The sequence below is a fragment of the Neoarius graeffei genome, chromosome 2 (assembly GCF_027579695.1).
Source record: "Neoarius graeffei isolate fNeoGra1 chromosome 2, fNeoGra1.pri, whole genome shotgun sequence".
Classification (NCBI taxonomy): domain Eukaryota; kingdom Metazoa; phylum Chordata; class Actinopteri; order Siluriformes; family Ariidae; genus Neoarius; species Neoarius graeffei.
This window is the reverse complement of record NC_083570.1, coordinates 120,496,247-120,557,194: the sequence shown is the minus strand read 5'-3', so window position 1 is coordinate 120,557,194 and position 60,948 is coordinate 120,496,247. Positions and strand designations below refer to the sequence as shown.

The following is a 60,948-nucleotide window of genomic DNA, read 5'->3' as shown; positions in this document are numbered from 1 at the left end:
ATAAAGAAATACAATTAATATTATGCAGAATTTAGTTCAGCCTTTAGGTCCGGCCCTCCACAAAATTTTCTGTTTCTCATGTGGCCCCATGGAAAAAATAATTGCCCACCCCTGGCTTAGAGTCAGTGTTCCGCCATACCTTAGACAGTGTAGCTGTTCTTAAAAGGAAAATGGTCAAAGACAAAAAATTAGCACCCTGGTATAATGATCACACTCGCACTTTAAAACAGACCACTCGAAAATTGGAACATAAATGGCATCAAAAAAAATTGGTAGCGTTCAAACTAGCGTGGAAGGAGAGCTTCCTGAAGTATAGAAAACCTCTTAGTGCTGCGAGATCAACATATCTCTCCTCCCTAATAGAAGATAACAAAAATAATCCTAGATTCCTATTTAATACTGTAGCAAAATTAACCAGGAATAAGTCCACTATAGACACATGCACACCTGCAGTATGTAGTAGCAACGACTTCATGATTTTTTTTAATGACAAAGTTGAGAATATCCGACAAAAAATTCAAACTACTAATTTAAGGTCAGACAATGTAAGTGACCCTGTAGATAACAATGTAACTGTATCAGATCACCAATTAGAATGTTTTACTCCCCTTAGAGAAAGTGAATTGCTTTCATTAATCTCCGCATCAATATCCTCAACTTGTGTACTAGATCCCTTACCTACACGTCTATTCAAACAGATAATACCTGAAGTAATTGAACCGCTTCTGAAAATAATAAATTCTTCTCTTCGGATCGGCTATGGACCCAAATCCTTTAAACTAGCAGTTATCAAACCCCTGATTAAAAAACCTGACCTTGATCCCTGTCAGCTGTCCAATTATCAGCCAATATCAAACCTCCCCTTTATCTCCAAGATCCTTGAAAATGCTGTGGCACAGCAGTTATGCTCATATTTACATAGGAATAACATCCATGAAATGTATCAGTCAGGATTTAGACCTCATCATAGCACAGAGACAGCTCTGGTTAAAGTAGTAAACGACCTACTGTTGGCATCTGATCAGGGCTGTGTCTCATTGATTGACTTTAGTGCAGCATTTGATACCATTGATCATTCCATTCTTCTGGATAGATTCGAAAATGTTGTGGGAGTTACGGGAATGGCCCTCTCCTGGGTCAGGTCTTATTTAACTGATCGCTATCAGTATGTTGATGTAAATGGTGATATTTCTAGACATACTGAGGTAAAGTTTGGTGTTCCACAAGGTTCTGTCTCAGGTCCACTGCTTTTTTCTTTATATATGTTACCTTTGGGTGATATTATTCGTAAGCATGGTATTAGTTTCCACTGTTATGCTGATGACACACAGTTGTATGTTTCTGCAAAACCTGATGAGAGACACCAGCTTAATAGAATTGAGGAATGTGTAAAGGACATTAGACACTGGATGCTTATTAACTTCCTTCTGCTTAACTCTGACAAGACTGAAGTATTTGTACAAGAACCACATGCAGCTAGAAGTAAGTTTTCTGATTCCACAGTAACTCTGGATGGCCTTTCTGTTTCTTCACGTGCAGCAGTAAAAGACCTCGGGGTGATTATTGACCCCAGTCTTTCATTTGAAACTCACATTGATAACATTACCCGGATAGCTTTCTTTCATCTCAGAAATATTGCTAAGATAAGAAATTTAATGCCACTACACGATGCAGAAAAAACTAGTTCATGCTTTCGTTCCCTCCAGGTTGGATTATTGTAATGCCTTACTGTCTGGATGTTCCAATAAGTGCATAAACAAGCTCCAGTTAGTTCAAAATGCAGCAGCAAGAGTCCTTACTAGAACTAGAAAATATGACCCCATTACCCCTGTCTTATCCACACTGCATTGGCTCCCAATCAAATTTCAAATTGTTTATAAAATACTACTATTGACCTTTAAAGCACTGAATGGTCTCGCTCCACAGTACCTGAGTGAACTTCTGCTCCTCTATGACCTGCCACACCTACTTAGATCAAAAGGTGCAGGCTATCTGCTGGTACCTCGTATAGCAGGGGTCTTCAATCCTATCCGCAAAGGGCCGGTGTAGCTGCAGGCTTTCATTACAGCCAAATTGGAGGCTCACTTGATTGTTGATTGGAGATGAGGGTGAAATGATTAAACAAGTGAAATCAGGTGTAGCTCCTGCTTGGTTGGAATGAAAGCCTGCAGCCACACTGGCCCTTTGCGGATAGGATTGAAGACCCCTGCCATATAGTGAAGGCTACAACAGGGAGGACAGCCTTTTCTTACAAAGCCCCACAGTTATGGAACAGCCTTCCAAGTAATGTTCAGGAATCAGACACAGTCTCAGTGTTTAAGTCTCGGCTGAAAACATATCTGTTTAGTCAAGCCTTTTGTTAATGTTTTTTATGAGGTAAAGGTGTAGATCTGGAGGATCCTCAGACATAGATTGTTTTGGGAAACTGGGATGTAGGGAGCTGTCAGTCCCCCACTTGCTTGCTCACTCGAGTTTGTTGACGTTGTAGTGGCTGCTGCTTTATGTCCCGGTGCTCCCTCATGCTGTGTTACCTTCCGGCTCTCCCCTTTTAGTTATGCTGTCATAGTTAGTTTTGCTGGAATCCCTGCTTGTACTCAGTGCAATATGTATACTGTTCTTACTTATAATTCAGGTGATATTGGCCATACTTAACAACCTGCCCCCCCCCCCCCCATCTGTCCCTCTGAGTTACATGTTGGTCCTGGGATTGAGATGCTGAACCTCTTCTGCTCCTCAGACCTGCCTGATCCATCCTGGTGCCCTGTGTCTGGTTGGAGTCTCATCACATCGCTCCTGTGGAGGACGGCCCCATGTGAACAGTTGAAAGTCACACTTAGAAGATGCTCTGGACTCTTACAGTAATGCTTTTATGGCTGAGGACTACAGTTGACTTGCTAACTTTAGGACTGCAGTGGTCATGAACAGTTTTGCACTCAAGTTTCCATGAATGAAGAGTTTATAACATCAACAAAATTGACTTCATGTTAAAACTGTTAATGCTATTGTCATGTTGTCTGTTGTTGCCCAAATGAGGATGGGTTCCCTTTTGAGTCTGGTTCCTCTCAAGGTTTCTTCCTCATGTCGTCTGAGGGAGTTTTTCCTTGCCACCGTTACCACAGGCTTGCTCATTGGGGATAGATTAGGGATAAAATTAGCTCATGTTTTAAGTCGTTCAAATTCTGTAAAGCTGCTTTGCGACAATGTTTTTTGTTAAAAGCGCTATACAAATAATCTTGACTTGACTTTCCACCACCATGCTGACTAAAAAAGAAACAACAACAACTCCTCTTTAGAGTTTAGGAAAGGAAAATGTGCAGGTGGAAAGATGCTACTGAATCTTGTTCATGAACCAGTGATGAACTCTAGCAGCCCAGTGGAAATGGTCCCAAATTACATCATAGTAGGCCTGCTCTGGTTGTGCTGACACTCTCTGATCTAGTTGGGATACAGGATCTTGCAGATCATAACGGAACGGCAGGAGGAGTGTGGTGTTGTGTGGACCAACTGTGGCATGGTGGTGGAGGACCCCACAGTGGCTGATGGCAGCACATGTGGTCACATTTCCTCCTCTAGTCCAGTTCCATATATGTTTTAGTGGGAATTTTTTGTGGATTATGTAAATTATACATTTTTGGAAAGGTTATTGTATAAGGAGTCAGAAAATCAATGTTGGCATTTTTTCACATGTCTCTATGGCGGCCATATTGAACTTTTAAAAATGGCCGCCGTAAAACTTTAATTTGTGATATCTTGGCTTCTGAAAAGTCTGGAATGTTGATTTTAACTGCTAAACCCACATTTTTAGGGTCAGCGAATCAAATGGTGCAAGGTACACTTCACCATATTAACCCTTTAATGCATGACTAGGTAAAAAATGACACTGTGTGGTTGTTTTCTTGCTATTTCATTATAATAAGAAGTTGTTTACCTTCCATATTCCATTTTACTACAAAACCATGTTTTTTTTCATCATCCCATTGCAATACACAATATGGTTAAAACACACTATACACATTGTAAGCAGTTTGTCAGATAACTCAGAGAACCTTTTATTGAACAGTTTAAAATTAGCTAACACAAAACTTGAATGTTGGACGTCGACATGCACATTTAGACCACGGTATATCCATCCTTTTTAATTAGTCTGTATAATAATAGTGTCATCATTTTAAGGAATGAATTAAAACAAAAGGTTATCCAGCCGATTGTTCAAGATTTAGCGTTTAAGCATTTGAGAAAAAAAAAAAACTTTAAATCCTTCTTCATCCACAAATATGAGTTCATGAAGTTTGTCTCTGGCATCAGTGTCAAAGATTCTCTCCAAAAGCGATGAAACACAGTACAGTACGTAAAGGACTGCTCTGAAACACATCGCTATAGGACACAAAAGTAGGCCATCATACAGCCTGTGCTGCAGAATACACTGCTGTAATACATCACTGTACTCAAAGACCTGATACAGTCTGAGAAACCATCCTCGCACATATTCCAAGCGCTGGTCTTTGACTCTATCAGAGTTCATTTTGAAAAGAAGACGACAGGCCTGTTTCATCCTCAGCCTGTTCCATCAAAGAACGCGGTCTGTCGTTGAGACGCTGACTGCATCACCACCTTGGTATATTCCCTGATGATCTATGATCATGTTGATGAGTTCCATCTCTTGCTCTTCTGAAAATGTCTATCTTCAGCCTCCATTAGGTGATCGTCTCTCAGTTCTGCAAAAACAGAAGTATAATAATACAATGCATTTCAGACAGCATACAGTACAATAGAGCAAACAGCTCCAGTACATACCTGTGCTGTAACAGTCCAGAGTTACAGGAGAGAGCAGTGTGTAAATTCCCTCCTGGTTTTCCTCTCTGAAGGTCCGGATTATAGAGGCTACCGTGAATCAGCTCAGAAGCGGCTGCACTCTTTGCCAAGCTTTCCTCGTTTACACCCCATGGACAAGGGCGTGGTCAACCAGAGTTGCACGAATCTCATCAGAAACTATTTGTCTCTGTAACACTTGTCTAGATCGGATATGTGCAACTGGGTGTCACACAATTCGATAACTCTGGGCCATCAGAAGATCTCAGGTTTTTTCAGGACGCAGTAAACACAAGTACATGGGTTTAATAAATTTAGAGTTTAGGAAAAGTATAAGTATATACATATGTACAAAAGCTTGGAAAATGTCAAAAATGTTAAATAAAACTTATAAATCAAAATATTGACATTTAATTTCAATTCTATAGCTGAAGTTCACTCAAACATTCTTTGTTAGTTCCAGTTTATTTCCTTTTTAAAGAAAAGACAAGTATTTTTGAATTTTCTATTTTAGACAGCCAATTTAATCTTTAAGCTTAAACTACTACAGTAATTGGTTCTCTAATGAAGTAATATTATTAGTTCAAACACTTCAGATTAGTTCAACCTCAGTTCAAAATCCAAACTGAAAATTCACATTCAACTCACACTTGAAATGTGAAGGCGAACAGTTCAAAGAAACGATGATTCTAACTTACAGAGAATGCGAGCAGTTCACACATTTACCATATGCTCTTTTTACACAAAGCATTCAAGTCCTCAGTTCGTTAGGTTCGGTTTTCTATCACAGTCTTTCAAAACACAGTCTTTTCTGACTTATCCGAGGAACTGAAAAGTCTTACTTATCTGTAGAAACTGGGAGAAGACAGATTTAACGTTACGCATCCAGTCGGGTAATCCTCTGTGTAGAATCCATCTCGGCTGTTTCTTGGGTGGCTCGCCATCTCGTTCTCGTCGTTGCATGTGCTGTCCGTGTCCAACGAAGCGTTTGGTTCAAAGCAAATAAAGTTCATGTGGGTTTTGGTGAACCCGGGGGAAAGTTTGGTGGAGGAGTACGGGCAAAATATTTGTCAAGAACAGGTTGCACACCTGACTTCCTCGAGGCGTGGGCAAAATTGAGCCGTTAGCCCGTGGAAAGCGTATATCTGACGCACGTGATCAGTGCGTGTTCAGTGAGTGTAGAGTGTGTGAGACTTGCATTTTACCAGTTTCCTGCACTATGAGTTCGGGCCACACTTGTGAAGCGTGTGTGATGCATGTGATCAGCATGTTACAATCACTCATAACTTGCGTGTGATGCAAGCCAGGAGTGGGTATAAAACCAGCATGTCTGCAGCATTCTGCATCTGTTTTTCAACTGAAGAACATTGGATATTTTGGGGGAAAAATTTAAAAATTTTCAGTTTAAAGTTTAGAAAATGGGACCCAAGAAGAAGTGAGCAAAAGTGAAGTAACTCAGCCTGAAACAGCAGAGGGGGGAGGAGGAGGAAGAGTTTGATGATGATGATGGTAGCAGCACCGGCGAGCCCTGCACGGACAGGGAGAAGTTTGCCTTCAAGCCGGCAGAAGGCACAGCACCCCGCCAGAGGGATTTCCACAGGTAAATACACATGCTTTAAACATTCATTTCAGGATCTATATGCTTATGTAATTAATATTATAGATGCTGATTTTCATGTATGTTTCAGCTAACGACGCCCAGAAGTGAGGACACTGCAATCCCATCATCGCTGTCAGGCCATTGTGCCATGCTCAGTGATGAGGACAAGGACATCCCGACACCCCGTCCCACCACTCAGCAGGAGCAGGACAGCAGCTCGGAGTCAGAGTGTGTTTCAGTCCTCAAACTGTTGGGCTGTTTAGTTGGGATTTTTTACAGTGTAATAAAATGCGTTATTCCCTGATACTCATGTTTTATTATTTGACGTTTGCATGGTAAATTAAACATATACTCAAATAACAACAGCAAATGAGGTGGTCTTCTTCCTTTCTACAATGCTACATGCTACACGATCGGTTCCTTGGTTCCTCCCCAATATATATACCCAGAGTCTTGCCCCTCGTGTCGTGTGCAGGTCGCGTGCGCTGCGTGCAGGTTGCCACACATAGGGGCAGAAAGTGAGCAGGGCCGTAACCAGGATTTTTCAAATACTGAGGTCAAGCATGGCTGACATCCCCCTGGCACAACTTAAATAAATAAAGAAATAACAAACCAAGGATATATTTGGTGGAGGACACATTTATTTTAACAATTCTACAACTGTGGCACCATAACTGTGGTGTTTTATCTGACATAAAAGTAGAAAGGTAGTGAACTCTTGAACTGAGTATACATACCTAAAGTACCAGTTACCTAAAGTATTGGCATTATTTACATTGCAGCATACACATGACAGAAAGGTGTGAACTGCTGAATTGTAAGCTTTAGTATTACACCTTATAATAATAGTGTGTGTGTGTGTGTGTGTGTGTGTGTGTGTGTGAGAGAGAGAGAGAGAGAGAGAGAGACTGAGAGTTTTTGTGTTATTTGTGGGTGTCTGTATGTGTAGAGACATTCTGAGCAGTAATGCAAAGGCATCAGTCTATCTGGCTGTCTTGAATTGAGATCCATTTGCATGCATTCTCTGAAACACAGTGTTCTCACCATTGCCTGTAATGTAAGTTTGGCTCACAACACATTTACTTCAACAATTCTAAAACTGTGCCATCAGAACTGTGGGAGTTTTGTCTGACATAAAAGTAAAAACTGAACTGAACTGAGTGTATTGCTCAGGGTCCGTGTATCATCCGATCATTCAAGTATTCCATTCAATCTGGAAAACGAATAAACAAAAAAAAAAACACTCAATATTTCGTTTTCCTGTTTTTCTATATGACCAAAAAATGAGTGATTGGTGTTTGTTTTCCTTTTTCCAACTCAAAACAGAACAAATAATAAACAGGGAAACCAAAACGAAATAATAACTCTAATTTACGATTATTGATTTTCTCTATTCCCCACGCTACATTAGCCTTCCCATGATCCTCAGCGACAGTCCATCATCATCTCTGCATCTATGAAACAGAAAAATTGCATGTGCATGTATATATCACGTAATTTATTCATACATCCTATTCATTTAATATATTAAGCTGTTAATGTTAAGCTGATGATCTCTTAATTATTATTATCTCAATATAATAGTAATAATAAATAATGATAACAATAACAACATGGCATTCATTTTGTCGCTTTCAACATATTGTGTCAGACCAACTTTGCTTTTTATTAGAGGACATGCTTAGCATTTTACGATGACTCATGTCAGGAGGAAAATATGAGGAGGAGTAACAAGTCACTGGCACTCCAACTTACGAGATTCTCCGCTTCTTTTGCTGGACAGCTTGAAAGTCAGACTCGGGAACAGCCATGATCTTCCTAGAGTTTTGCTTCCAGTAAAAGGAGCCTGAATGAGCGCAAAAAATTATAATGTATGAATAAGAACTAATTCTTGAGACTGACATGAATACAAATGAATTTAGTTTTATCTAAAATGAAAGTTAAGTTGCTCGTATAATCATAAATTAGAGTTATTATTTCGTTTTGGTTTCCCTGTTTATTATTTGTTCTGTTTTGATTTGAAAAAAGGAAAACAAACACCAATCCCTCATTTTTTGGTCATACAGAAAAACGAAATATTGAGGGGTTTTTTTTTTTCGTTTTCCAGACTGAATGGAATACTTGAATGATCGGATGATACACGGACCGCTCAGCTACCTGAAGTATTGGCATTATTTACATTTCATTATCTTAAATTACATTAGAATGTAGGGCTATTAGTTCTGTGTGAAGACTATGTATTAGAGAGAGTGTGTGTGAGTGTATTATTTGTGTGTGTGTGTCTGTGTGAGTGAGAGAGAAAGAGAGAGTTATGAGAGAGAGAGTTACTCGAACAAGCCCGTTTACTCAGCCCTGCACAGGGCTGCCTGTGACAACGTAGTCTTGAATGTTTCTCGAAATGCTAACTAAAATGCAATAGGCAATGACAATGAAACGTTTCCCCTTGGAAAGTTGGCATGACACCGCTGAACGGTCTGCCACTGCACTGACAATATTTTCTCACCTTCCCTCCTTCTCTTTCCCTGCTCTTCTGTTGGCTGTCCAAACCCTAATTTAGTTTGTTGCAACGTTTTCATTTTGCACTCGGGTAAAGCTCTATAATGCGATGTGACTATTAGCCTACGTTAGGTTAGGTAGGCATATGTGATAGAGCGTAGACTACACCCTGCCTGTTTTATCCAAAACCCAACTTTCCCGGCCGACACTAGTATAGGCTACGTCGCGTGACGCTGCGTTAGACACAGCAACGATAGAGATAGAGGCTGAGAGATTTCAGATGACATTAGACAAATGTGAATTTTATTGGGGGGAAATACAGATGCTGCATTTTACATTGATCACTGCTCGAATTCAGCATAGACCAATTTTAAATTTCTGAAAAAAATACCGAGGACATGACCTCGGTGTCCTCAATGGGAGTTACGGCCATGAAAGTGAGATGTAATTCTGTCTTGCGTGCCGCACAAATAGCAAGTGTGGAATACTTGTGTAGTATTTCTGAGGCACGTCACTCATACAGTGACCAAGCGTCACTCATGCGTCTTACTGTCATCGCAAAAATCCCTACTAGCCGCGCTGCTGACTTGGTTCAGGCGTACAAAAGGAATACGGGTCCCGTACGTAGTGTATGCGTTCTTGATTTGTCGCAAGACCCGTAGAATTTGCATGTGCAGGCCCAAAAGTCTCCACGGGCAGTTTGCGACCTTCTACGGCACTGAACACACGCAAGTGTCGCACAAGTCTCAAGCACGGTTTTGCCAGTTTATTTTTACTGTAGACCGCCCGTAGCAGCACGTACAGCGGGTTGTGAGTGAGGCTTTAGGTTTCACTTCCTCTTTCTCTCCCGCTACATCCTGTAGAGGGAGCTCTAACGTTCAATTTACTCATTCCTAACCTTTTACAGCTCGACTGAGTTTCTTCTGTCACTCGTGAAGTGAATAAGCTTTTGCAAATTTCCTTTTTTTTAATTTTAGTGCATGACTTGTTCTCAATAAAATAATCAAAAAGTTAACAGTGTTTTGAAGTTTATTATTATTATTATTATAATTATTATTATTATTCATGTTGTTTTAAGGGTACCATGCATTACTCTGTAAACCTTGGTTACATCTCCTTGTCCTTCCTCTTCCACCTCCTCTCCTTGTCCTCTTCCTCTACCCTTGACAAGTGAACTGACCCCTGGCCTTTTTATCTGTCGGATTGGTGTGTGAACAGTTTTGACTCTTGGTGTTTCCACCTGGGGAATTGTGTGATAATTGAGTTGGAGCTGTGATCGCTTGTGTTAATGATACTGAATGCCAGTGCTTTGTAAATGAGCACATGGTGCAGCCAGTGAGATACGAAGGGATTTGTGTGAAGAGTTTTTCAGAAAAAGTTCAGCAAATCTGAATCATGTGTGAAAACAGGAGAATCGAGTTTATCGCTTTGGGAAATAGCGCTATCTTTTGGTAGCTGGGGTCATGGATTTGGATGTTTAGTTAATAGGCCCAGTTACAGTGTGTCAGCGATCCAGAAAAACTGTAAACACACGTGACATCATGTGAATAATATGTGATAAATCAAACATAATCTGGTCATTTATATCTGGATTTCTGTTCATCTCCATGATTTATAATGATCCTCTCAGTGTTCTGGAAATCTAAATCTAGAGTTAACTCATTTGAAGTCATTTTTATGAACATAACAAACACAAAATCATTTGCACTAATTGGTATTTCCAGCCCCCAGCAGGGCAGTGACCCCCAGCGGTGATGCAGGGACCCAGTATAGGATGCAAACCAATGAAAACCTGATAGTTAATGATCATGCAGCTGGAATAAAAGGACATTTTGATGAGAGTTAAAGAGCGTTATTGTGTAATATTAGCTGCTGTGAGATCAAATCAGTGCAGAACTTTCACTTTTCTAAGCTTTGTGTTGCAACATGAAGATCAGTGAGATTTGGAGCTGATAGAGTTTTGCTCATATTCATGTGAAGCGCTTGATAATCACCACCTCATTTTATTTACAATGAGATTGATTCACCCTCTGATCTCACAGAACTCCATAAAGTGACTGAATGTTTGGAGTTAACGTTCCACTCCGTGCTCGATCATGGAGCTCCATTTACAACTAAACTCTTTGTAGTTCAGCAGATAAACTCGGAATCACATCCATGAAATGTCTCAGTCAGTATTTCGGCCTCATCACAGGACTGAGACAGCTCTGTTCTACACACACTGCTTTCTTCCCTGTACATGCGACCTCTGGGGAAAATGATTCATGAACATGCTGTTAGCTTCCACTGCTACACTGTGTGTGTGTGTGTGTGTGTGTGTGTGTGTGTGTGTGTGTGTGTGTGTGTGTGAGATAGTGCTGGATCACATCGTCCCCCTCAGCACCTGCAGGAGGTCCCAGCTGCAGCACTCACACACACCCAGGTTTTTGTACGACGCTCTAACACTGTGTGAACACCCAGCTACTACTGATCTCATGGTAACTCTGACAGTAATAATCTCCAGCATCTTCAGTCTGGACTCCACTGATGGTCAGAGTGAAATCAGATCCAGATCCACTGCCACTGAAACGAGCTGGAATACCTGATACTCTACTGTTAGCACGATAGATCAGGAGTTTAGGAGCTTCTCCAGCTTTCTGCTGATACCAGGACAAATAATAATAAGCACCATTATAGTAAACAGCAGGACTGGTTTTACAGCTGATGGTGAGTGTGTCTCCTGGAGAAACAGATTTCACTGCAGGACTCTGAGTCACAGTCACCTGACCTCTGGATCCTGAAAAAAATAAGACGAATAAATCCGTTCCCTTCATTAATAATGATGTTGAGGTTGAAGTTCATCTAGTCGGCCGACTTCCCATGGATTTGTCCGCTGAACAGTAGATGATAAAGCATTGTGTTACCTCGAGCGCAGAGGGCCAGTGTGCAGATGAAGACGCTGATCAAACTCATGGTTGCTGTGGGTGAAGTCGCTGAGCAGCAGCTCTCAGTCATGAAGTGTTAAAGTCACAGGACTATAAACACTCGCAGAGCGCTGAAGCATGAGCTGATAATGCAAAGTGGATCCTCTCTCGATGGAAACGTGTGTGTGTGTGTGTGTGTGTGTGTGTGGTCACTGGAGTGTAACAGAGGTTTTTGTACGACGGCTTCATTAGAATGTATCACTGTGGTACACTTTCGGTGGAGGAACCAAACTCATCATCAGTAAGTTTCTTTTCTTTATTTAAAATTCTACACATTAGTGAATTTAATTTTATTATTAATTTGAATATTGAATGAACTTGAGAAAATTTGAAAATAAAAAAAAAAATCAGTTTTGGTGATGAAGTGCAGTTTGTTAAAAATCAGCATCTGAAATATTCCCATACATTTATTTGTTTTTTTGTTTGTTTGTTGATGTTAATGATTATATTTTACTGTTAAAAGTGAAAGAATAAATCCAGATGTTTGTGCTGTTTAAAGTCCCCCTGAGTTCAGCGTGTAGTGATTCATTTTCATTGAGTATCAACACCAGAATAAAGCTGATCAAAGTTCTCGTCGGTCCACGATGTAAAGAGTAACTAGTAAATGTTCTCCTGCTGCTGGAACTCATTTGTGCTGCTGCAGAGTTTCCAGTTTTGTCTCGACTGGAGTTCAGAGCATTTACAGAATAAACTCACTGAGTGTTTCAGTGCTGGAATACAGTGTGACTATTGGATGCAGTTACTGAATAGAACTGAGTGAACACTCAATCAGAAAGAAGATGGATTATGGTGTGGAGTTAAAGCTGATGGCTTCCACATGTTCTCTTTGTTTGTTAGTCGACTTGAAACCAAACGGACTGATGTTTCTCCACTGAACCTTCTCCCAACCTGAAGCCCCCCATGTGTCTCTGTTCATTTAGAGTTAGGAACTGTTTTTATGTCTATGGGTAGAGTTTATAGATGCTGCTGAAGGTCATAGAAGTTTCCAGAAGTTTCTCCTGAACTGCAGTAATGTGAGAACAGTGTGGATCACTGCACTGATTACTGAACACACATGAATGTCTCCAGTCTGGACTCTTAATCAGCAGTAATGAGTAAATGTTGTGTAAGCGTGTGTAAATGTGTGTGTTTATTGTGTGTTTGTGGTCTCCAGCCGGTCCCACGGTGAAGCCCTCCGTGTCTCTGCTCCCTCCCTCCTCTCTGCAGCTGTCTGAGGGATCGGCCTCGCTGCTCTGCCTGCTGTCTGCCTACTCTCCACAGGGGGCGCTGGTGAGCTGGACAGTGGACGGCTCAGAGGTGAAGAACGGGGTTCTGACCAGCGCAGAAGAACACAAGAAGGACGGTTACACACGCAGCAGCACCCTGACCCTCAGCAAAGCACTCTGGGAAAAGGGGGAGGAGTTTGTCTGTACGGTCTCCCATGACGGCGTCAATCATCCGGTCACGTTCAGAAAGAGCCAGTGTGAAGTCTAACAGCTCCAAGATAGAATTTAACACTCAGCTGCTTACACATCCATCTACAATAGAGTTTCAATTCTACACAATGCTGACATTTCTGTCTTTACTCTCTTCACTGTCCTGTTGCTCTTCCTGTAGTTTTGCTCTGCTGAAATAAAGCTTCATTTTGGACATTGTGTGTTCTTTTATTGGAGTTAATAGTCATTATCAGTGTGAGGAGAGAGTGTGTTTAGCTGGAGATTCAGTGCTGTGTGTTGTGCTTCAGTGAGTTTGGCTGAAGGAAGTTGAACATCTGGTGAAAGTGCTGCTCTATTCTGGGAGAAAGAGGATCACTCAGCCGTCTCCATGTAAATCTCTCTCTCACTTCACTCATCTTTCATTTTTACTGGTTAAAACTGACTCCTTCTGTTTCGCTTTATTGAACTCAATTTGCTATCAGAACTGGACCCAGAACTCAACCTGCTCTGGTTCTAGCTACAACTCTTATTTTGTTTGATTAAGTACCGATTTTCACAAGTGTTTTAAATCTATGGGACATTCAGGTACAGATTTAAAGTCACCTAAATCGTATCCATGTGACAGTCTCCATCTTGTCTCTAGAGGTCCGTTCAGATCACACACTGTCCCAGTTAAACAGGGCGTCCACACGCATCCATTACTGACCCACTTCATTTTAGCAGATGATACACAAATGAATATTTCCACTAAACCACATGTGAATCTGTTCTCTGATTGCAAGAGTTTATCAAATCAGGGTCAAATCCTGCATGAAGGAAAACATGTGAATTAAACTCCTCTTATTTTGGAGAATATTTAAACTCCACAGAGATTCCTGTGTGTATGTTTTTGTTTAGTTTGTTGGAAAATCCACATAATTTCCCCCAAAAAACAGCTCACTCACACACAATGCACTCCAATGGGACGGGCACTGCTGAGCCCCTGGGCGATGCCCACATGGCTGTAGATTTTATTGCAGTTACAAAAACACAACTCAAACTTGATTCACAGACAGTGCACAACTCTGACAATCACACACTCATAACAACAAGGAATATTCAGGAAACGAGTCTTATCTAGGAGAAAAGAACACAATGCGCCCAAGATGGTAGCTGTGTAGATCAGACATGTTTGGTCTAACTCCATCAGGAACGCTGGAGCTCATGTGGTAATACAAGCAGCAATCTTACTTTATTATTTTGGGAAGGAAACAAAAAAACCAAACAAAAACCTGATGATGAAGAAGAAATTGGAAGCTGCCTTCTTTCTGTTCTGTCCATGGGCCATGAACAGTTAAGCAAGTTGAAGGTGAAATGATCTCCAAAAGGCATAAAGTTAAAGATGACTCATTCCCTTTATATTGTAAGCAAAACCATTTTTTTTATTTTTATCTTTTACATTTTCAAAATGACAAAGAAGGAAAAGGGCCCGAAGCAAAAGTTTGTCTCACAGTCAGGGGTCTGTGAGGTCCAGGGAAAAACCTTCAGCTTGTGCCTCTTGAGGTATTCCATTGTAGATTTTGAGGTGTGTTTTGGATCATCGTCTTAGGCTACATCCACACGACAACGGCAACGAGATGTTATTTAAAAATATATTGCGTCTTTTAGGTTTATATAAGTATTAATTCTTGGCCAAGAATTCAGCAAAATTATATTAATTTTTATTAATGTGTCAAAATTATATTAGTTGAAATGACCTTAGGTCCAGCTGGACATTGTTTGGGAACATTTTGTTTATGAAATGTGTATTTTGAACAGAGAAGTGTCTGAAGGTCTGTTTTGGTGTCAGATTGACTCACACACACCCTGAAATGGTAGAATTAAAGTTCATGTTTATGTTAATCCATTCAGTTGAAACTTAGGTCATAGCTTCATAAAAGCTATGAAATATGCTGAAATATATTGAAATATACTATGGTAGTGATTTGGATCCCGTAATTAATGAATGCATTCCATGATTAATGTTAGTTTTATAGTTTTAGATTAGTTTCATAATGACATTATAATTATAGTTAAGATCTTATGATTCTAAGGGTTTTTAGTTTAAAAGCATTAACCTAATTTAGTTATGAGTTTAATCCTGTTAGTTGTCTAATTGTTCTCTCTCTTTCAGACATATTCTCATTGTTCTTATGTTTAAGTTGTTCTTATTTTTTATGTTTATTTTCTTATAACATTCTTTGTTTTAGCATTATTAAAGACATATTGTTATTTGTTATTTTGCTTATGTTGATGAAATCAAGATGTAATTTACTGACTTAACACACATTTATGTGTTAAGGAGTTATGTTAAATTATTAGATCCTTTCTGTGCAAACGTGTCTTTGACCTTCTCTGAATAGACTCCGTAGACTAGACATTCTGTGTTTAGACATTCCATGCTGATATCTATCTGTACCTTACTGTCATCAGAAATATGTTTTTATATTATGATTGATTCAAGATCATTACACACTTCCACATAGACACACACCCATTACACACACACACACATGAAGACAAAACATAAACACAGAAACACTATAAGACGTTTCCAAAGATGTTTTCATTTTGACGAAGTGACTGTGCGAATAAACTGACATGTGAATCTCTGATTCTGATTGTCTGTTTCTCTCGACCTGATCATTCTCGTCCTCGGCCGAGGGTGGCCCACGAAGGAATCGGGGTCTCTTTCTGGGTGAACCCAACAATTTGGTGTCAGAAGTGGGATACTGCCAACCAGGTGAGTAAATTATTTGAATTTTATAATTGGTTATTGATTGGTCACCGCCTGGTTGGTAGTAATTTCAAAAAAAAAAAAAAAATAGAGACCCGTAAATTCAGGTTGGTAATCCTCGTGTGGAGGCACGGGACGTAAGGAACCTCGTAGACTGAAGATTAGATTAGACACCTTTATTTATTTTAGACTCTTGTTTACGGGACGAGACGGGGCTGGTAGAGCCACGGGATTGGGCTGGTAAACCTCGTAATTTGTTTACGGGACGGTGAGCCTCGTGAAGACACTCCAAGGAGGAGAACTGTCACGAGAAGAGCGCGCTTTTAATCTTTGATTCCTTCGTGCAGCCACCATGGGGGGAAAATTGTATTATAAAAATTGTATTATATTAATTGTATTATATTAATTGTATTATATTAATTGTATTATTGTATTAAGGTACCCGGACCCCGAGAAAAAAACCCACGGGATTGGATGTGGTTTAGCATTCTACACAGATTCTAGACAATTTGGCCGGCTCAGTTTTGATTTATCCTCATCCAGGTATTTGCAATCTCTAGGAGCTGTGTAATGTATCTTTAATTGTTTTAGCATTTATATAAGGCATTACTGGATATGCACAAAATAATGAAACAACAAATCAGTACTCTGGACATGAACAGTTAGAACTGTGTTCCTGGTGTGCATAAATGTGAAACCTTTGGTCAATCAAACCTGTATAACCAACTTCCAAAGTCCTTATTCCCTTTATAAAGTCCTTATAAGATGCAAATTAAAATGATTTACCTAAAATTTGAATGATAATTAACAATGATATATCCCAGGTACTTTTTAATAATAAACTTTAAGAATGAATACAAAGCTTCAATGTTTGACAAAAAACACAAAGTGTAAATGTTATGTGCTCTTTTATCATCGTGGGAATTGATTATAGCTCTAAATAAATATTGAAGTGTTTTTTTTGTTAAAAAGAATCCGTATAACTTTATTTGTACGCCCGTATACTATGTTTATTGAATCAAATCCGTATAAAATACGGACATTCTGTATATTGTGCATTATGATCTCAACGAAAGCTTTACTGAATCGATTCTTTAGAACAAACTCGCATGCGTGTGAATCAATTTACTTGATTCACTCTTGATTCTTCAGAAACTACGGAAACCTTATTTGTATTCCTGTTTTCAAATTGTAAACAATAATCACACTTTCATGCTGCATGAAATTAAAGTATGAACTTTCCTCAACCCATTACGTGTGCATGAACTCAACAAATGCAGTCCATGCGTCTGTATCGATTCGCTCGATCGAGTCATTTATGTTTCCCGAAGAAGATCCGAATCGTTTATGAATCTCATCACTGTTAGAAACCCAAGAGAAGAGATCCTCTTCCCTTAACATCATCAGAGGAAAAAATCTGCTTCTTAATCAATTAGTTTCAGCGTTTGGTGAGTAGATCATCTGTATTTTATTTTATATTCATTGTGTGTTGATAGTCTGAAACTTGTAACTGGAAAGTTATCAGGAAAGTCGCGAGTGGTCTGCGAGGTGATCTCTGAACAGGTCCGCGAGCACTCTACAAGACTATTAATGTTTTAATAATTAATAGTGCAGCTATTAATGCAGTTTCATGTCTTAATCTTATAAATGATGAATACGAAGTTTTCAAAATTATGAGAACTCCAGTTCCCATGATGCTTGTGAACTGGGCATGCGCACTGGATGAAAGAAAAAGCAGCTCTTTTGGGCAATTATGCATTCAGACCTTAAATAATGAAATAACTGTACAAGCAAATACAACACAAACCATTTTTAAAACATTCACTTAAATTAAACAGACATGGTAAAAACAGAAGAAATATATTTAAGGCCAAATCAAATATCACTTTTAGATTTGAAGATATTTATCAGGAATCATTTTTAAAATATTGAGTATTATACCACTTCCTGTTTAAAGGTATAATAAAAGGAACCAAATATATTTACCCTACGTGTGAAGGGAAATGCCGAAAAGTTTAATGTTTAACCTAATGTTTAATGTTGATCTAAAACATTTTAAACTGATCGTGTGGTGGTCTAGTGGTTGGGATTCGGCGCTCTCACCGCCGCTGGTGTAGTGGTATTTTTATTAATCATATGTAATTCTAACCTTTAAATATCCTATATACTCCTGTTTCTGACGTTTTAGCGAAATGTGGACTTGTTTTGTCTGGGAAGCATGAAATTAGTTCAACAGCGAGCTAACCCGCTTTTTACTTCATTTTTGACATTTTTTGAATAATTGTCGTCCTATTATTATAAATAATATTGTGAATAATTGTTCCGTAGCAATATGCTCTGTCTCTTTTCTCAGTGAACATTGAGATAAGACTCCCAGACTGTTACAGATAGCTATAATATAAACAACTCATGCAAGAACAGCAGGCAAGGACACACAGAAATCTGCAATGGGCAGAGAAAATCATTATTTTTGGCACTTTCTCACAATAATAAATGTAATAAGTAATCTCTTTATATTATTAGGTAAATTCCATATACATAAAGTTAAAATGTCCAATACAACCAATTCTCATTCTCATTAATACTGTTAATTGAATTAAAAATGTATTTTCAGTCTCTGTCACATATCGAATCCAACAAAGAGTGCTTATCAGCTATTCAGTTTTATTCAAATTACATTCAGTGAAATTGTTTGTCATTTCAATTTGCCCTGTTTTTTTTATCTCCTTATCTTTCTTTAAACTTATTGCTACTTATGAGGCTAAGCTTAACTATGTTCCTCCTAATTTCGAACTATTGATATGAAATGCTCTGATTAACTGTTTGCTCCATACTTTTGCCTTTAAAAACCACAGAGGATATGGAATGGATAGGTTAATGTATTTAGTTAACCATAATTTCTTTCAGCAAGAAACAGTTAACAAACGTTTACTTGAATAACTTTTTGTTTATAAATCGGAGACTTGGGTTTATACATTAAGTATTCATTGTCCTTGAACCTTTCCGCACTTAAATTGACATGAAACTACACAAAATATGATTTAATAAGCAATACCTCTCTCTCTGGATGTCATCCTACAGTCTCTTCTCGAGCAAGGCGTGGCGAGACACTTTACACAAGATTAATGAATTGATTGCTTCTTCTGTAATATCACAGGTTCCTGCCATTAATGATCTCTGTTCTGCCTTTTTTTCCACGCACATGAGGAGATAGCGTTTGGACTCAAGGTTTCATTTGACTCTCCTGCTGTTTTTTTTTTTCCAGCTGTAATTCATAACGTGCTCTGTGACCTTCTCCCTCCCTCAGGACTCTGCATGTGGTCTGTGTGTTCTGGTGTCTGCTGAGTCACCAGAAATCTGCCAAGACACTGACACTTGCGCCTGCTTCAACATCTGGTGCATAAGGGCTTTAAGGTTTCCAGAACTAAGCTGCAATATTGCATGGACACTTAAGTATTTGAACTTTCTCAAGGCTGTCATTCTAGACACAAAACCTCCTCCACTGCAACATCCTTTGACCTGGACTGACGCTATGGTGGTCACTTATCACTCCCTCAGAAGCACCCTTTGTTCCGCCCCTGGGTTACCTGCTCACTTCAAGCCCTTCCACCTCTGTGCCTGTGGACACCGGGGCACGGCCTCTGGGGAACGTGAGGGGGGGGAAATGCATCATTGTGTGTTTTTATCCAAAACATTAGACATTGTTGCTCAAGGCTTACCTGTGCGTCTAGGGGCTGTCTCCGCATGTGCTTTGATGGTTTGATGGTAAAATTTACAGACCCATTAAATTAATTAATCAGTAATTTAATAGATAATTAAATTAACATATGACTATTTATTCTCTGTTCTACTAACAATCTTGAAATTCGTGTCACATCCTCTTTTGATAATGTAGGTCGCGCTCTCGCACGCCTCCTTAATTCTCGGGATGATACTTGGGATGACTGATATTGTCTGTCTAAAAATCGTACATACTACTAGTATCAGGTCTGATCTCTTCCCTCCAGCCCTCTAGGGATCTTTGTTAATGGTTCTTGTTCTAAACCCTCAGACGGTTCTTGTTTTATAATTTATAATATCACACCTCTGTGGTTATTCTGTGTTCAATCAATATATCAGCCTGATATTCTGCATGAGACATACGCTCTTTCTTTCTCATTTGATTTTTGTCATCTTGATTGTGGACAAATTCTCTAAATGGGTAGAAGTTTTTCCATGTTTTCGAGAGAACACGAAGGTAGTTACTCGTTTTAATTTTATTTATAAGTGCCTTTCAAAGTACCTAAGAACACTGGACAGTAAAAAAAGAAAGACAAACAATAAAAGCAGAACAACAAAACAACTACAATAAAATAATAAGAAATCAATAATAATAATTATTGTTATAGTTATGGGGTTTCAAATGCCATAGACTCAGACAAGGGTACCCGTTTTACCTCAAAAGTCACACAAAACCTTTGTAAGTATCTCTAAACTAAACTGGTGTTTTCACACTCCTAAATCCTCTGGTATCGTAGAACGTACTAATCGAACATTGAAAGACAAATTAAGGTCATGCAGGACACAGGTTTGGTTCTGTAATCCATAATTCATTCTGGCTGAAATTCGTGTGACACCAAGAAATTATTCTCCCCTGGAAGAACTCCGGCTCCGGGTACCTCTGATTTGAAAATGCATATGGATGAGTATTCTGCAGCCCTTATAGATAAGTTGCATAAAATTTGTACCAAGGTCAATAATACAATATTATCTCCACCACACACCCCTTTCACGTGGGAGACAGGTGCTGGTGTGATCTTTTTTTAAAGTAATGATTTGGACAATTGGGAAAACAATATAATGGGCCTGCAGACATAGTCGCCATTACTTTTGCTGCTGTTTTAACTGATCTTTTTCCACAGTGGATCCATGCCACGCGACTGAAGAAGGCTCCATAACAAAGTTGTGTTACAATAACAAGTTTGCTGCTATTAACGCTTTTTGTGTCCCTATCTAGTCTCTCTCTGGCCAGTTTTCTCTCTCTCTCTCTATTTCTGAGCTCTACACAGATTTGACTGAGAATCCTCAAGATGTTGTGAACAAAGAGGGGAAGAGATCTTGCGCCCCATTTGGAACCAATCATCCTCACTACAACCATGACAGTCCTCATCACGGGTTTCGTGACTTCATTGTTGCTCGGGGCAGGGCTACCCACCCGAGCCTTCATGACTTCATCATTGCTCGGGGCAGGGTTACCCGCCCGAGCCTTCAGGACCACTTCATTGCTCGGAGCAGGGTTACCCGCTCGAGCTGGACTTCGAGACAACATCTTCTGGACTAACTTCACTAACTGGACCACACGAATGTGTTATGTCTTTCATCTGATGCCGTTTTCTACTATTATTACACATCTCTATGCTCTAAAACTCTGTATTCTTACAGGACTCTGTTCTCACTATAGGTCGATATGCCTTCTAATTTCATTTTTCCCTCACTGTTTTAGAACAAATTACTCTGAAGGAAGTAGCGTGTATCTGGGAATTAAGAGGTTTTGAGTTTCTCTAAGCTCCGGTGAGGTGGGACGAGGGCTGATTGGGCATGCCCGCCCTCTGAGCACCAATATACGTCAAGAAGGGCAAAGATTAACTCAGAATTAATTCTCGATATAATCACATATATGATCATGAGGTGATAATGATTAAATAGGATGCTAGGATTTGATAATAGTGATACTATTATCAAAGGGGGGGATTGTTAGGTTTATATAAGTATTAATTCTTGGCCAAGAATTCAGCAAAATTATTCTGTGTCAAAATTATATTAGTTGAAACGACCTTAGGTCCAGCTGGACATTGTTTGGGAACATTTTGTTTATGAAATGTGTATTTTGAACAGAGAAGTGTCTGAAGGTCTGTTTTGGTGTCAGATTGACTCACACACACCCTGAAATGGTAGAATTAAAGTTCATGTTTATGTTAATCCATTCAGTTGAAACTTAGGTCATAGCTTCATAAAAGCTATGAAATATGCTGAAATATATTGAAATATACTATGGTAGTGATTTGGATCCCGTAATTAATGAATGCATTCCATGATTAATGTTAGTTTTATAGTTTTAGATTAGTTTCATAATGACATTATAATTATAGTTAAGATCTTATGATTCTAAGGGTTTTTAGTTTAAAAGCATTAACCTAATTTAGTTATGAGTTTAATCCTGTTAGTTGTCTAATTGTTCTCTCTCTTTCAGACATATTCTCATTGTTCTTATGTTTAAGTTGTTCTTATTTTTTATGTTTATTTTCTTATAACATTCTTTGTTTTAGCATTATTAAAGACATATTGTTATTTGTTATTTTGCTTATGTTGATGAAATCAAGATGTAATTTACTGACTTAACACACATTTATGTGTTAAGGAGTTATGTTAAATTATTAGATCCTTTCTGTGCAAACGTGTCTTTGACCTTCTCTGAATAGACTCCGTAGACTAGACATTCTGTGTTTAGACATTCCATGCTGATATCTATCTGTACCTTACTGTCATCAGAAATATGTTTTTATATTATGATTGATTCAAGATCATTACACACTTCCACATAGACACACACCCATTACACACACACACACATGAAGACAAAACATAAACACAGAAACACTATAAGACGTTTCCAAAGATGTTTTCATTTTGACGAAGTGACTGTGCGAATAAACTGACATGTGAATCTCTGATTCTGATTGTCTGTTTCTCTCGACCTGATCATTCTCGTCCTCGGCCGAGGGTGGCCCACGAAGGAATCGGGGTCTCTTTCTGGGTGAACCCAACAGCGTCCAAATGGGCAACAATCAGTAAAATATCAGGTCCATATGGCAACGCAACGCTTGCTGAAAACGATGCAATACACATGCCACACCTCTAGGGGCGCTGTAAGACGGTCCCTTCGGAGACACCAGAACAATAGAAGAAGTAAGGATGCATATTAGCCACAAAGTCAGGAAAATCTGTTTGTAAAATTACATTATAATGACCAAATACAATGAAAAGTATTTTTCCAGTCTCACCTGTGAAAGGTAATCCCATGTGATCTCGTTTGGATGGCAAACCTGTTGGTACAGTTAAACGCAGCTAATCTTTATTCTCCGCTTTGACCTCTCCAAAATGGCGGCGAGGATGACCTATGATTCTACGCGGAAGGCGGTGTCTTTAATGGTCCGGAATAAATTGAATGCTAATTAAATAATGATTAATTTGCTCCTCTACGCCCTTTTTGAGGAATGTATTGTAGGACTTAAACCCACATCTGAAGAGGTGAGATCACTCTTTTTTTCTCTATTTTTGCTGGCGGGATTGACTCTCTCTCTCACTTTGCACCATTACACAATAAATATTCACAGTGAAAATATTTTGTAAGCGCGTTTCATGAACCAAGTTATAGGATTTGTTGACAACTCGCATCGCAATGAGAAGATCATTGGCACTACTGGTGTTAAGAATCAGACCATTTCATAAATGAATATTTTGCAGTGTTTGTACAATTGCATGTTTTTGCTTCACTATTACTGTCACTATTCTGCTTCTTGCATTACTACTGTGAACTAACACTGAACATAATAATAATAATAATAATAATATCTAAGCTCGTGTTTCACTCTCACTAGTGCTCTGTAAGGCTTTTTCCTGGTGATATTCGTTACACTTCTACCCGGCGTGAAGCACTCACAGTCATGTGGTTGTGACGTCATCGTAAACAAATCCGTTTTACTCATCCAGACGACTTCACAACGGCAACGTTGCCAGATCTTTCCACTCTGGAACCCGTTCTCAAAAAGATTGCGTTTTGGGCACCCAAAACGCCGGTGCCGTGTGGACGCCAGGCCTAAACGATAAGCAATTGTATCGGAGTCACCTGAATCCGTTGCCGTGTGGACAGGGCCTCATTGTAGGACCCATCCTCTTTTTAACTTCACCTTTTTTACAGATGGTGTGATGTTTGCTTCCAGAATTTGTTGGTATTTGTTGGTAAAACAGAGATATGAGTACATTTAAGAGCACCAGTGCAGATTCTAAGGCATTGATTTTGAGCAACATCTCATCTCATTATCTCTAGCTGCTTTATCCTTCTACAGGGTCGCAGGCAAGCTGGAGCCTATCCCAGCTGACTACAGGCGAAAGGCGGGCTACACCCTGGACAAGTCGCCAGGTCATAACAGGGCTGACACATAGACACAGACAACCATTCACACTTACGGTCAATTTAGAGTCATCATTTAACAAAAGAGGCACTCTCCATTCTGTACAAGTCTGTGAGTACACTACAAAACACATACCCGGATTTGGTCTGCATAATCGCTGGCGATTTTAATCAGGCCAATTTGAAATCAGTAATGCCACACTATCACAAGTGTGTGAACTTTGCAACAAGGGGAGAGAACACACTTGACCAGGTATACACTAACATCAGACATGCCTTCAGAGCTGTTCCCCACCCCCAACTGGGTTCATCAGACCATCTCTCTGTTATGCTAATCCCAGCCGACAGACCTCTGTTGACGAGAAGCAAGCCAACTGTGAAACAGATCAGGGCCTGGCCAGAGGGCTCTATAGCAGCTCTACAGGACTGTTTTGAATGCACAGACTGGTCTGTTTTTAGGGAGGCGGCCACCACCAACCAGGACGTCAACCTCACCGAATACACAGACTCTGTAACTGGATACATAACAAAATGTATGGAAGATGTAACCGTCACCAAGGACATTACAGTGAGAGCAAACGAAAAACCCTGGTTCACCAGGGAGGTACGTGAGCTCCTAAGGGCATGAAACGTTGCTTTCAAGTCTGGGGACAAGGAGGCCCTAAAGTCTGCCAGGGCCAACTTGCACCGCGGCGTGAGAGCAGCCAAGCGTGCATATGGACAAAAAATCAATTCGCATTTCACTGATACGAAGGACCCAAGATGCCTGTGGCAAGGCATCCAGTCAGTCACAGACTACAAACCATCCCCCCCATCGTGTGAGGATAACACAGACTTCCTCAATTCACTGAACACTTTCTTCAGCCGGTTTGAAGAAAATAACACTACAACACCTACAAAAACCCCCGTCAACCCAGACAGCACAACACTTCAACTGGACTCAGCAGACGTGAGGAGGACCCTACTCAAGGTGAACCCCAGGAAAGCTGCAGGCCCAGACAACATACCCGGGCACTTGCTCAGAGACTGTGCGAACTCACTCACGGAAGTCCTCACAGATATCTACAACATCTCTCTGAATCAAGCCATTATACCAGTAAGTTTTAAAGCTACCACTATTGTACCACTACCCAAGAAGTCACCAGCATCATCACTGAACGACTATAGACCCATAGCACTCACTCCCATCATGATGAAGTGCTTTGAGAGACTGGTTAAAGCTCACTTAACATCCACCCTCCCCACTACTCTGGATCCATACCAATTTGCCTACCGCCCCAAGCGCTCCACTGATGACGCCATAGCAATAGCACTCCACCTCTGCTTGGCTCATCAGGAGAACAAAAACAGTCACGCGCGGATGCTGTTCATTGACTTCAGCTCTGCATTCAACACTGTCATCCCCCAACATCTGGTGAACAAGCTGAGTGAAATAGGCATCAGCACTTCACTGTGCAACTGGCTGCTGGACTTTCTAAGAAACAGACCGCAGACAGTCAGAGTCGGAAACAACTCCTCAGCGACCACCATCATAAACACCGGGGTGCCGCAAGGATGTGTGCTGTCCCCCCTGCTGTTCACGCTGATGACCCACGACTGCTGTGCCAGATCTGAAACGAATCACATCATCAAATTTGCAGATGACACAACAGTGGTGGGCCTCATCAAAGACAACGATGACTCAGCATACAGAGAGGAGGTACAGCTACTCATCAACTGGTGTGAGAGGAACAATCTGCATCTCAACGTCAACAAAACAAAATAAATTATTGTGGACTTCAGAAAAAAACAACCAACACACATCCCACTGATCATCAATGGCAGTGTAGTGGAGTCTGTGAAAAGCACAAAGTTCCTGGGAGTGCACATCACAGATGACCTCTCATGGACTACAAACACCACCGCCCTGGTCAAGAAGGCGCAGACACGACTCCACTTCCTGCGGAGGATGAGAAGAGCCAACCTCCCCACATCTGCACTCACCACATTCTACAGGAGTGCCATTGAGAGCATCCTGACCAGCAGCGTCTCTGTCTGGCACGGCAGCTGTCTAGCTGCAGACAAGAAGGCACTGCAGAGGGTGGTGAGGACAGCAGAAAAGATTATCAGGTCACCCTTACCAGCCATTCAGGATTTGTACACTTCACACTGTTCCAAGAGAGCGATGAACATTATCAAAGACCCCACTCACCCAGCACATAAACTGTTCTCCTTACTGCAGTCAGGGAAGCGCTACCACAGCGTGCGGTGCCGCACAAGCAGACTGGGAAACAGCTTCTTTCCACAAGCTGTCAGACTCCTCAACTCACTGAGGAAAACTACATGAACATTCCAAAGATACCAAGAACATTCCATGAACATTTATTCACCATGCTCTTGCACCTTACCCTTCGCACCTTATATACTGCATCTATACTGCAGGACTCTACCTTTACGATGACTGATTGTACTCTCTGCTGCTGCTGCTCCTATTGTGTGTGTGTGTGTGTGTGTGTGTGTATTTATTGTCCATCAGTATGTCTTATTATTGCACAGTGTGTATGTGTGTGTGTGTGTGTTTTCACTGCAGTGTGTGTGTGTTTTACTGCAGTGTGTGTGTGTGTGTGTGATTTTTTTATCAATAGTATATGTATGCTTAGTTAAACGTGCACATTGGAGACTGGTCAAACGCAATTTCAAACTTCTGTGCTAACTCTGTTACATAGAATTTTTGACAATAAAGTACACTTGAACTTGAACCTAACCTGAATGTCTTTGGACTGTGGGGGAAACCGGAGCACCCGGAGGAAACCCACACGGACACAGGGAGAATGAACATGCTAACTCTCTGGCTCTAGAAGAACCAGGTTGTGGTCAGACTTCCCTAGTGGGGGGAGGGGTGTGGCTCTGTATGCATCCCTCACATTAGCATACAGCAAGTCAATTGTCCTGTTGTTCCTTCTTGGACAATCCACAGACTGGTAAAAAGCAGACAAAGTAGAGTTCAAAGTAGCGTGATTAAAGTCCCCAGAAATGATGATAAATGCCTCAGGGTGCTGTGTTTGCAGCCTTGCTGTGACAGACTGAATCCTCTCACATGCAGTGGCTGCATCTGCCTTCGGAGGGATGTAAACACAGATGGTGATCACGTGACTGAACTCCCTCGGCAGATAATATGGCCGCAGGCTAATGGCTAGCAGCTCCAAGTCCGGGCAATATAAAACTGTCTTTACAGAGATATGTCCCGGGTTACACCAGCGGTTGTTAACATAAATGATGAGTCCCCCACCTTTGCTTTTCCCTCATGTGTTAGTGTCTCTGTCGGCTCTCACAGCAGTGAATCCCCGGAGGTCCATGTTAGCATCCGGTACAAGGTGTGTTAGCCATGTCTCCGTAAAGATAAATACGCTGCTCTCCCAATAAATCCGCTGGTTATTCAGAGCAGAAAGCTCGTCGACTTTATTCGGCAGCGAGTTCACATTCCCCATGATAATGAAGGGAATGGATGGTTTGTAGTACCGCCGGTTGTCCGCTAGCCTAGCCTTTAGCTTAGCTCCAGCTTTGCAGCCCCTGGGTTTCCTCCTCAACTCGGCAGGGATGGGATGTCATATCCCGGCTCGTCCAATTGTTTTCAGGGCCAGCAGCTCCTCTCTCGAATAAGAGAGAAAACTGGCTCCTGGTTGTGTGTTAAAGTTAAATATATCCATGTTATATAAGTAAAACACACTCTTTCTCATAACAAGAGCAAAAAAGTAAAAAAAGGTGGAAAAAAGAGGTTTAAAGAGCTAAAAACTACAGAGCTACTGGAGAGGCAGCCGTCTCACACAGCGCCCGAATCTGTTCTCCTTCGCTCTGCTTCACTTTGCAGTGGTGGCCTGCTGCTGGAAAATGGAGTGAAAATAAAGTGGAAACACTACGAGATCATAGTTTGCCTTATTTCATATAAATAGTCACATTGGAAATAGGAGTTGTTCAATGTTAATTTTGTAAACGCATTTGATTATGGAGTTAGATTACAAACTCAAACTATGTACTACGCTTATGTTTTGAGTTTGACAGGCCTTTTAACAAGTTTCCTCATATCTTTGTGAATTACAGTTAGTGTAACTTCCATGCTCACTGCCCATTTGTGCATTGTGTAGTGTTTGCATCTTCAGTCAAGTTGCAAAACTGAACAGCACAATTTTATGTGTGTGTTTGCACGCTACCGAGACCCTTGAGGTGAACTTAAAGGTCCCCTTGCATCGTTTTTTCATGAATTGTGCGGTGGTCTCTAGTATGAATGAATGCCCTGTGAACCGGTTTTGGTGAAAAATATGCTGTGGTTCTCCTGTTTCAGGCTGTTCTAGTTTGGTGGAGGAGTGGGTGGCGGGAGAACGACAGGATTTCAGCTCTTACTCATTAATATTCATGACATGTAAACGTGTTACCTCTGATAGGCTAACAGCAATCAGTAAACATGTTACCTCTGATTGGCTAACAGCACTGTGACGCTACCTCCAGCGGGTCAGAACAAGCGGATGTGGGTGTCTTACTATGGCGAGAGAGAAGGAACAAACCGCGAAGGGAAAAATACCGCGTGCTGACGTCATTGATGTGCAACGCGAGGAAACAAAATAAATTCAACAAATGTTTGGGTTTTTACTGAACAAAAACAAATAAAATGAACGAGTGACTTAAAAAAAAAGAATGTGGGTGCCTATGTAAAAACTGTTTTAATTGGCTATTATGGTCTTGACATCGATGTTTTGACCAATAACAATGTAGATAACACGAATTTTACATCACATTCAACGAGGTTAAAACGAGACTAAAGATGGCGACTTACAAATAATGTGTATACATCGTTGGAGTTAATAAAGTTTGAACAGCATGAAGGAACATACCCCAACCCCCCGAAATTAATAAAAAACATTCTCAACGGATTTGGCATAATATAAAAAGGTCGTTTTTTACTCAGAAAAAGCGGAAAACTCTCATCCGTGCCGAGCTTGTGACCATGTCATGCATGCTAACGTGGAGAATATGAACATGCTGTTTTGTCACAAAAACCTTCGAACAAAAAGTTCATGTTTTACTTACAGCTTGTGAGCTGGTGGTTGGTACAGATCCAGGGATTAAAAACAACCTCGAAGCAAAACCACTACTGAAGGCACCGAAGTTTGAAAAGTCACTGTGGTTGAAATGATCAGAACACAGTACTAACGCTGCATTACACTTCGCTGGTGGTGTTCCAAAGATAAATTCCAACCATTTCTCCTTCACCTCTTCTATCTTAGGCAAGAAATGCAACGTTGATGTGATACTGCCACAAATAACACCGGCACAAACTTGTTCAGAAGTGTTGCCAGATACTGCTGACGTTTTCCAGCCCAAAATACAGTATGTTCAAAACCTGCCAAAAAGCACTTAAAACCTCCCAATCTTGCAACACTGGCTCTGCTCTCTCTCCTCGCGCTTAAATCCGAACTTCCTTCCCGTGGGCGGTCACAAGCCAAGGTGGGCGAGGCCATGAATACTAATTTACAAATGTGATGTAAGATCGTATGGCTTTTCTGATCCGCTCATTTTTCCGACTATTTTCTTTCATAAGCTAATACAGGGAATGGGAGTAGAATTACATTTTCACATGCAGCATGCATATGCAACTCGGCGCGAACTATGGTATTTCAAAAAGAGCCAGTATTAAACGTTTTTGGTGGAAGGGCACCTTTAAAGAGAGAGAGTGTCTGCTGAAGTGTCTTATTGTGTACCTTGGGGAAGATGTGGACAAACTCATCAAGGAGTATCTGGGAAGTAGTTTTGCATTAATCTCTTAAACTGGTATTTTTACACTTAAGCCCTATTTTTAAAATATTTTTTGGGTGTCTAAATGACTAATACGTACAAATAGTACCTATTTGTCACAGGAGTTGCTGGTCTACTACTGCCTGATCGGTTAGTTTGTTTGTGACTTAGTTTAGATCCCTTTAAAACCCTTTAATGTTAGGACTAGGACTGTTTTGGCCTCTAGAGGCCGCTGTTATTTCCTTTTCATGTCGTGTTTATTTTGGCCTCTAGAGGCCGCCACTGTTCCTGTGTTTTGTGTTTGTGTTAATTGCCTAATTATCTTCACCTGTGTCCTTAATTAGTTTGTCTATTTATACCCCTGAGTTCAGTCCTCTTGTCACGGAGTCTTTGTGCTGTTATGTTTATCTCCAGTTTCCTTTGTACTGTGTTTTTTGATCTTCTTAGCTTTTGAATTTTTGCACTTTGCTTTTCTTTTGGATTATACTCTTTGTTTTTTTTTTGTCTTTTGTTTTGCCCTGTATATAGTGTATATAGTTTAAATAAACCTTTTGATTCTTTTTCTACTTCCGCCTCACGCCTCTGCATTTGAGTCATCCCCCTGGTGGCCCAGTGGGGGTTTGCTGGATTATCACACCAACGAACCAGGTTCGAATCCCAGCAAAACCCTAACAGAAAGACTCCGTCATGACCGACTCAGCAGAGGCTGCTTCAACTGTCTACCCGGCCAACCTTCAGGGAATTATGGCAGCTTTGACACGCTTCGGAGCGACCATGGACGCTCATGGACGTACACTCACCAGCCAACGTGAGGCCCTCGCTCGCCACGAGGAACTGCTTCAGCAAATTGGGAAAACCCTGGCACAGCTGACATCTCTGCCTGCATCTCCTGCTCCTGATCCAGTTCCTGCTCCTGATCCAGCTCCTGCTCCAGTGCCTCCTGCAATGCTGCCTTCTTCACCTCGCGAACCCAGCCTTCCTGCACCACAGAGGTATGACGGCAAGCACAGTGAGTGCCGAGAGTTCCTTACCCAGTGTCAACTCACCTTTGAGCTTCAGCCTACCACCTACACTACGGATCGCCGCAAGATTGCCTTTGTGATAACCTTATTAGCTGGTAAGGCGCGAGCCTGGGCTACTGCTATCTGGCAAAGACAGGGACCTGAGTGCTTTGATTTCCAGCTGTTTTCTGAAGAGATGCTTCAGGTCTTCGATCAGGCAGACATCAGTACCGACGCAGCCCGAAAGCTCATGTCCATCCGGCAAGGAGGAAGCGTCGCAGATTACGCCATCTCGTTCCGGACGCTCGCAGCAGTAAGTGGATGGAACGAGACTGCCCTGGTGTCAGCCTTCCACCATGGTCTGTCTGACCCCATCAAGGACGGTCTGGCCTCTATTGGATGCCCAAGTGACCTCGAAACCCTCATCTCACATGCTATTCGTCTGGACAACAGGATGAGAGAACGCCACCAAGCCTTGAGCCCCCCCCAGCCTCCCTACCTCTACCTGGAGACCGTCTACCTCCTTCAGTGACTGTCCAGAACCCATGCAAGTGGGTCGTACTCGCCTCTCCGCATCTGAGAGGGAGCGCAGAAGGAGGGACAAGTGCTGCATCTACTGTGGCAAGCCTGGTCACTTCCGAGCATCATGTCCCGAACTCTTGGGAAAAGGACCGCCCCGTCCAGCCGAGGGAGGGTTGTGACGGGGCCTACCCTCTCTCCCGGACTCCCTGGCCAAGGAATCTACATCCCGGTCTCCATCTCCTGGGGTGAGTCTGTCCACTCTTGTCAAGCTTTGATAGACTCAGGGGCGGCTGGGAACTTTATGGATATTCACTTCGCCCAAAGCATCAATATTCCGACTGCACCTCTTGAAGTCCCACTGTCTGTGTCTGCCCTCGATGGCCAAGCGTTAGGTGATGGAAGAGTCACCCAAGTTACTTCTCCAGTTTTCCTCCAGTCTCAAGGTCACAAGGAAGAAATATCCCTGCACCTGATTCCTTCACCTGAGTTCCCAGTTATTCTAGGCCTTCCTTGGCTTACTCGCCACAACCCTCGCATAGACTGGGTAACAAGCCAGGTTGTGGAATGGGGCCCTGCATGCCATGCCTCTTGTCTGCTCTCTAGCTCTCCTGTGTCTCCTGCCGAGCCCCCTGATCTCACCGAGTTATCTCAAGTTCCCACAGAGTACTGGGATCTCAAGGAGGTATTCAGCAAGAGCAGGGCCGCCGTTCTTCCTCCGCACCGGGCCTACAACTGTGCCATCGACTTGCTCCCTGGGACTACCCCTCCTTGTGGCAGACTGTTTTCCCTCTCTCAGCCAGAACGCAAGGCTATGGAGGAATACCTCAAAGACGCCCTGGTCTCTGGGTTCATTCGACCCTCCACCTCACCTGCTGGTGCCGGCTTCTTCTTTGTCGGCAAGAAGGATGGGGGGCTTCGACCATGTATTGACTACAGGGGCCTGAACAAGATTACTGTGCGCAACCGATATCCTCTTCCGCTGATGTCCACTGCTTTCGACCTGCTCCAAGGCGCCACCGTCTTCACCAAGTTGGACCTACGGAACGCATACCACCTCATCCGTATCCGACAGGGAGACGAGTGGAAGACTGCCTTTAACACCCCGTCTGGGCACTACGAATACCAGGTGATGCCCTTCGGACTCACCAACGCACCAGCTGTTTTTCAGGCCCTAATCAACGACGTCTTAAGGGACATGATTAACCTATACGTTTTTGTCTACCTCGACGACATCCTTATCTTTTCCAAGACCGTGCAGGAGCACCGCCACCATGTCCGCCAGGTTCTCCAGAGGCTGCTACAGAACAATCTGTTCGCCAAGGCCCAGAAATGCGAATTTCATGTTCCCGAGGTCTCCTTTCTGGGATTTATTGTACGGACAGGCCAACTCCAAATGGACCCTGCCAAGACCCTGGCCGTCCGGGATTGGCCTACTCCCAAGTCCGTTAAGGAGGTTCAGCGGTTCTTAGGATTCGCTAACTTCTACCGCAAGTTCATCAGGAACTTCAGTTCTGTGGCAGCACCCATGTCAGACCTCACCAAAGGGACAGGTGGATCTTATGGCTGGTCTCCTCAGGCAGAAAAGGCGTTCAAAGACCTCAAGGACCGCTTCTGCACGGCACCCATTCTGGTTCTCCCGGACACCTCCCAACCATTCATCGTGGAGGTGGACGCCTCGGACAGTGGTGTCGGCGCGGTGCTCTCTCAACGTTCGGAAGGAAAGCTGCACCCCTGCGCTTACTTCTCCCACCGCCTGAGTCCTGCTGAGTCCCGGTACGATGTGGGGGATCGAGAACTGCTAGCGGTCAAACTGGCCCTTGAGGAGTGGAGGCACTGGCTGGAGGGAGCACAACATCCATTCCTGGTTTGGACTGACCACAAGAACCTGGAGTACCTCCAGCAAGCCAAGAGACTGAACCCTCGACAGGCTAGGTGGGCCCTGTTTTTCAGTCGGTTTGACTTCACCCTCTCATACCGCCCCGGCTCCAAGAACACCAAACCTGACGCACTGTCCAGACTGTTCTCTGCCACTAACAGGGAGAATGAAGTCGGGCCTATTATCCCTGTGTCCCGGATTGTGGCCCCTGTCCGCTGGGGTATTGAGGAGGCTGTCCGACGAGCCCAACGCCAGGACCCCGGTCCTGGGACGGGGCCACCAGGCCTCTTGTACGTCCCACATCAAGCCCGGGCCAAGGTTCTCCAGTGGGGTCACTCTTCCCCTCTCACCGCCCACCCGGGAGCTCGGAGGACCCTGGACTTCCTGAAAAGACGCTTCTGGTGGCCTAACATGGAGAAGGAAGTAAGGTCATTTGTCCTGTCCTGTGAGGTTTGCACCAGAACCAAGAACCCACGACAGCGTCCCCAGGGTCTCCTGCATCCTCTGACCATTCCCCGGCGTCCCTGGTCCCACGTGGCAGTCGACTTTATCACGGGTCTCCCTGAGTCACAAGGTAACACGGTCATTTTGGTCTTAGTTGACAGATTCTCCAAGGCCTGCCGCTTCATACCACTGTGCAAACTCCCCTCTGCTCTTGAAACTGCGAAACTTTTGTTTAATCATGTCTTCCGAGTCTTTGGTCTTCCACAGGACATCGTCTCAGACCGAGGGCCCCAGTTCTCCTCCCGAGTGTGGCACGGGTTCTGCAAGGTCATCGGAGCCACTGCCAGCCTCTCCTCTGGGTTTCACCCACAGTCCAATGGTCAGACGGAGAGGCTCAACCAGGACCTGGAAACCACCCTGCGAGGCCTGGCTATGGATAACCCGACATCGTGGAGCACCTGGCTGCCATGGGCGGAGTACGCCCACAACACCCTGCAGTCATCGGCCACCAAGCTGTCGCCATTCCAGTGCCAATTCGGGTTCCAGCCACCTCTGTTCCCGGACCAGGAGGAGGACGCGGGGGTGCCCTCGGTCAACCAATATGTGAGACGGTGTCGCAAGACCTGGAGCAAGGTCAGGAAGACCCTCATACAGACCTCCAGAACCAACCAGACTCAGGCCAACCGCCATAGAAGACCTGCACACGCTTTCCGCCCTGGGCAGCGTGTTTGGCTGTCCACTAAGGACCTTCCACTGCGGGTGGAGAACCGCAAGCTTGCTCCTCGCTACATTGGCCCCTTCAAGGTGGTGCGCAGGGTGAACCCTGTCTCCTACCGGCTCCAGTTGCCCCGGACTCTGAGGATCAACCCCACTTTCCATGTTTCCCTGTTACGGCCCGTACTGACGTCTACGTATGCCCCTGCCCCTAGGAACCCCCCACCCCCCCGCATCTTCCAGGGGCAGACTGTGTTCACTGTGAATCCCCTGCTTGACTCCCGCCGGGTCCGCGGCGGGTTGCAATATCTGGTGGACTGGGAGGGTTATGGTCCTGAGGAGCGCTGCTGGGTTCCTGCTCGGGATGTCCTTGATAAAGAACTATGTCGGGACTTCCATTCGGCCCATCCGGATCGCCCTGGGAACGTCAGGAGACGCTCCTAGAGGGGGGGGTCCTGTTAGGACTAGGACTGTTTTGGCCTCTAGAGGCTGCTGTTATTTCCTTTTCATGTCCACCACTGTTTATGTGTTTTATGTTTGTTGTTTTCCATGTGTGTTGTGCCCCGCCTAGTCCTCATTAGTGTCACCTGTGTCCTATTTTAGTTTGTGTATTTATACCCCTGATTACAGTCCTCTTGTCACGGAGTCTTTGTGCTGTTATGTTTAGCTCCAGTTACCTCTGTTCCTATTTCCTCGCCTATGTCCTTGTGTTCTTTGTATTTTTGCTTTCTTTTGGACTTTGTGGATTTTGTTTTTGACTTTTTGGATCTTCTGAGCATTTGGATTTTTACCCCTTCTTTTCTGGTTATTGGCTTTTGTATTTACTTTGAACTTTTGGATTTTTTATTTTTTCCCTTATATCTTCTGAGTGTTTTGGATTATACTTTTTGGATTTTTGCGTGTAAATATTGTAAATAAACCTTTTGATACTTTTTCTACTTCTGTCTCATGCCTCTGCATTTGAGTTATCTCCCTGGTGGCCTATTGGGGGATTGCTGGATTGTCACACCCGCGAACCAGGTTCGTATCCTAGTAAAACCCTAACAGTAGACACAGATGTTCCAGCTGTTTTGGCTATAGCACACTCAGATGAAATACTGAAAGGAGAAGAGAGCGGTTATTTAGATGGTTTATTTTGTTTACAGTATTTGATGGAAAATGGATATGATGTGTTTACAGTACCTGAAGATGCAGTATTAATTGAACAGCAGACATTTTTCTCATGTTGTGAGAGAATCTCTTTCAGAGCCTATAAATACAGAAAAAACAACAAAAAAGAGGAGTTAGTTGAGAGAGATAACAGGATGGTGTGTCCATTCATTTGATATTGAACTCATGGTTTTAGATGCAATATAACATCACATGTGTTTCAGTGGACAAAAAAGGCAATGACAAGATTCAGAAATACACAGGGAAGTTTATCACAGAGTCATAAAGTATAAATTAATCTTGCAATAGCCTTTTCCTTTGCGCTAATTCTGTGATTATTGTAGGGACTTCACCTTCAAATTTCAAACAGGTTCAATTCACCTTAAAATCAGCTCTCTGTAAAGGGACACCGCAAGGAGATCATATGTTTTGGAATTTTGAAAAAATATTTTATGGTTGCAGAGATAGGGTGATTTTATTATAAAATAAATAATGGTAATTGCATGCTGAAACCCTCCCCCCCCAACACACACACGCACGCACGCACACCTCTACTAAAAGAAGATATGCAGAATCTTTATTTTTAAATAAATTTCTGAGTGGATCGTATCCAGCGCAGAAGTCTGATGACTGGTCCACTCATTCTCCATACTGAGTACTCCGCCATTACTGCTCGGCTCACACTCCAGGAGAACTGGTGCAACTGAACTTACTTTCCGTTTCTTTTAGTCTTCTTTTCTTAATTGTTGAAAACGCACCCTCTTTCAGTGTGGGCTTATAGCCAACGCTCCTCAACAGATCAGAGGTTTCATATGAGTCCTCAGTAAAATGTGCAGAGCAGAGGAGAAACCACTTCGTAAGCGCCCAATCCATTAATTTCTCACAAAATGCGTCCAAATCTTTGCAGTTTGAACATACTTGGACCATGAATGCAACATTAATCAACCTTCTGTCATGTTGCTGCACCCACCAGCAACACATCTACATGGCATGGTGATAAATTAGCTCAAAATGGAGGATCGGAGTTGCAGTCAGCTCTGTGTCTTAGTATAACGGAAATGGCGATGAGACCAATAGACTTCCTGTGGTGACGTCACTGACGTCAAGGTCATTCACTCAGACCGCTACCTAAATTAATCATTTTAATCATAAAAATTACTATATTAGATTTATTGTTAATGCTCAAAACTATTCCTGTGCCATTCGTGAGGTCTCAAGGCATTTTTTTAACAAAACGTGAGGCCATGGTTCTGCGTATATGCTTTAACATTGTAGCACAAAATAGAAAGGGTCTACACTAATTGGTACTGTTAGAACCAGAAAAGGTTGTAATTTTTATGAGCAACTTAGTTTTGGAGGTGAATCCTCACAGATTCCTGGCTGCTGTGCACTCGCTGCGCACAATGCGTATGGCACAACGCGCCACCTGCTCCTGCTGGCTCCAGCACTGAAAGTGAAAGCGACTATTGGCATTATTTAGCCTTGTGCCTACCAAGTGAGGTTACAGAGATGACAATTACAAAGAGACACTGCTTTATCATTACTGTGAAAGTTGAACACCAAATCAGTAATTAAGTAAATAAATAAATAAATAAATAAGCTAATTTTGATTTGTACTATGTATTAACTTCCTGGGTTCCAGAAAACTGTTCAAGCAGTTGGTTATCTTCTTCTTCAAGAGTGACTTGGCTTGCATAGTTGTCCATCTCTTTTTCTGTGGCTATAGGTTCTAAATCGTCCTCAGACAACCAACCAAAGATTGAAAAGGAATTTGTAGAGCTTGTGTGTCTTTTTCAAAATAATCAGTATCAAGAATACATGCCACTGGAGAGAAAAGTATAGAGTCTATGTGGTGCATATGACGTTACACATGCAGTGCAACTGACCTGTGATTCGCTGTGATCTAATAAATACGGACAAGCTTTTAGTGATTTTTGGAACAGTATTCAGATGCAAAACATTTATTTTTCTAACCAATTTTTTATTTATCGGTAAAATTTACAACCTATTTGAGCATATCACACACAGAAAACCTGGGAGTTTATGATATAATTTTCATTAGACTCATACTTTAAGCTTCGTTTCTTGCGTGGAACCTCCACCACCTCCATCTCTCTCAGGCTCATGGCCTCTACTGGAAGGAAAACCCACCTCCTCTCAACATCCACAGATGAAGCTTGACCACGCCTCCTCTGTCACATGAACATTATGGAACTGTTTGATGGCTGAGGGTTCTAAAGGTAGCAGACAGCACTACTTAACTATGGGACCAAACCAAAGTATTTGATACACAGACACAATGCACCATCCTACTTATGTACAAAGAAATGTTCAGAGGATGGAGATGTGGAAGACTGAATGGAGGCTTGTGAACAAAATTCTTGGATGTCCTCTTCTATAATGACTTTAATGACTGTGGCCAACAGACGACCCTGCCATGAAGTAACACCAGGGAGAAGATTAAAAGCATAATGGCTTGGACATTAGAGAGGTCATTGAGTTGCATTCTATTTGTTAAAATTTCTCACAGCTGAGAAAGCTGGACTTTACTCATGTGTGTGAGTGTGTTGTGTTTGTTCTCCTCCACAGTGTGTCATTGTGCTGTTTCACATCGTCCTCCTCAGCACCTGCATCTGCAGCCGTCACAATCACTGGGGTTTTTGTACGACGCTCTAACACTGTGTGAACCCTGACGATTTGAATGTGTTGTAATGATCTGTTAGGCAGTAATAATCTCCAGCATCTTCAGGCTGGACTCCACTGATGGTCAGAGTGAAATCAGTTCCAGATCCACTGCCACTGAAACGTTCAGGAATTCCTGATTGTCTACTGTTAGCATTATAGATCAGTTGTTGAGGAGCTTCTCCAGCTTTCTGCTGATACCAGGACAAACAGTCGTAATTACCACCACAGTCATTATCGACAGCAACATTAGTTTTACAGCTGATGGTGAGTGTGTCTCCCGGAGAAACAGATTTCACTGCAGGACTCTGAGTCACAATGGCCTGACTTTGGGATCCTGAAAAGAAGAATAAAGAAGAAATATAAGTCACATAATTTCTAGCTGTCTTACTAAATCATTTTTATTGAATGAAGTCCTACCTCGAGCGCAGAGGGCCAGTGTGCAGATGAAGACGCTGATCAAACTCATGGTTGGTGTGGGTGAAGTCGCTGAGCAGCAGCTCTCAGTCATGAAGTGTTAAAGTCACAGGACTATAAACACTCGCAGAGCGCTGAAGCATGAGCTGATAATGCAAAGTGGATCCTCTCTCGATGGAAACATCTGGTGAAAGTTCTGCTCTATTCTGGGAGAAAGAGAACCACTCAGCCATCTTCATGTAAATCTCTCTCTCACGTCACTGATCTCTCTGTGGGTTTCACTGCTCAAGACTTCTTTTATTCAGCTGGGTGGGTTGGGGGACATTTTACAGCTATTGTGGGGATGGATTTATAGATGCAACTCACTTCTCCTTTTCAACAATTCTTCATCAGTGAACAAACCTCCATAATCTGATCTACTAAAGCAGGTCTTAATCAAACAACAAATATAAGAATAGGCCTGCAGGAGTGCTGTGTGTATGTTACAGTCTTGGTAAGTCTAGTTAAGCGAGTCTAGCTACTTAGTTAAGTCTAATTAAGCTCGCTCGCAGACTGGAGATGGACTCGGACTCAGACACGCATCCTCGGGACATACTGAAGATTTTATTAACTGGACAAATATTTTGCAAAACAGAAAAATGCAAAATGAGTTTGTTATTTTTGAGACAGCCAAGAATATGTTCAAATCCCCAATCCAGCTTCTCTTCATCACAGTAACCAATCAACAAGAGTCCAGTTCTGTTACAGCACCATCTAGTGACCACATCACTGTACAACAGTCTGCATTTGATCAAGTTCAGGGAGAAACGGAGGCTGGTTGGTGGGTTTACTTTGCAGATAATATACGATGTATTAATATTGAATATTATTTAATGATTATGCACTGGACTGTGTCTTAAAGCTGCTCTTAGCAGAAGGTGGAAATCATCAGGTACTATCAGACACATCAGCGGACTTTTCATCACAGAAGGAACAGCTGATGAAGAGTTTTCTGCTTTTCAGGAATGATTCTTCTTTAAACATGAACACATTTGATGAGGTTCAGTGGAGAGCAGCTCTGCAGCCAAGGGCATAGGTTTGGTTTGAAAGCTGGTAGGGACACATGGGTGGGGTGGAATGTGTAGGAGGGACGTAAACCAGAGGGTAGAGTACGGTTAGTTTTGTAAAAAGTCTATGATCAAGATCTGACAGAGACAACAATTAAAGCAACACATCACAGGGTCTATTCTACACCCCAAATCAGAAAAAGCTGGGACTGAATGGTAAATGCAAATAAATAAAGAAAGCAGTGATTTCTAAATTTACTGTGACTTGTATTTCGTTGCAGACAGAATGAACCCAAGATATTTCATGGTCTGTGGGTCAATTTCATTTCTCTGATAAAATGCATCGATTCCTGGAACATATTCCAATAAAAAGAAACTGAGGAAAAGCGAACTGGCATTTTCTGGAGGGAACTAACTAACTAACTAACTAACTAACTAAGCAAGTAAGTAAATTAATAAATAAGAGCAGCAAGTCATTTTTTTTACATTATCAATGATGAGTTACTTCAGTAAATATAACATTTATATTATGACTCACAAAATACTGGATCATCTCATCTCATTATCTCTAGCCGCTTTATCCTTCTACAGGGTCGCAGGCAAGCTGGAGCCTATCCCAGCTGACTACGGGCGAAAGGCGGGGTACACCCTGGACAAGTCGCCAGGTCATCACAGGGCTGACACATAGACACAGACAACCATTCACACTCACATTCCCACCTACGGTCAATTTAGAGTCACCAGTTAACCTAACCTGCATGTCTTTGGACTGTGGGGGAAACCGGAGCACCCGGAGGAAACCCACGCGGACACGTGGAGAACATGCAAACTCCGCACAGAAAGGCCCTCGCCGGCCACGGGGCTCGAACCCAGGACCTTCTTGCTGTGAGGCGACAGCGCTAACCACTACACCACTGTGCCGCCCCTTTATTTATTTATTTATTTATATATATATATATATATATATTTATTTATTATTTTTTGTAAATTTGTTCAAAATATATTGTTTTGCAAATATTACATACTGTTTTGTTATATGTCTGTTGGTTACCAAATTCTTTCTGTTACTAAGCTGTGATTTTCCTATTACTACGAAAAGCTTAAATAATTACATTGTACGTTACAGTCAGGGACATTGCCCCTGGAGTGGCAGACTGGGGTGGTGGTCCTTCTTTTTAAGAAAGGGGACCGGAGAGTGTGCTCCAATTATAGGGGAATCACACTTCTCAGCCTCCCAGGGAAGGTTTACTCCAGGGTACTGGAGAGGAGAATTTGGCCAATAGTCGAACCTTGGAACCAGAAGGAACAATACAGTTTTCGTCCTGGTCGCGGAACACTGGACCAGCTCTATACCCTTCATAGGGTACTCGAGGGTTCATGGGAGTTTGCCCAACCAGTCCACATGTGCTTTGTGGATTTGGAGAAGGCATTCGACCATGTCCCTCATGGTAATCTGTGGGCGGTGCTTCGGGAGTATGGGGTTCGGAGCTTTTGAATAAATGAATGAATGAATGAATGAAAGCAGCAAGTCATTATTTTTAACATTATAATTAATACCATTATAGAATATGATAATAACACTCATGATGAGTTACTTTAGTAATTATAACATTTATCTTATGATGAAGAAACTATCAGATCATGTTTAATAAATTAACTATTGATTGTAAATTATTAAAGCGCTAATAATGATGAAAGTGCTCAGTGCTGTAGTGGGTTTGAGTTGATGATGTTCAGTGGAGTGCAGCTTTAGCAGCTCTGCAGCTGTTCTCAGATCAGTGTGTGTTTCTGAGTCAGAGCACTTCCTCTACAGCTGAGGGAGGTTTTTGTACGGCGCTATAACACTGTGTGTACGGAGTGCTGTAACCCTGCTGACAGTAATAATCTCCTGCATCTTCAGACTGAACTCCAGAGATTTTTAGATTATATTGTGAACCAGATCCACTGCCACTGAAACGATCTGGAATCCCAGACTGACGAGTAGTTGCAGCATAGATCAGGAGTTTAGGAGCTTCTCCAGGTTTCTGCAGGTACCAGGCGAGCCAACCGCTAACACTCTGACTGGCTGTACAGGTGAGAGTAACAGATTGTCCTGGAGAAACAGACTGAGATCCTGGAGACTGAGTCAGGACGATTTCCCCAAAGGACTCTAAAGAAAAGGATGCAGAGTTAAAAGAATGGAAACAAATGTAGTAGTGAGTGTGAGAGTGATGTGATGATTTGTATGAATAATAAAAGTAAAGAGAGTGTCTCACGGTGAGCGAGGAGTCCCAGTGTCCCCAGCAGTAGAATCAGTACCATCATCATTGTGCTGCGTGTCAGTGGCTCTGAAAGGACTGAACACACTCTGATCAGCACTACAGCTCTTAAAGTGTGTGCAGCAGTGACACAGCACACACATGCAAACACCACAACTCTGTGTCTCTGTGTGTGTGTGTGTGTGTGTGTGTGTGTGTGTGTGTGGTCACTGGAGTGTAACAGAGGTTTTTGTACGACGGCTTCATTAGAATGTATCACTGTGGTTGACTTTCGGTGGAGGAACCAAACTCATCATCAAAAGTAAGTGATTTTAATTTTTCCTTAAACTCTAAAATGCAATTTCTTTTCTCCATCAGTTTCACTGATAACATTAGATGTAAAGTTAAATATAATTTCTGTCCTCACTGACATTTCTATAAAGCAGTCTGTGTAAATTGTGTTGATGGGTAAAGCAATGTTCTCTTTGTTTGTTCGTGGACCTGAAGCCAAATGGCTTCTTCAGTTCATATTGTGTGCTGTGAAGGACATGGGATAAAACTTCATCCTGTGCCTGTTAGCCTTCCATAATTGTACTGATGTCCTGATTCTGAATCTCCACCCAAAGATAAACAGTGTGTAGAAAGGTGGATGTGGTGTGATGGGGTTATTTCCATCACTGAACTGATTTCTCAGCCTTTTTGCCAGATGTGTGATTTGTAATCGAGTAAATCTTGTTCTCAGGAAACTCAAAGGGAAGGTGTGATGTTGCATTTTCCAGCCCTGATTCTGTGGAATATCAGTGGATTTACATCAGCAGTGTATTTATTTTTCTGTAGGACTCCATGTAAAAGTAACACAACAGCTTAGGGGGACTGGAACCCACTCCCAGAATAAAGCTGATCAAAGCCCGAGTCGCTCCACAATATGAGTAACGAGTAAATGTTCTCCTGCTGAGTCGTTCTACTGAACTGCAGTAATGTGAAGAAGCAGTAATGAGTAAATGTTGTGTTAGCGTGTGTAAATGTGTGTGTTTATTGTGTGTTTGTGGTCTCCAGCCGGTCCCACGGTGAAGCCCTCCGTGTCTCTGCTCCCTCCCTCCTCTCTGCAGCTGTCTGAGGGATCGGCCTCGCTGCTCTGCCTGCTGTCTGCCTACTCTCCACAGGGGGCGCTGGTGAGCTGGACAGTGGACGGCTCAGAGGTGAAGAACGGGGTTCTGACCAGCGCAGAAGAACACAAGAAGGACGGTTACACACGCAGCAGCACCCTGACCCTCAGCAAAGCACTCTGGGAAAAGGGGGAGGAGTTTGTCTGTACGGTATCCCATGACGGCATCAATCATCCGGTCACGTTCAGAAAGAGCCAGTGTGAAGGCTAACAGCTCCAAGATAGAATTTAACACTCAGCTGCTTACACATCCATCTACAATAGAGTTTCAATTCTACACAATGCTGACATTTCTGTCTTTACTCTCTTCACTGTCCTGTTGCTCTTCCTGTAGTTTTGCTCTGCTGAAATAAAGCTTCATTTTGGACATTGTGTGTTCTTTTATTGGAGTTAATAGTCATTATCAGTGTGAGGAGAGAGTGTGTTTAGCTGGAGATTCAGTGCTGTGTGTTGTGCTTCAGTGAGTTTGGCTGAAGGAAGTTGAACATCTGGTGAAAGTGCTGCTCTATTCTGGGAGAAAGAGGATCACTCAGCCGTCTCCATGTAAATCTCTCTCTCACTTCACTCATCTTTCAGTTTTACTGGTAAAAACTGACTCCTTCTGTTTCGCTTTATTGAAATCAATTTGCTATCAGAACTGGACCCAGAACTCGACCTGCTCTGGTTCTAGCTACAATTCTTATTTTGTTTGATTATGTACCGATTTTCACAAGTGTTTTAAATCTATGGGACATTCAGGTACAGATTTAAAGTCACCTAAATCGTATCCATGTGACAGTCTCCATCTTGTCTCTAGAGGTCCATTCAGATCACACACTGTCCCAGTTAAACAGGGCGTCCACACGCATCCATTACTGACCCACTTCATTTTAGCAGATGATACACAAATTAATATTTCCACTAAACCACATGTGAATCTGTTCTCTGATTGCAAGAGTTTATCGAATCAGGGTCAAATCCTACATGAAACAAAATTAAACTCTTATTTTGGAGAATATTTAAACTCCACAGAAATTTCTGTGTGTATGTTTTTGTTTAATTTGTTGGAAAATCCACATAATTTCCCCAAAAACCAGCTCACACACAATGCACTCCAATGGGACGGGCACTGCTGAGCCCCTGGGCGATGCCCACATGGCTGTAGATTTTATTGCAGTTACAAAAACACAACTCAAACTTGATTCTCAGACAGTGCACAACTCTGACAATCACACACTCAGATAACAACAAGGAATATTCAGGAAACTAGTCTTATCTAGGAGAAAAGAACACAATGCGCCCAAGATGGTAGCTGTGTAGATCAGACATGTTTGGTCTAACTCCATCAGGAACGCTGGAGCTCATGTGGTAATATAAGCAGCAATCTTACTTTATTATGGGGGGGGGCTCATGACAAAGACGAAATTGGAAACTGTCTTCTTTCTGTTCTGTCTATGGGCAGGAAGATTAAAAAAAAAAAAACAATCTGTTGCCTCATGTATCTTTAAAGGGCATATTCTGGACCAATTTCTTTTTTTTTTTATATGAATGTATGTCCCTTTACACACTCATCCAGAAGGGTAATTTTGCACAAGGCCATCTGTCAACAGCAGAAAAAAATAATATAAAATGCGTCTGGAAAAATCCCAAGGGAGTCTGGAGCCAGATTCCTGACGTCACCTGCGGAAGCGCCAGCAGGCTGCGAGAGCTTTGCACGGTTTCAGTGCACAGTCTGTGTAGACCAAGCGCTCCCATTTCTCTCTCATTGTCCGGTCTTTTGGGAAACAATGAGTACTAATCCCATCATGATTGGTGTTGCTACACCCTCCTACGATACATCTGTTAACCATTTTAATAATTACATGATAACGTTGAAGAAATTTGCAGAAAACCACCAGGTCGTTTTCTCATAAACAAACCAGCGCTGATGTAGGATTCAGAGGGAGGCGTCCCACAGATGACATCACGAAAATCAATGTTTCCTGGGAAATCCACATGCCAAGTTTTTTTCAGAGGCGGACCAATTTGCCTCAAAAGGCTTGATTTCAACTAAATTTTTCTGGTATTGCGCAAGGTAAAAAAATTGCAGTGTTAGGGATTTGCACCTGGTTGGTTGGTGTGATAATCCAGCAATCCCCCACTAGGCCACCAGGGGGATAAGTCAAATGCAGAGGCGTGAGGCGGAAGTAGAAAAAGTATCAAACAACAGTTTATTAACACTATGTACAATATTTACAATCCGATGAAAAAACAAAAAAAAAAAGAAAATCCAAAAGCTCAGAAGATAACAAAAATAAAATTATCCAAAGGTACAAAACAAAAGCCAAAAAACCAGAAAAGCAAAGTGCAAAACAAAGAACACGGTACAGAGGAAACTGGAGATAAACATAACAGCACAAAGACTCCGTGACAAGAGGACTGAACTCAGGGGTATAAATACACAAACTAATTAAGGACACAGGTGAAGATAATCAGGACTAAACAGGCAATTAACACAAACACAAAACACAGGAACAGTGGCGGCCTCTAGAGGCCAAAATAAACATGACACGAAAAAGAAATAACAGCGGCCTCTAGAGGCCAAAACAGTCCTAGTCCTAACAGGACCCCCCCCTCTAGGAGCGTCTCCTGACGTTCCCAGGTCGATCCGGATGGGCCGAATGGAAGTCCCGACACAGTTCTTTATCTAGGACATCCCGAGCAGGAACCCAGCAGCGCTCCTCAGGACCATAGCCGTCCCAGTCCACCAGATATTTCAACCCGCCGCGGACCCGGCAGGAGTCAAGCAGGCGATGCACAGTGAACACAGTCTGACCCTGGAAGATGCGGGGGGGTGGGGGGTTCCTAGGGGCAGGGGCATACATAGACGTCAGTACGGGCCGCAACAGGGAAACATGGAAAGTGGGGTTGATCCTCAGAGTCCGGGGAACTGGAGCCGGTAGGAGACAGGGTTCACCCTGCGCACCACCTTGAAGGGGCCAATGTAGCGAGGAGCAAGCTTGCAGTTCTCCACCCGCAGCGGAAGGTCCTTAGTGGACAGCCAAACCCGCTGCCCAGGGCGGAAAGCGTGTGCAGGTCTTCTATGGCGGTTGGCCTGAGTCTGGTTGGTTCTGGAGGTCTGTATGAGGGTCTTCCTGACCTTGCTCCAGGTCTTGCGACACCGTCTCACATATTGGTTGACTGAGGGCACCCCCGCGTCCTCCTCCTGGTCCAGGAACAGAGGTGGCTGGAACCCGAATTGGCACTGGAATGGCGACAGCTTGGTGGCCGATGACTGCAGGGTGTTGTGGGCGTACTCTGCCCATGGCAGCCAGGTGCTCCACGATGTCGGGTTATCCATAGCCAGGCCTCGCAGGGTGGTTTCCAGGTCCTGGTTGAGCCTCTCCATCTGACCATTGGACTGTGGGTGAAACCCAGAGGAGAGGCTGGCAGTGGCTCCGATGACCTTGCAGAACCCGTGCCACACTCGGGAGGAGAACTGGGGCCCTCGGTCTGAGACGATGTCCTGTGGGAGACCAAAGACTCGGAAGACATGATTAAACATAAGTTTAGCTGTTTCAAGAGCAGAGGGGAGTTTGCACAGTGGTATGAAGCGGCAGGCCTTGGAGAATCTGTCAACTATGACCAAAATGACCGTGTTACCTTGTGACTCAGGGAGACCTGTGATGAAGTCGACTGCCACTTGGGACCAGGGACACCGGGGAATGGTCAGAGGATGCAGAAGACCCTGGGGACGCTGTCGCGGGTTCTTGGTTCTGGTGCAAACCTCACAGGACAGGACAAATGACCTTACTTCCTTCTCCATGTTAGGCCACCAGAAGCGTCTTTTCAGGAAGTCCAGGGTCCTCCGAGCTCCCGGGTGGGCGGTGAGAGGGGAAGAGTGACCCCACTGGAGAACCTTGGCCCGGGCTTGATGTGGGACGTACAAGAGGCCCGGTGGCCCCGTCCCAGGACCGGGGTCCTGGCGTTGGGCTCGTCGGACAGCCTCCTCAATACCCCAGTGGACAGGGGCCACAATCCGGGACACAGGGATAATAGGCCCGACTTCACTCTCCCTGTTAGTGGCAGAGAACAGCCTGGACAGTGCGTCAGGTTTGGTGTTCTTGGAGCCGGGGTGGTACGAGAGGGTGAAGTCAAACCGACTGAAAAACAGGGCCCACCTAGCCTGTCGAGGGTTCAGTCTCTTGGCTTGCTGGAGGTACTCCAGGTTCTTGTGGTCAGTCCAAACCAGGAATGGATGTTGCGCTCCCTCCAGCCAGTGCCTCCACTCCTCAAGGGCCAGTTTGACCGCTAGCAGTTCTCGATCCCCCACATCGTACCGGGACTCCACAGGACTCAGGCGGTGGGAGAAGTAAGCGCAGGGGTGCAGCTTTCCTTCCGAACGTTGAGAGAGCACCGCGCCGACACCACTGTCCGAGGCGTCCACCTCCACGATGAATGGTTGGGAGGTGTCTGGGAGGACCAGAATGGGTGCCATGCAGAAGCGGTCCTTGAGGTCTTTGAATGCCTTTTCCGCCTGAGGAGACCAGACATAAGATCCACCTGTCCCTTTGGTGAGGTCCGACATGGGTGCTGCTACAGAACTGAAGTTCCTGATGAACTTGCGGTAGAAGTTAGCGAATCCTAAGAACCGCTGAACCTCCTTAATGGACTTGGGAGTAGGCCAGTCCCGGACGGCCAGGGTCTTAGCAGGGTCCATTTGGAGTTGGCCTGTCCATACAATAAATCCCAGAAAGGAGACCTCGGGAACATGAAATTCGCATTTCTGGGCCTTGGCGAACAGATTGTTCTGTAGCAGCCTCTGGAGAACCTGGCGGACATGGTGGTGATGCTCCTGCACGGTCTTGGAAAAAATAAGGATGTCGTCAAGGTAGACAAAAACGTACAGGTTAATCATGTCCCTTAAGACGTCGTTGATTAGGGCCTGAAAAACAGCTGGTGCGTTGGTGAGTCCGAAGGGCATCACCTGGTATTCGTAGTGCCCAGACGGGGTGTTAAAGGCAGTTTTCCACTCGTCTCCCTGTCGGATACGGATGAGGTGGTATGCGTTCCGTAGGTCCAACTTGGTGAAGACGGTGGCACCTTGGAGCAGGTCGAAAGCTGTGGACATCAGCGGAAGGGGACATCGGTTGCGCACAGTGATCTTGTTCAGGCCCCTGTAGTCAATACATGGTCGGAGCCCCCCATCCTTCTTGCCAACAAAGAAGAAGCCGGCACCAGCAGGTGAGGTGGAGGGTCGAATGAACCCAGAGACCAGGGCGTCTTTGAGGTATTCCTCCATAGCCTTGCGTTCTGGCTGAGAGAGGGAAAACAGTCTGCCATGAGGAGGGGTAGTCCCAGGGAGCAAGTCGATGGCACAGTCGTAGGCCCGGTGCGGAGGAAGAACGGCGGCCCTGCTCTTGCTGAATACCTCCTTGAGATCCCAGTACTCTGTGGGAACTTGAGATAACTCGGTGAGATCAGGGGGCTCGGCAGGAGACACAGGAGAGCTAGAGAGCAGACAAGAGGCATGGCATGCAGGGCCCCATTCCACAACCTGGCTTGTTACCCAGTCTATGCGAGGGTTGTGGCGAGTAAGCCAAGGAAGGCCTAGAATCACTGGGAACTCTGGTGAAGGAATCAGGTGCAGGGATATTTCTTCCTTGTGACCTTGAGACTGGAGGAAGACTGGAGAAGTTACTTGGGTGACTCTTCCATCACCTAACGCTTGGCCATCGAGGGCAGACACAGACAGTGGGACTTCAAGAGGTGCAGTCGGAATATTGATGCTTTGGGCGAAGTGAATATCCATAAAGTTCCCAGCCGCCCCTGAGTCTAACAAAGCTTGACAAGAGTGGACAGACTCACCCCAGGAGATGGAGACCGGGATGTAGATTCCTTGGCCAGGGAGTCCGGGAGAGAGGGTAGGCCCCATCACAACCCTCCCTCGGCTGGACGGGGCGGTCCTTTTCCCAAGAGTTCAGGACATGATGCTCGGAAGTGACCAGGCTTGCCACAGTAGATGCAGCACTTGTCCCTCCTTCTGTGCTCCCTCTCAGATGCGGAGAGGCGAGTACGACCCACTTGCATGGGTTCTGGACAGTCACTGAAGGAGGTAGACGGTCTCCAGGTAGAGGTAGGGAGGCTGGGGGGGCTCAAGGCTTGGTGGCGTTCTCTCATCCTGTTGTCCAGACGAATAGCATGTGAGATGAGGGTTTCGAGGTCACTTGGGCATCCAATAGAGGCCAGACCGTCCTTGATGGGGTCAGACAGACCATGGTGGAAGGCTGACACCAGGGCAGTCTCGTTCCATCCACTTACTGCTGCGAGTGTTCGGAACGAGATGGCGTAATCTGCGACGCTTCCTCCTTGCCGGATGGACATGAGCTTTCGGGCTGCATCGGTACTGATGTCTGCCTGATCGAAGACCTGAAGCATCTCTTCAGAAAACAGCTGGAAATCAAAGCACTCAGGTCCCTGTCTCTGCCAGATAGCAGTAGCCCAGGCTCGTGCCTTACCAGCTAATAAGGTTATCACAAAGGCAATCTTGCGGCGATCCGTAGTGTAGGTGGTAGGCTGAAGCTCAAAGGTGAGTTGACACTGGGTAAGGAACTCTCGGCACTCACTGTGCTTGCCGTCATACCTCTGTGGTGCAGGAAGGCTGGGTTCACGAGGTGAAGAAGGCAGCATGGCAGGAGGCACTGGAGCAGGAGCGGGAGCTGGATCAGGAGCAGGAGATGCAGGCAGAGATGTCAGCTGTGCCAGGGTTTTCCCAATTTGCTGAAGCAGTTCCTCGTGGCGAGCAAGGGCCTCACGTTGGCTGGTGAGCGTACGTCCATGGTCGCTCCGAAGCGTGTCAAAGCTGCCATAATTCCCTGAAGGTTGGCCGGGTAGACAGTTGAAGCAGCCTCTGCTGACGGACAGCAGAAGCAGCCTCTGCTCGGTCATGACGGAGTCTTTCTGTTAGGGATTTGCTGGGATTCGAACCTGGTTCGTTGGCGTGATAATCCAGCAAACCCCCACTAGGCCACCAGGGGGATGACTCAAATGCAGAGGCGTGAGGCGGAAGTAGAAAAAGTATCAAACAACAGTTTATTAACACTATGTACAATATTTACAATCCGATGAAAAAACAAAAAAAAAAAGAAAATCCAAAAGCTCAGAAGATAACAAAAATAAAAATATCCAAAGGTACAAAACAAAAGCCAAAAAAACAGAAAAGCAAAGTGCAAAACAAAGAACACGGTACAGAGGAAACTGGAGATAAACATAACAGCACAAAGACTCCGTGACAAGAGGACTGAACTCAGGGGTATAAATACACAAACTAATTAAGGACACAGGTGAAGATAATCAGGACTAAACAGGCAATTAACAGAAACACAAAACACAGAAACAGTGGCGGCCTATAGAGGCCAAAATAAACATGACACGAAAAGGAAATAACAGCGGCCTCGAGAGGCCAAAACAGTCCTAGTCCTAACATGCAGAGAATGCAGAATGTTACAGATATTTGACCAAAGTTTAATATAAAATAGGAGAATTACACTGATCTTGTTCCTGAATTTACCCATGATATGCACTTTAAAACTGCTCATAACTACAGTTGGTTATTAATGACCATGCTATTGTAGCAACTTCTCTGGAGCGATATGGGAGTGAGTTAGTGACTCGCATTAACTGGTTCCAGTAACAACTGAGTCAAAACTCAGCCCATTGCCACTCAGAGACTGTGCCCTTCCCTCATAGATAGAGAAATCATATGTCTATGTGGCCCCGCCGTCCAGCAACTAAAACATGGGCCATACTTAAGATAAAATGATCAAATTTAGACATGTAGAAACTGACCATGCCACCTAGGAATTGGCAGAGCCGAGCACTCTGGAAAGGCTTCCAGGTTCTTAAAACAATCAGGGGAGCAGGACCAAATTTAAAATTAAGTTTATTACACAATAAGAACATAACTCAGCATTTAATCCTTAAATTAAGACCAACTATAGACTGCTAAAATGAATAAATAAATAAATAAAATGCTGAGCAAGTCTGCAAAAAAAAAACCCTAAAAAATGGTTCGCAGGAGAATAAAAACCACATTAAAAGTTCAAGTCCATTTCAACGGCTCCTCCCATGTCCACACTTCTTGTCTCTGTCACTCAACGCCCTTCTTGCACACCTCTCACGCCGATCTGAAGCCGTCAGATGGTTTTCCTGGGTGGCAGATATCTCTCTGCCAACCCAGGCCTGAGTGAAACAGCATTGGCGGACACCGGGTGCTGCCCGTCTCCCCACTGCGACTCCTCACAGTTCAGCGGTGGCTACTAACACCTGGGAGGACTGCTTCTCCGATGACTGTTCTCTCCAGCGTCTGCCCCACCCGCGCCTCACTCTCTCTTTTTCAGTCCCAATAAAAATCTACCTAGATTGTGTGGCGCATCCCCCTGCACCTGTCACTCATCAAGTAATTAAGTCAGTGCGCAAGGTGTGGGTGTAGCACTCCCAAGGTCATCACACTTCGTTTCAATGCACTCTGCAACAAACTAAAAACATCAAGCAATTGTAATAAAAAAAAAAAAAACAACACTGCAACCAGGTAAAATATATATATATATATATATATATATATATATATATATATGTGGGGCATCACGGTGGTGTAGTGGTTTGCCCTGTCACCTCACAGCAAGAAGGTCCGGGTTCGAGCCCCATGGCCGGCGAGAGCCTTTCTGTGCGGAGTTTGCATGTTCTCCCCGTGTCTGCGTGGGTTTCCTCCGGGTGCTCCGGTTTCCCCCACAGTCCAAAGACATGCAGGTTAGGTTAATTGGTGACTAAATTGACCGTAGGTGTGAATGTGAGTGTGAATGGTTGTCTGTGTCTATGTGTCAGCCCTGTGATGACCTGGCGACTTGTCCAGGGTAAACCCCGCCTTTCGCCCGTAGTCAGCTGGGACAGGCTCCAGCTTGCCTGCGACCCTGTAGAACAGGATAAAGCGGCTAGAGATAACGAGATGAGATGAAATATATATGTGATGGGTGGGAGTGGGAGAAGCCTTCAAGCCATGTAATTCTCGTCTCGTCTCGTCTTCTTCCGCTTTATCCGGGACTGGGTCGCGGAGGCAGCAGTCTAAGCATGGAAGCCCAAACTTCCCTCTCCCCAGACACCTCGGTCAGCTCCTCAGGAAGAACACCGAGGCGTTCCCAGGCCAGCCGAGAGACATAGTCCCTCCAGCGTGTCCTGGGTCTTCCCCGGGGCCTCCTCCCGGGGGGACATGCCTGGAACACCTCCCCAGGGAGGCGTCCAGGAGGCATCCGAAAAAGATGCCCGAGCCACCTCAGCTGGTTCCTCTCGATGTGGAGGAGCAGCGGCTCTACTCTGAGCTCCTCCAAAGTGACTGTGCTTCTCACTCTAAGGGAGCGTCCAGCCACCCTGCGAAGGAAACTCATTTCGGCCGCTTGTATCCGCGATCTTGTTCTTTCGGTCATTGCCCAAAGCTCATGACCATAGGTGAGAGTCGGAACATAGATTGACCGGTAAATTGAGAGCTTCGCCTTTTGGCTCAGCTCCTTCTTCACCACGACGGACCGGTAAAGCGACCGCATCACTGCGGAGGCTGCACCGATACGCCTGTCGATCTCACGCTCCATCCTTCCCTCACTCGTGAACAAGATCCCGAGATACTTAAACTCCTCCACTTGAGGCAGGACTTCTCCACCAACCTGGAGAGGGCAAGCCACCCTTTTCCGGTCGAGAACCATGGCCTCGGACTTGGAGGTGCTGATTCTCATCCCAGCCGCTTCACACTCGACTGCAAACCACGCCAGTGCATGCTGGAGGTCCTGGTTTAAAGAAGCCAACAGGACAACATCATCCGCAAAAAGCAGAGATGAAATCCTGTGGTTCCCAAACAGGATTCCTTCCGGCCCCTGGCTGCGCCTAGAAATTCTGTCCATAAAAATTATGAACAAAACTGGTGACAAAGGGCAGCCCTGCCGGAGTCCAACATGCACTGGGAACAGGTCTGACTTACTGCTGGCAATGCGAACCAGACTCCTGCTTTGTTCGTACAGGGACCGGACAGCCCTTAGCAAAGAGCCCCGAACCCCATACTCCCAAAGCACCCCCCACAGAATACCATGGGGGACACAGTCGAATGCCTTCTCCAGATCCACAAAGCACATGTGGACTGGTTGGGCAAACTCCCATGAACCCTCGAGCACCCTATGAAGGGTATAGAGCTGGTCCAGTGTTCCGCAACTGTTGGGGTTCAACCCAGTCTGAAACGGTCAATCGGTCAACTTATTTCTCGGGAACCCCACCCTCGTACCACCCAGACGTCTGGGACGGAACACCACAAAAAAACAGAGAACCAGAGATCGGTTTAACTGCTGTTTATTCACAGTATTCTCGCCAAAGATGAAATATTACAAACACCTTTTATAACAAATCATAATCTCTCCAAACGGCTATTGTGTCTGTCGAATGTGTGTGTGTGTGTTTGTATGTGACCTCAGAGAGGGGTGTGTGTGTGTGTGTGTGTGTGTGTGTGTGTGGGAGGGTGTGAGTGAGTGACATCATTTTGATATCTGTGTCTATGTGTATGTGTGTGTGAAACATAAACAAAGAATATGTCTGGCAAAACAAAGAAATGCTACTTCACCAGAGAAAGGTCAAACAGTATTCAGGATTAAACTCATGAACTCTTAACATTAGAATCATAAGGTCTTAACAACCCTAAATTATATTCTGTAATTATAAAACTAACTTAAAACTATAAAACTAACTTAAATCATTGAATGCATCTTAGATCTAACAATTAAATTTAAATCACTGCCATAGTATATGCAATAATCCAAAAATATAAAGTCTTAACTCTTTGTTCAGCAATAAGGCTACCATTACATCCAACATTAAAGTGTGCGTGGGTCGATCTGACATCAAAACAGACCTTGGCGTCGTTCAGACATCTCTGATCAAAAATACACATTTCATATCAAAATAAACAAAATGTTCCCAAACAATGTCCAGCCGAGACAGAAGGTCATTTTAACTGAACCGAAGTTAATCCTTAATTTTGTCTTACTAACTTACTGCCTTCTTGGTCAAGAATAATACTTATATAAACCTAACAATCCCCCCCTTTGATAATAGTATCACTATTATCAAATCCTAGGACCATATATTATCACCTCATGATCATATACAGTGGTGCTTGAAAGTTTGTGAACCCTTTAGAATTTTCTATATTTCTGCATAAATATGACCTAAAACATCATCGGATTTTCACACAAGTCCTAAAAATAGGTAAAGAGAACCCAGTTAAACAAATGAGACAAAAATATTATACTTGGTCATTTATTTATTGAGGAAAATGATCCAATATTACATATCAGAGAGTGGCAAAAGTATGTGAACCTCTAGGATTAATAGTTAATTTGAAGGTGAAATTAGAGTCAGGTGATTTCAATCGATGGGATGACAATCAGGTGTGAGTGGGCACCATGGTTTATTTAAAGAACAGGGATCTATCAAAGTCTGATCTTCACAACACATGTTTGTGGAAGTGTATAATAGTACGAACAAAGGAGATTTCTGAGGACCTCAGAAACAGCATTGTTGATGCTCATCAGGCTGGAAAAGGTTACAAAACAATCTCTAAAGAGTTTGGACTCCACCCATCCACAGTCAGACAAATTGTGTACAAATGCAGGAAATTTAAGACCATTGTTACCCTCCCCAGGAGTGGTCGACCAACAAAGATCACTCCAAGAGCAAGGCGTGTAATAGTCGGCGAGGTCACAAAGGACCCCAGGGTAACTTCTAAGCAACTGAAGGCCTCTCTCACATTGGCTAATGTTAATGTTCATGAGTCCACCATCAGGAGAACACCGAACAACAATGGTGTGCATGGCAGGGTTGCAAGGAGAAAGCCACTGCTCTCCAAAAACAACATTGCTGCTCATCTGCAGTTTGCTAAATATCACATGGACAAGCCAGACAGCTATTGGAAAAATGTTTTGTGAAGGATGAGACCAAAATAGAACATTTTGGTTGAAATGAGAAGCCTCGTGTTTGGAGAAAGGAAAACTCTGCATTCCAGCATAAGAACCTTATCCTATCTGTGAAACATGATGGTGGTAGTATCATGGTTTGGGCCTGTTTTGCTGCAGCTGGGCCAGGATGGCTTGCCATCATTATGCTTGCTGAATTATACCAGTGAATTCTAAAGGAAAATGTCAGGACATCTGTCCATGAACTGAATCTCAAGAAAAGGTGGGTCATGCAGCAAGACAACGACCCTAAGCACACAAGTCGTTCTACCAAAGAATGGTGAAAGAAGAATAAAGTTAATGTTTTGGAATGGCCAAGTCAAAGTCCTGACCTTAATCCAATCGAAATGTTGTGGAAGGACCTGAAGCGAGCAGTTCATGTGAGGAAACCCACCAACATCCCAGAGTTGAAGCTGTTCTGTACGGAGGAACGGGCTAAAATTCCTCCAAGCCGGTGTGCAGGACTGATCAACAGTTACCGCAAACATTTAGTTGCAGTTATTCCTGCACAAGGGGGTCACACCAGATACTAAAAGCAAAGGTTCACATACTTTTGCCACTCACAGATATGTAATATTGGATCATTTTTCTCAATAAATAAATGACCAAGTATAATATTTTTGTCTCATTTGTTTAACTGGGTTCTCTTTATCTACTTTTAGGACTTGTGTGAAAATCTGATGATGTTTTAGGTCATTTTTATGCAGAAATATAGAAAATTCTAAAGGGTTCACAAACTTTCAAGCACCACTGTATGTGATTACATCGAGGATTAATCTTGAGTTAATCTTTGCCCTTCTTGACGTATATTGGTGCTCAGAGGGCGGGCATGCCCAATCAGCCCTCGTCCCACCTCACCGGAGCTTAGAGAAACTCAAAACCTCTTAATTCATCCCAAATACACGCTACTTCCTTCAGAGTAATTTGTTCTAAAACAGTGAGGGAAAAATGAAATTAGAAGGCATTTCGACCTATAGTGAGAACAGAGTCCTGTAAGAATACAGAGTTTCAGAGCATAGAGATGTGTAATAATAGTAGAAAACATCAGATGAAAGACATAACACATTTGTGTGGTGTGCGCTTTTGCAGTCCAGTTAGCGAAGTCAGTCCAGAAGATGTTGTCTCGAAGTCCAGCTAGAGCGGGTAACCCTGCTCCGAGCAATGAAGTCCAGCTCGAGCGGGTAACCCTGCCCCGAGCAATGAAGTGGTCCAGAAGGCTCGGGTGGGTAACCCTGCCCCGAGCGAAGATGAAGCAGTCACGAAGGCTCAGGCGGGTAGCCCTGCCCCGAGCAACAATGAAGTCACGAAACCCGTGATAAGGACTGTCATGGTTGTAGTGAGGATGATTGGTTCCAAACGGGGCGCAAGATCTCTTCCCCTCTTTGTTCACAACGTCCTGAGGATTCTCAGTCGAATCTGTGTAGAGCTCAGAAATAGAGAGACAGAGAGAGAGAACAGAGATTCTCGGGACACAGAGAAAACGTTAGTAGCAAACTTGTCATTGTAACACAACTTTGTTATGGAGCCTTCTTCAATCGAGTGGCATGGATCCACTGTGGAAAAAGATCAGTTAAAACAGCAGTAAAAGTAATGGCGACTATGTCTGCAGGCCCATTATATTGTTTTCCCAATTGTCCAAATCATTCAAAAAGTCACACCAGCACTTGTCTCCTATGTGAAAGGGGTGTGTGGTGGAGATAATATTGTACTATTGACCTTGGTACAAATTTTATGCAACTTATCTATAAGGGCTGCAGAATACTCATCCATATGCATTTTCAAATCAGAGGTACCCGGAGCCGGAGTTCCCTTCTTCCAGGGGAGAATAATTTCTTGGTGTCACACGAATTTCAGCCAGAATGAATTATGGATTACAGAACCAAACCTGTGTCCTGCATGACCTTAATTAATTTGTCTTTCAATGTTCGATTAGTACGTTCTACGATACCAGAGGACTGAGGAATGTGAAAACACCAGTTTAGTTTAGAGATACTTACAAAGGTTTTGTGTGACTTTTGAGGTGAAAGGGGTACCCTTGTCTAGTCTATGGCATTTGAAACCCCATAACTATAATAATAATTATTGATTTCTTATTATTTTATTGTTGTTATTTTATTGTTCTGCTTTTATTGTTTGTTTTTCTTATTTTACTGTCCAGTGTCCTTGGGTACCTTGAAAGGCACTTATAAATAAAATGTATCATTATTATTATTATAACTAGGTATTATTTATTTTGCCAGAGTACGAGTGAACTACCTTCGTGTTCTCTCGAAAACAGAAAAAAACTTCTACCCATTTAGAGAATTTGTCCACAATCAAGATGACAAAAATCAAATGAGAAAGGAAGAGCGTATGTCTCATGCAGAATATCAGGATGATATTGATTGAACACACAGAATAACCACAGAGGTGTGATAATATTATAAATTATAAAACAAGAACCCTCTGAGGGTTTAGAACAAGAACCACCAACAAAGAGTACATCCCCCATCCCTAGAGGGCTGGAGGAGAGATCAGACCTGATACTAGTAGTATGTACGATTTTTAGACAGCCAATATCAATGTCATCCCAAGTATCATACCGAGAATTAAGGAGGCGTGCGAGAGCGCGACCTACATTATCAAAAGAGGATGTGACACGAATTTCGAGATTGTTAGTAGAACAGAGAATAGTCATATGTTAATTTAATTATCTATTAAATTACTGATAATTTAATGGGTCTGTAAATTTTGCAACACCTGTTTAACTTGATGTGACGAGTGCAAGATCAGTGGGTGAGACAAAACCAATTTTTTCGCATCTAAAACCATCAAAGCACATGCGGAGACAGCCCCCAGGCACGCAGGTAAGCCTTGAGCAACAATGTCTAATGTTTTGGATAAAAACGCACAATGATGCATTTCCCCCCCCCATGCTCCCCAGAGGCCGTGCCTTGGTGTTCACAGGCATAGAGGTGGAAGGGCTTGAAGTGATCAGGTAACCCAGGGGCGGAACAAAGGGTGCTTCTGAGGGAGTGATAAGCGACCACCATAGCGTCAGTCCAGGTCAAAGGATGTTGCAGTGGATCGTGATGAGAGATTGCGGAACGGAGAAGCTTGTCATATAAAGAGCAGTCAGGGATCCATTTTCTGACCCAGAAAAGACATCAGTGCATGTTTAGTTACAGGGCGTTTTGTGTCTAGAATGACAGCCTTGAGAAAGTTCAAAACTTCAAAAGTTCAAATACTTAAGTGTCCATACAATATTGCAGCTTGGTCCTGAAACCTTAAAGCCCTTATGCGCCAGATGTTGGAGCAGGTGCAAGTGTCAGTGTCTTGGCAGATTTCTGGTGACTCAGCAGACACCAGAACACACAGACCACAGAGTCCTGAGGGAGGGAGAAGGTCACAGAGCGCGTTATGAATTACAGCTGAAAAAAAAACAGCAGGAGAGTCAAATGAAACCTCGAGTCCAAACGCTATCTCCTCATGTGCATGGAAAAAAGGCAGAAAAAGGCAGAACAGAGATCATTAATGGAAAAACAGCAATGATGAGCAGGAACCTGTGACATTACAGAAGAAACAATCAATTCATTAATCTTACGTAAATCTTGTGTAAAGTGTCTCACCACGCCTTGCTCGAGAAGAGACTGTAGGATGACATCCAGAGAGAGAGGTATTGCTTATTAAATCATATTTTGTGTAGTTTCATGTCAATTTAAGTTCAGGTTGCAGTGCAACAAAATGCGGAAAGGTTCAAGGACAATGAATACTTATACAAGCCAATGTATCATAATCATGATAATTTATGAAGTTTTTTTCTTAATGGTTAAATAAAGATAAACCCAAGTCTCCGATTTATAAACAAAAAGTTATTCAAGTAAACGTTTGTTAACTCTGTTTCTTGCTGAAAAGAATTATGGTTAACTAAATACATTAAAAGCCTATCCATTCCATATCCTCTGTGGTTTTTAAAGGCAAAAGTATGGAGCAAACAGTTAATCAGAGCATTTCATATCAATAGTTCGAAATTAGGAGGAACATGGTTAAGCTTAGCCTCATAAGGAGCAATAAGTTTAAAGAAAGATAAGGAGATAAAGAACAGGGCAAATTGAAATGACAAACAATTTCACTGAATGTAATTTGAATAAAATTGAATAGCTGATAAGCACTCTTTGTTGGATTCGATATGTGACAGAGACTCAAAATACATTTTTAATTCAATTAACAGTATTAATGGGAATGAGAATTGGTTGTCTTGGACATTTTGACTTTATGTATATGGAATTTACCTAATAATATAAAGAGATTACTTATTAAATTTATTATTGTGAGAAAGTGGCAAAAATAATGATTTTCTCTGCCCATTGCAGATTTCTGTGTGTCCTTGCCTGCTGTTCTTGCATGAGTTGTTTATATTATAGCTCTCTGTAACAGTCTGGGAGTCTTATCTCAATGCTGACTGAGAAAGAGACAGAGAGACTATAGAGACGGAACAATTATTCACAATATTATATTTATAATAGGACGACAATTATTCAAAAAATGTCAAAAATGAAGTAAAGAGCGGGTTAGCTCGCTGTTGAACTAATTTCATGTTTCCCAGACAAGACAAGTCCACATTTCACTAAAACGCGTCAGAAACAGGAGTCTATAGGATATTTAAAGGTTAGAATTACATATGATTAATAAATATACCACTACATGATCAGTTTTAAAATGTTTTAGATCAACATTAAACATTAGGTTAAACATTAAACTTTTCGGCATTTCCATTCACACGTAGGGTAAATATATTTGGTGCCTTTTATTATGCCTTTAAACAGGAAGTGGTATAATACTCAATATTTTAAAAATGATTCCTGATAAATTTCTTCAAATCTGAAAGTGATATTTGATTTGGCCTTAAATATATTTCTTCTGTTTTTACCATGTCTGTTTAATTTAAGTGAATGTTTAAAATTTGTTTTTGTGTTGTATTTGCTTGTGCAGTTATTTCATTATTTAAGGTCTGAACACATAGAATTACTGCCCAAATCTGATGAGGCCAGAGTTTCGCCCTAAAGAGCTGCTTTTTCTTTTATCCAGTGCGCATGCCCAGTTCACAAGCATCATGGGAACTGGAGTTCATCACAATTTTGAAAACTTCGTATTCATCATTTATAAGATCTAGACATGAAACTGCATTAATAGCTACACTATTAATTATTAAAACGCATTAATAGTCTTGTAGAGTGCTCAGGGAGCTGTTCAGAGATCACCTCGCAGACCACTCGCGACTTTACTGATAACTTTCCAGTTACAAGTTTCGGACTATCAACACACAATGAATATAAAATAAAGTGCAGATGATCTACTCACCAAACGCTGAAACTAACTGATTAAGAAGCAGATTTTTCCTCTGATGATGTTAAGGGAAGAGGATCTCTTCTCTTGGGTTTCTAACAGTGATGAGATTCACAAACGATTCGGATCTTTTTCGGGACGAAACATAAATGACTCGATCGAGCGAATCGATACAGACGCATGGACTGCATTTGTTTGAGTTCCTGCACACGTAATGGTTTGAGGAAAGTTCATACTTTAATTTCATGCAGCATGAAAGTGTGATTATTGTTTACGATTTGAAAACAGGAATACAAATAAGGTTTCCGTTGTTTCTGAAGAATCAAGAGTGAATCAAGTAAATTGATTCACACGCATGCGAGTTTGTTCTAAAGAATCGATTCAGTAAAGCTTT

General features: G+C 43.1%; 1 long non-coding RNA gene and 3 gene segments (V, D, J or C); all 4 read right to left on the bottom strand.

The window, feature by feature from the left end:
• Positions 1-11,319: 11,319 nt before the first annotated feature.
• Positions 11,320-11,960, bottom strand: LOC132882199 (immunoglobulin kappa variable 3-15-like). The segment is given in 2 exon segments: positions 11,320-11,681; positions 11,809-11,960. Coding segments are annotated over 2 exon segments (429 nt in total).
• A 25,680-nt stretch (positions 11,961-37,640) lies between these two features.
• On the bottom strand, positions 37,641-39,079 carry LOC132882198 (immunoglobulin kappa variable 1-6-like). The segment is given in 2 exon segments: positions 37,641-38,699; positions 38,783-39,079. Coding segments are annotated over 2 exon segments (438 nt in total).
• Positions 39,080-41,476: 2,397 nt separating this feature from the next.
• Positions 41,477-42,266, bottom strand: LOC132882218 (immunoglobulin kappa variable 1-39-like). The segment is given in 2 exon segments: positions 41,477-41,974; positions 42,081-42,266. Coding segments are annotated over 2 exon segments (408 nt in total).
• A 15,912-nt stretch (positions 42,267-58,178) lies between these two features.
• Positions 58,179-60,704, bottom strand: LOC132875256 (uncharacterized). The gene is made up of 3 exons (XR_009651777.1): positions 60,570-60,704; positions 58,813-58,858; positions 58,179-58,639 (listed from the first exon to the last, which is right to left on the bottom strand). It is a non-coding gene; the product is annotated as an uncharacterized LOC132875256 (long non-coding RNA).
• Positions 60,705-60,948: the final 244 nt, after the last annotated feature.